We start from the raw sequence: 72,089 nt of genomic DNA, 5'->3' as shown, positions 1-72,089 counted from the left end.
AGTAGCCACAAGGCTTAAGACAAGCCTAATCGAGTTCATTTTTATAGCGAGGGAAAATATTTCATTGAAGTCAATACCTTTCTTTTGAGAAAACCCTTTTACCACAAGCTTGGACTCGTACCTTTTCTTCCCACCATCTTCTTCCTTTAGCTTATACATCCATTTGTGATTTAATGCCCGCTTACCTTTAGGCAACTCAACCAACTCCCATGTTTGGTTGTGATGTAATAAGTCCATATCCACTTGCATGCTCTTCATCCATTCTTCTTTGGATTCATGATTCATAGCTTCTTCGTATGATTCTGGCTCTCCAGAATCTGAGATCAAGAGATGGTTGAAGGAAGGAACAAACCTTTCTGGACGTCTACTACCATTTGCACTCCTTGAATCTCCTCCTTTGGTTGACATTGCTGCACGTTGTCACCATTTGCACTCCTTGAGCCTTCACCATCCTCAAGCTCCATGTACTCATCTTTGGGGAACTCCTTGAGTCTCCCCATTTGCTTGACGTTGCTGCATGTTGTCACCATTTTCACTCCTTGAGTCTTTACTGTCCTCAAGCTCCATGTACTCATCACCTGTTTCTTTTGTTTGTTTTCTTTCCAAGTAATCTTTTTACATAATTTGTTCGTTGAAAATTACCTCCCTACTTCTAAATATTCTACCATGTTCACGATTCCATAGGTGATACCCAAAGTCACCTTCTCCATAGCCAATTAAGAAACACTTTTTGGACTTTGCATCTAGCTTTGACCTTAGGCATTTATCTATGTGCATGAAAGCCTCACACCCAAACAATTTGAGAAATGAATAATTCACCGGTCTACCTGTCCATGCCTCCTCTAGAACTCCCCCAGCCAATGCCATTGAGGGTGACCGGTTGATTAAGTACAAAGACGTACTTATACTGCTTCCACCCAAAACTCAAGCGGTAAGCCTGCATGTAGCCGCATGCTTTGTACTCGCTCCATGATCGTTATGTTCATCCTTTTGGAAATTCCATTTTGTTGAGGTGTCATTGGGGTTGTCCTTTGCCTCCAAATGCCATTGCTAGCACAAAAGCTTTCAAAAGCTTGTCTATAATATTTGACTCCATTGTCGGATTTGATGCATTTAACGTTGGTACCTGCTTCATTCTCCACAAAGGCTTTCCACCTTTGAAATATAAAAAACACATCAGATTTATTCTTCATTACATAAATCCATGTTTTCCTAGTCGCATCGTCTCTGAATGTTACATAGTACAATGAGCCACCAAGTGATGGTGTACTTGCAGGAGCCCAAACATCATTATGAACCAACTTAAGTTTTTTATTTTTTATTTCATTTCTTGATTTTTGAAATTTTACCCTCTTTTGTTTTCCATAAACACAATCTTCACAAAACTCTAAGTCCACTTCTTTCAAACCTGGTAGTAGCGTCTTTGATTCAAGGATTTGCATTCCTTTGGCACTCATATGTCCAAGTCGATTGTGCCACACCGCACTATCAACTTCTGTAGCTATTGCACAAGTTGAAGATTGTGTACTGATAGTACACAAGTAAGGTGTACCAACCTTACTTGTGTGCTGATAGTACACAAGTAAGGTGTACCAACCTTTTTTCCTTTGGCAACCACCAAAGGTCCCTTTGAGATCTTCCAATGTTTGTTTTTGAATGCAATGTTATGACCTTCATCGTCCAATTGTTTCGTAGAGATCAAATTTTTGTGAAGAGAAGGAACATGCCTATTCATTTTCATCAGTAGTTTTGAACAAACTATACCTTTGCCAAAAATTTCACAAGATTCATCATCTCCCAAGTATACATACCCATAATTACCTATGGTGTAATCTTGGAAATGCTGCTTGTGCAGTGTCCCATGGAACGAATCCCCAAAATCTACTATCCAAGAATTAGACACATTGTCTAATTAGAGAATTAGAGCATCTTGCTCTACTTTGCCTGCCACATTGGCCTCTACTGATGTTGGCTTGTTGTCTTGAGACTCCAACTCCTTCTTCTTCTTAAAGCAACAATCCTTCTTAGCATGGACCTTCTTGCACAGTTCCAACATTCAAGAACTGACTTTGTGCGTGACTTGCTCTGCCTTGAGCGATCATGACCCTTTTGGACTTTGAACCTCTCCTTAGGCCTTCCTCTTTTGTCCACTGACAATGTAACACTTGATGATTCACATGTGCTTCTCCTTCACATTTCCTTGCTTAGGAGAACACCCACACATCATCAAACTTAAGAGTATTTGTGGCAGAGATAGAGTTACTTACAACCATCACAAGGTTGTCCCAACTATCCAGTAGAGACGATAGTATAAAGAGAGCTTGCACTTTGTCATTGAAATTGATTTTCACCAATCGAAGTTGACTTATGTTGGTGTTAAAGTCATTTAGGTGTTCTACAAGTGAACCATTCTCTACCATCTTTAGATTGAACAAACCCTTCATAAGAAATACCTTATTGGATGCCGATGGTTTCTTGTAGAGGCTATCAAGTGACTTCATCAAGTCCTCCATGGTCTTCATCTCCAAAACGTTGAAGGTCACGGTTGACACCAAGCTTAGCCGGATTGTTCCTAATGCCTTTTGGTCAAGGACAATCCATGCCTCATCTACCATTATTGCGGGCTTCTTTGCAAGACTGCCTATTGGCAAATTAAGGTCCTTCTGGTAGAGATAGTTTTCAATTTGCATCTTCCAATGTTGGTAGTTTTTTCCGTTGAAATTCTCAATCTTGAGCTTCCCTTCCTCTGCAATTAGTTTGACTCAATTCAAGGAGTCCTTTACTTGAGATAATTTAGGTACGAGAAAACCTTGCTCTAATACAAGTTGTTAGGAAATAGGACGTAGCTAAATAGATAGTAGAGTAGCTTACTTAATGGAGAGAGACAAATTTTCATGCACAAGAGATTATAGAGTAGAGAGAGAGAGAGAGAGAGAGAGAGAGAGAGAGAGAGAGAGAGAGCACCATATACATGGTTCACCCAATGTGGGCTACATCCACGGGAAAGCATCCACTCAATGGATTTAGTACTTCAAACAAGAAGTAGGTTACAAAGGGATTATACCCTTTATAGATCTCTCACATTGCTTCACTCTCACCACCTCACACCCACCTTGTTGCATTAATTTCAAATTAAGTACTCTCTCTATGCTCATTAGGAACTTGTTCTTAATGAAATGCTCACTATGTGATAAATTTCCGCTACACACAAGTTACTAGTGCATTAAATGTTGGTATCAAAGCTGTTGGTTTCTCTTTTCTTGCTCAAGAAGAGAGGTCCTCAAGCTTGCTACAAATAATCGGTGTTATTAATTGCAAAAGAGTAAGTAGAATGGGGATTTTACATCCTTGAAGCATGCATGTTTTTATGCAGTTAACGGGGATACCCTTGAGATCTATAGTCTTGATAATGGAGTCCTACTGGGCTTTCCTATGGCTTAACCATTATTAAGCTATTCGAAGCTTGACAAGAACCGGTGTTGTCTTGGCTCTATTAAACCTTATGTTCTATTCCTTTCAATTAATAGTATTCGAGCCACGGGTATAGATGCTTGAGTGCTTATCTTTGAAGGTAAAGAGGAGTAGCAACTAGGGCTTGAAGTGCCAAAGTACAAGTAAAAATTTACACCTAAAATTTGCTAGTATGGCTGACAAGGGAAAAGAGATTGAAATAACTGTTGATAGCTTTGATTTTCTAATGAAAGAGCAACTAATGATGCCCCTATGCTTGTAAATATCTTGTTTCTAGGCTTCAACAAGCCCTGGTAAATCCATCCCTTCAAGTTGAAGTGCTACAGCAATTGCACATCCATGGTATTCTCCAAATTCCCCACCAAGAAGAGACTTGAGTACCTAGGAAAGCTACTGGTGAGACTTTTAAAAGAGGACTCTCTTCAATAAGGGAAAAAGAGTAGGATCTGTACGAAGGGATCAAAAACTTACTACTCAATGAGGCATCTCCCTCCCAAAGGAGAACCCAAGATTCAATGGTATAGTCCCCCACCAAAAGAATGAGAAAGAAGCAATTCTCCTATCACTTTGGCGGAGATAGCTCCACAAAGACGGTGGGAAAAACGCTCTCCAACACCCCTTAAATGGAGAAGACCATCGCATACTCCTCTTCACCATAATTCAAAGAGGGAATAGAGAAAACAAGAGAAGAAAAAGGCGAGAAAGAGGTCACCCTGTTCTCCATCTTGTTCATCCTCTTCCTCTTTTGAAAGTGATGGTGCAGACAAGGAGGAACAAGGGAAGAAAAAGGCAAGAAAGAGTTCACCCTCTTCTCCATCCTCCTCATCCTCTTCCTCTTCTGAAGAAAGTGATGGTGCAGCTCTTGGACCACCCAAGAGAAGAGTCCATAGGAAATCCTATGACACCTGGAGAAGGTCTTCCAAGCTCAAAAGGTTCAAGGAGGGAGAAAAGACCTTCTCTTTCCTTACCTACAATGGCACCTTTGGTGCTACGGACAAAGTCTTGGACTTTATCCAAAAATTTGATGCAACGTTTGGAAATGAGGGCTCCACGGAGTCCTCTAAGCTACGTCATGTAGCTATGCATTTTCAAAACTCCGCCATGCAATGGTGGTCTAGCCTACAAGCAAACAGTGAAGCTCCACAAACATGGAAAAATTTAAGAGCTTCTATTATGAAGCAATTTTTGGCTACCGATGCCAAAGACAAAGTACTCACCGAATGGTGAAGCTTGAAGCTCTCTCCCTACGAATCTATTCACAAATATGTAGACAAGTTTTGGGATTTACATCTCAAAGCCACTGTCTTGAAAAAGATGAGTTTTGGAGAGCAAAAACAACAATTTCATGTGGGTTTAACTGAGGACATGGTGGAGTATGCTAACTCCCAAAGGCCATGCACCATATCTGCGGTCATACACCATACCACAGTGGCTGCATGAATCAACTTCCAACAAGGGGCTAAGAGAAATCTTAAGCCCATGGATAACAAGGACCATAATGAGCCTAAGAGGAAGGACATTGTCCAAAAGTCTCCCAAAGGTAATGCCAACAACAAATCTAAGGAGAAGGGAGTTTATAAAGGCAAAAATAAACTCTTTCCTAAAGAGCTAGAGCGTTATCCGAAAGATAATTGTTGTTTCTCAAGGAGTACGAGCGGAAGTGCGATGCGAGAGAGAGTGCGAGAAGAAGAACACGACGATATGGTGAACTCGCTCTACTGTAATGTGTAGAGCATAGTGAGTTCTTATTAGGTTTTTACAAAAGAATATGTGTACATACCTGGCGGCCCGCCCACTTACCTGGGCGACCACATTGGGCTTTATACCCCAACAACCTCCCACTTAAAGTCCAATGTGGTACTTTAAGTGTGAGAGAAGCTACTATACAAGCTAATATACAAGAGATGTAGAGAAGTGATGTACTACCCTACACCTAACTGCTTGCGAAAATGCGCAAAGCTCTCTGAGGGAAGTCCTTTTGTAAGTAGATCAGCAGGATTTTCTGTGGTGTGAACTTTGACAAGCTGAAGTTGCTTATCCTCGAGCATTTCCCTGATGAAATGATACTTCACATCCACATGCTTTGTCTTTGAGTGATAAACTGGATTGCGAGCCAATTGTATAGCACTTTGACTATCACAATATAACACAGGCATCTCTTCTTTGATTCCCAAATCTGTTACTAGTCGATTAAGCCAAATTGATTCTTTGCATGCCTCTGATGCTGCAACATATTCAGCCTCTGTAGTAGACTGAGTAACACAATCTTGTAATCTAGAACGCCATGATACTGCTCCACCAGCCAATGTAAAGACATACCCTGACGTAGACCTTCGGTTGTCTAAGTCACCTGCATAATCTGAGTCTGTAAAACCCTTTACACTTAGCTCCTGACTCCCATAGCATATACACATACTCTTTGTAGCTTTCAGGTATCTCAATATTCCTTTAACTGCCTCCCAATGTTTCTTGCCTGGGTTTGACATGTATCGACTTACTACTCCCACTGCAAATGCAATGTCTGGGCGAGTAGCAATCATTGCATACATCAAACTACCCACTGCAGACACATATGGAATCTTATCCATTTCAGCCTGTTCTGCCTCAGACACGGGACAATCTTGTTTGCTAAGTTTCACATATGGTGTCAATGGAACAGTCAATGCCTTTCCCTTCTCCATATTGAAACGTTGCAAAACCTTGTCAATATACTCTGTTTGAGATAACCAAATCAACTTCTTTGATCTGTCTCTCTCAATGCGCATACCAAGTATATGACTTGCCTCACCCATGTCTTTCATGTCAAACGATTTTGCCATCTTTGACTTCAAAGCTGAAATTTCTTCAAGTGCTTGCCAGCAATCAACATGTCATCCACATACAAAATAAGGATCAGCCAACTACCATCCTTAGCCTTCTTTGTATATAGACAGTGATCGAACTCACTACGTTTGTAGCCTTGAGAAAGCATAAACTTGTGGAATTTATGGTACCATGCCCTTGGTGATTGTTTTAAGCCATAAAGACTCTTTAACAATTGGCATACCCAATCTTCCTTGCCTTTCTCAACAAACCCTTCTGGCTGCTGCATGTAAATTTCCACATCTAAATCACCATGCAAGAACGCTGTCTTGACATCCATTTGGTGCAACACCAAATCTAATATGGCAACCAATGCAAGAAAGCATCTCAATGTAGTCATCTTGACCACCGGAGAGAAGACTTCATCAAAGTCAATGCCTTGTTCTTGCTTAAAGCCCTTGGCAACAAGCCTTGCTTTGTACTTTGGCTGACTATCGTGAGCGGTGATCTTATACCTGTAAACCCATTTACAAGGTAGAGCCTTTTTGCCCTGTGGTAATTTAACTAGCTTCCATGTCTTGTTTTTATGCAGAGCTGTCATCTCTGACTGCATGGCCAATTGCCAATTCCCGGAGTCCTTCATTTGCACTGCTTCCTTGTAACATGAAGGCTCATTGCAATCAGTCAACATGACATAGTTCATAGATGGAACAAACCTATCAGGAGGTCGCGTGACACGTCCAGATCTACGCACAATAGGTGGCTCAGGCTCAGCCACAACCTGTGGTTCCACTCTATCATGTCCTTGCTCCTCTTGAGCCCTGACATTTTGTCTTGCACGTGCAGGTCCATCTTCTTGGAAGACAACTCTTCTAATCTCCTCAACCCTCTCTGGTTTAGAATGATATTTGGATTCATTAAAGTGAACATCATTGCTGCGGACAACCTTTCTGGATTCGGGATCCCAAAGTCTGTACCCCATCTCACCAGAATTACCATAGGCTAGAAAGATGCACTTTCTACTCTTTGGCTCAAGTTTGTTCCTAAATTCCTTTGGAATGTGAGTATATGCCTCACAGCCAAAGACTCTGAGATGCTTGTATGAGGGCACCTTGCCTGACCATACCATCTCTGGCACTGAATCCTTCTGCAAAACTTTGCTAGGAGATCTATTTACAAGATGAACAGCTGTTGATACAGCTTCAGCCCAAAACCCATTTGGCAGTTGTGCATTAGACAACATACTTCTGACCTTCTCTTGTATGGTCCTATTCATCCTCTCAGCAACACCATTTTGAGGAGGATTGTAAGGAGCAGTAAGTTCACGTTTTATACCTTTTGACTCACAAAGGTCCTGAAAGGCCTTTGAAACATACTCTCCACCATTGTTAGTGCGTAAGCATTTAAGCTCCTTGCCACTCTGATTCTCCACAAGTGTCACAAACGTTTTGAAAACACTAAACGCTTCATCCTTGTGCTTGAGAAAGTAAACCCATACTTTCGTCGAGTAATCATCTATAAATGTCATAAAGTAAGAAGCTCCCCCTAGAGATAGGTTAGGCATAGGTCCACACAAATCACTATGAACAAGTGCCAACTGTGTATCTCTTCTACTGCTTCTATGCCTATGTGGCTGCTGTGTTTGCTTACCATACAGACAATGTTCACAGAATTCAAAATCATTAAATGAAAAGCCAGGAAAATAACCAGAACGAGACTAGATTTCCATTCCCTTCTTGGACATATGTCCTAACCGGCTATGCCACAAAGAAACGTTCGGCTGCTCGGTTACATTGATTACATTTTTAGGGACATTTGATACATAAATCATGTAAAGTCCTCCAGACTTTACTCCATGTGCTACTGTCATAGAACCCTTGGATATCTTCCACATGTTCTGTCCAAAAATGGTGACGTAGCCAGCATCATCAAGTAAACCTGTGCTGATCAAGCTCTTTGTAATTGCAAGAACATGTCTCACATTCTTCAGCGTGAAAGAAGAGCCATTCTGAAACTTCAATTGAACATCTCCAACACCTAAGATCTCACATGTATGCCCATTGCCTAGCCGAACATGATATTTAGTGGTCACATAAGAAGTAAACCACTCCTTGTTTGGAGACACATGAAGTGATGCCCCTGAGTCTATAATCCAGTCACTCAGTGCATTTCCATCAGATGTTGTAAGAAGAGCTGAGTCCATTGTATTTTTCAAGAAGTAGATGTCTCCTGACACTAGACTGTCATCCTCTGCAACAGTGTTTGTCACATTTATTTCTTGAATATTCACTGAGGAATTGTTCTTCTCACCATGGTCTTCAGCTTTCTCTTTGCCTTTTTCTGCTTTCCATTCTCTGCATTCTCTTTTCATGTGACCCTTCTTGCCACAATGGTAGCATTCTATGTCACTCTTGCCTTTAGCACTGCAAGACTTGCTACGAGACTGATTCCTCTTTCCACCTTTGTACTTTTCTTTGGTCCTTCCCCTGACAACTAAGGCTGTTCCTTTGCCTTTGTCCATTGTCTTTCTATTGGTTTCTTCAGTAAGCAGACTTCCTTCTACACCTGCTATGTTCAAACCATCTGGAGGTGCAGAATTACTCAAAGCTGTGCAAAAAGTGTCCCAACTTTCCAGAAATGTGATCAACAGGAACATAGCTCTAACAGGTTCATCAAACTTGACACCTTGAGCTGACAACTGACTATAGATTGTGTTGAATTCATTCAGATGATTGGACATAGGTGTCCCTTCTTTCATCTTCAAATCAACAAGCTTCTTAAGCCAGTATACCTGTGAAGCTGCACTCTCCTTCTCATAATGATCACTCAGCTTTAACCATGCTTGATAAGCCGACATCTCGTCTGCTACATTGAAGTAAACGCTTTCTGCCAAAGTCAGCATAATGGTAGAAAGTTCCAATTCATCCATTTCGCTCCATTCATCTTCGTCCATATCTTCTGGTTTTATCCCCTTGAGCTTTATAGGTTTTATCTGCTTCTTTTGTACCAACACGTGCCAAATCTGCTGCTTCCACAATGGGAAATTGGTTCCATCCAGCTTCTTGATATTGTAAAGAGCAGTGTCCTGTGATCCAGCCATAGCTACGCTTCACAGTAGTTTACTTTCCTGGGAAAAATTCGGCAGAGTTTCCCCTGTAAACTGACCTCTGAACCAATATCAACCTGTCAAATGAACCAAGAAAGCTTCAGATTCTGCATAAATTTCGGCAGATTCTCCTTTGTAAAATGGCTCTGGTGTACTCAAAAACAGACTAAAAAACAGCTCAAAAAACCACTGTCTCTCTGACACTGTAAGCTGCGGGTAAACCTGTCCTGCACCTGTACTGTCTCTGACTGTCCTGTAAGCATAGACTGCAACAATGCCTCAACGGCAGTGAAGCAAAGATGTAATCCCAACTGTCTAACTCACAGTCAATACATCCTAGTTGCCTATCTAAGGGTGCTCGAGGGATCGCTCCAAGACATGTATCACCGAAAGGATCTCAACATTCGAGAATCCCCCAGCTCAATAAAACCTCACTCGACCCTCAACAAAGGCTGCAGTAAATCCGACAGTACATAGACTTCCCACAAAGTCATACATCCACAAATTTCCCACTGTATGCTGTAACCGCTGCGGCGGTTGTTTGCTGCGTGACTCACAGCCAGAAAACCCTCAACAGACATACATCATCTCTGACAATACATCCCATGTGGAAGTACCTGCAATGTCAGGATGAAATCTAGAATATCAAGCAGCAAACACAAGCTACCTGATGAACTAGTGGATGTCGCCTACAGTCTGTGTGTAGATGCGCCCGTGTCGTATGTGACACGCCTCCAAGAACTGTGAGTCGTCCTTCGATGTGTAGACATCTACAAATCAACACTCTGGGAGTGTCGATATCCTCAGCACCTGCAGTCGTAGGCCGAAAACCCCAAATTTGCAGAGTCGGATCTGCACCTGTCGAGACCACGTAGTCGAAAATGGCCTGCGCAGACCTTTGTCGAAGCTGAACGGTGGCTGAGATGACCTCAGAATGAAATTCTGAGAACATCGAGACCTTCGGCCTCGCCCACAGGATTTGGGGCCGTGTCTTCGCCTGTCGAATTTCACTCCAATCTGAGCTGGTGACTCTAGCCTCCTGAAGTGCTGCCCCGAGCCTCGATCTGAGCTCTGATACCAGTTGAAGGAGTACGAGCGGAAGTGCGACGCGAGAGAGAGTGCGAGAAGAAGAGCACGACGATATGGTGAACTCGCTCTACTGTAATGTGTAGAGCATAGTGAGTTCTTATTAGGTTTTTACAAAAGAATATGTGTACATACCTGGCGGCCCGCCCACTTACCTGGGCGACCACATTGGGCTTTATACCCCAACAGTTTCAAGTGCGGGGATCAAGGGCATGCCTATCATGCTTGCCCCCACAAGAATACACATAATGAGCCTCCTAGAGCTACCTTGGTCAGAATTCAAGAAGAGGATACTCATCACAAAGGATCTCCTCTATGCCATACTTGGGGAAAGGTAAGAGAACATGATGCTTTATTCTCTTTGACCCTGGTTCTACTCACAATTTCATATCCATAGAGTTGGCCACCAAGCTAGGCATCCAAGCCTATGAGATGGGATATGTCCTACCTGCCGATGGTGCTTTCAAGGGGCAAGAAGCCTCACTCACTCCCTTAATTGGGAAATTGAGGCTCCATGTCCAAAGCTATGTGGACAAGGAGGATTTCTTTATCCCTTCTCTCAAGCACAAGGATGTAATCCTAGGGGCACCATGGTTTGATCACATGGCTACCAATGTTAATCCCCTGAAAGGAAAATTTTCTTTAGGTTCTAGGAAAAAGATATGTACATAGATGCTTAGGAGTTGGGTAGTACCATATCTCTTGTACATAAGCAAGCTTTCAATAAGTTACTAAAGAGTTCTATCTCCGTGTACATGATTTTTGTTAAAGATTCTCAAAATGAACCTAATACTTTAGCAAAAGAAAATATAAACAATCAAAAGGAATTAGAGTTATCCAATATCCTCAAGGGGTTCCAAGATGTTTTTATTGACGATATCCCTTATGAACTACGTCCTAAACGAGGTAATGATGACCATGCAGTTGAAATTTTTCCAGGAAGTTCCCCGCCTAATAAACCTTCTTATAGAGTTTCTCAAGCTCAACAAGAGGAGATTATGCGGCAAGTGCATGAGTTGGTTGAGAAAGGCATGGTTAGGCCTAGCTCATCTCCATTTTTTTCATCTGTGTTATTAGTGCAAAATAAAGACGACACATATCATATGTGTGTCGACTATAGACCACTAAACAGGATCACTATCAATAATAGGTTTCCCGTTCCACGGGTAGAAGACCTATTTGATAATCTACAAGGGTCGACCTACTTCAGCAGGATTGACCTAAAAAGTGGCTATCATCAGGCATGGTTAGGCCTAGCTCATCTCCATTTTTTTCACCCGTGTTATTAGTGCAAAAGAAAGACGACACATATCGTATGTGTGTCGACTATAGACCACTAAATAGGATCACTATCAATAATAGGTTTCCTGTTCCACGGGTAGAAGACCTATTTGATAATCTACAAGGGTCGACCTACTTCAACAGGATTGACCTAAAAAGTGGTTATCATCAAGACATATCGTATGTGTGTCGACTATAGACCACTAAATAGGATCACTATCAATAATAGGTTTCCCGTTCCACGGGTAGAAGACCTATTTGATAATCTACAAGGGTCGACCTACTTCAGCAGGATTGACCTAAAAAGTGGCTATCATCAAGACATTGTAAAGACCACTTTTCGCACTACGTTTGGTGTTTACGAGTACATTGTTATGCCTTTTGGCTTGACCAATGCACGAGCCACATTTAACCGCTTGATGGAGAAGCTATTCATGCCTTAGAAAACCTTTACGAGAGTGTTGTTTGATTATATAATCATCTACTCTAATTCACTAGACAAACACACGCAACACCTCTAGGTAATATTTCAAGTTTTACAAGAGAATAAACTTTATATTAATCAAAAGAAAAGGCAATTTTTCTCACAAGATATTCAGTATTTAGGTCACATTATCTCTCAAGATGCCATCCAAATGGATCCATCAAAGCTAGATATAATAAAAGGATGGCCTAATTCAAGGAATCTACATGAATTAAGAAGCTTTAGGTATGTGTGCATACTATAGATGCTTCATAGAAAAGTTCTCACAAATTGCGGCACCATTACATGACCTAACAAAGAAAAACATTAGGTATACATGGTCCACCAAGGAGAACAATGCTTTTGAAAATCTTAAAGATAAGTTTATCTCAAAGCCATTTGAGATCCAATGCGATGCTTGTGGTGATTGCCATGGAGCTGTTTTGCTCCAATAAGGGCACGCCTTAGTCTATGAAAGTCAAAGGATCGACCCTATTGAGCAAGCTCTAGGAATATATGAAAAGGAACTCTTAGCAGTTCTACATGCTCTAGACTCGTGGAAGCACTATTTATTTGGAACTCCTTTCATTTTGCGGACGGGTCACCAAAGCCTTAAGTACTTCATGACGCAGACCAAGCTCTCCAACAAACAAGAGGTGGGAAAATTTCCTTTTGCAATTTTGTTTTCATATTGCTCACATTGCTGGCAAGCATAATCAAGTAGCCAATGCACTCTCAAGGAGACCGAGAGTGAATGCAGTTTTTATAGAAACTCACAATGATCTATCTTCTATGATAGATAAATATGCTATTGATCTAGATTTTAGAGATGTGATTTCAGCCCTTACACTAGGGAAGAACCTTTGCCAATATTTCTTGTATTTGGGCTCTTCTTATTTCACTCTGGTGGCTTGTGTCACTTGATCGATACAATTTTTCTTGAAGGGTAGTTTTACCTTTGTCATATTTTGCAGGTGGTATTCTTCTTGTAAAGAACACCTTCGCTGACTAGGCATCATTTTTATGCTTCTAATACTCTATGATTTCTTTGTATTCACTATTATTTGTTACTTCAGGTTGTCTATAATGATCAGAAGCAATCAAATCATGCACATCCCTTCTCTCATCAAGCTGAAGAAAGTAGGGAAGAAGCTCCCCCAAGAGCATATTGTCAACCATTTTTTTCACCATCAAATTGTGGTGGAAAATTGATTTTTTTTGCAGGTGAAATACATCCCTTGTAAGGAGAGTCATCAATAAGCACTGTTCTTTGTGGATCACATTCAAACTCCATGGAAATTTTGGCCAAAAGCTTGAACATTGCCTCAACATTTGGATTGTCAGGTCTAAATAATTTTTGTCTTTGAGTGGTGTATCAATCTTCTCGATACCAGACTGCAAAGAAAGGTAATGTATCCCCAGCTAAGTTGTTTAGTGCTCTAAGGATTTGAAGCACATTGTCCCAATTATCTGTTGACCAGATTGCAACATTAAAAGAATCGTATGCAACCTGCCCTAAGTATAATATATCTTTTTGAATCTATCTACATTGACTTGTGGTGTGAGGATGGCTGAGGGGAACGCTTAAATAATAGACCATTTAAATCCAATATAATTGTAAGCATGGATTTCTCATCATTTATACTAGATGAAGTAGCAGCAATTGGAAATGGCTCGGGAGTAGATGTTTCTGCCTCTTTTGAAGTAGGTTGGATTGTAGGAGCACTGATTTCTTGGTCCACATTACTGCAAGCTTTCTCAAGATGCACATCGTTAAACTTTGGTATATAAATATCATCTGTCTTGGGCATTTTAGAAATAAGAGAATCACTAGACTCTGGTATAGAAATATCATTTGTCTTGGGTACTTTATCATCTATCTTCGACACTCTAGAAATGAGAGAATCAATAGATTATAGAATTGTTTATTGATTCATAGGGGCTTTGTCAATCCCGATCTTTGAATCTAAGAAATCACACATAATATTGGTTTCTAAAAAATCACTAGAATTTAATTCACCATTTAAACATGTAGAGCTCCAAGTATCAAATTTTTTCAAGGTAAAATCAATATTAGAATCCTTGCAAGCATTATTAGCATTGGTACACAAGGCACCACTTATCTAAACTACAATCTATTGTGGAAAACCTGTCCAACCTACACTCTATAAAATGTTAGTAGTTAAGTGAAGACTAAAAGCCAAAACATATTCAAGAACATACGAGCATAAGGTCCACCACATGTTCAATCTAGGCTATAAGAAAAACCTATTCAAGAACGCACAGGCACATGGTCCACCACATGTCCCATCTAGGCTACAAGAAAAGAATAGATCTTTGGCTTAGATTTGGATTCAAGGGTCACAACTTGTTTAAGCTAGCTAGCTTCAAACTACACCAAAATGTTGCAAAGATATCCTTCATATTCAAGGTAAAATTTATCAAAAGAAGAAAGTAATATTGGAGCCCCTACCACTTTTCCAACCTAGGTATTTATTAAATTTTGATAGATTTTCTAAAAATCTTGAGTAGAGTCAAGATTCTATGTTCAAGGTAATCAAATAGCTTAAAAAACACATAAACCATAAGAGCACTCTAGATTCTCGCTAGACATAAAGTAAAAAACAATCATAAACACTTAAGTGTTGAGATTCTATCAATAAAAAAACAAAATTTCAGATGTATTTAAGATTTACATCCGCATACAATACTTGAAAATATCAAGCAAAGTCATAGTCAGCAAACAACTCTTCTCCTAATGCAACACTACAAATAGTTTCAAGGCATACATAGCCATACTCTTATGATTTGATGTGCGAAGATGTGTATTTTTGCCAAGGTGGAAAATTTGAATCAAGTGTATAGCGTACATTTGTCTGGACACTTGTACCATGAGAACTATTTAGATAGCTCGACACATTTTCTTCTTCTACACAACCAAGAATGTATGCTTGATCTTCTTCTTCTACTACATTTGGATCTTCTAGAAGAAACTATTTAGAGGCTCTTGGAAATATTTTGCATATCCTTTTCCACTCTTGAAATCTATACTTATGTCCTCCATAGTTTAGAATAGCCACACCACTTTCAAGGGTAGTATGCACAAAAAGCCCATAACCAGCTCCTTGACTACATGAAGTAGCACTTCAAAATCCACCCCATTAATATAAAAAATTACCTTATTGGGAATAGGAAAAGTTGGTGTCCCAAAAGGATCTTCATTATAATCATAGCATGAAATGCACTTCATTTTTATCTCACTTAACTCCTTTGTATCTGCAAAAAAAAGGAAAAGATTATGCATAAATACAAGGACTAGATCAAAGGATGATAGGACTATTGGAATGTCCATCATATGGAAGACTGAGAATGTCTATTAGATGGGGCCTCAAAAGGATTCAAGAAATAAAATCTTTGAGAAACATAGCACACCATGTCTCCAATATACTGCCCATTTGAAGAGTAGAGAACCAAGGTCCACCACTTGTCCAAGCTAGACATTAAGCATTGATACGAGGTCCAATAACTCCAAGAAACCTATAGTATCTAGTAACATGGGCTGCATTGATGCAACAAAGGTAGCCTAGCCCCTTGGTCCATATATGTTTTCTTGTAGACTAGGGGGATAGTTTCATAGTCATCACTAATAAAAATTAGGCATAGGACATTGATACAATGCTCCACCACTTGTCCAGACTTGGCTTGTTGATGTAATGAGAGTACTTTTGAGAGATGACTTTGTGAGCATAGCGGGTGAACATAATTGAAGATAGCAACATAATCATAGTAATTAGTTAACTTGGCATGAACAATACTTTTGCAAGAGAGAGAATTTAGAGAACATGACAATAGTTGAGGACCGGATTTATGTGGAGCCGGTCCCCCCTCCAATAGGCATTTGTATTATGATTTCTCCCATTAAGAGAGACTTGTTACAATACAATCTTTGTGTTCCTTGTAACCTAGGTGATGTAATGAAGATGGAAAGCTTCATGCATCACAAGCATAACATAAACTTGAAGAAATCTTTAACTATCCCAAGCCTCAGTCCCAAGACCTCAAACACCTTCGAAGGTGGAGATAGCTAGCACGGAATGAGGGTAGGGAAGAGGAAGAAGAAACATTTCATAGGAGAAAGAATTAGTTCCTCACTTATCATAACTCTTGTTGCTAGCATACATAATAGCATAGTAATGAAGAAGAAGGAGATGGCAAGCTTAAGCATCGAAGCATGGCTCTTGGTTGAATTTGCACTCCATAGCCAAGAGTGTTGGTGTAGGCTCTCAACCTCTACTTGCTTGGAGAAGGAGAGGGAGCTCTTGCACTTTACATAGCACACAATGAGAGTTTTTGTGAGCGTATGTGTGTGAGTATACCCCCTAAGCAACCCCCTAGCTTACTTGGGTTGAACCCCCCCTTGTAGATCATGATTGAAGCTCATTGGACCCCTCGAGGCCTAGCCAATCACAAGCAGGAGGCATTACAAGCAGCAAGGGTAGCCTTGAGACAAGTGTCCCCCTTTCCCCTTTGAGAGAGAGGAATTGATAAATGAAAAATCAATTAATTAAATATCCTAAATTATCATTGGACCCCTTGGGCGACAAACTAATAGACTGCAGGCACACCATGAGGGCAACATGAGGAGGAACTTGACAAGTGTCCCTTTTGCTTTCTTTGTACCATGCATGCCTTGTGTGAGTGTGTGGGTGTTCTCTCTCATCCCCCCTCATGTAGGGCTCGCCCCCTCCTTGTAGGGATTGAATATTTGACTTTTTGACACCGCAAGCCCCTCATACATAGGCCCACTTCCCACCACAAGCTTGGCCCTTAAGCACTTTAAGCTTGGGCTGGGTTCTCACCTCAAGTGCAACCCTAGAATCTCAAGCATCTCAATCATCAAGCACCTCAATCATCAATCACCTCAAGCACCTCAATCATCAAGCATGACAAGCAGAACAAGCACCTCGTGCTGGGTCGGGTTCCCGCGCCTCAAGGTCAGCCCTAGCTTACTTAAGGTCAAAGGACTTTTACACACATTATTGGAGGTCTTCAATGAAGCTAATCCTAAGGTCTTATGCTCCATTGATTAGCCTTGCTCTTTGATAGACCATCTCTCATTTGGGGCCCCTTTACCATTGGCCCCGTGTTGAGATAGATCTATAAGCACATGTCTATATCTTAACCCTTGTTCCCGTTTATTCTCCCACGTTAAGTGATAAGTTTATATGAGAAACTCATTTGGGTTGGTTAAATATTAGATATTAGATTTTATGGCATTACCTCTCTCTTGAAATCATAGTCGTCCTCAACTATGAGGTAGAAGAGATAAAGCCTTAGTCATCAGTTAATTTTACTTAGCAGGTAGAGGATCCCTTTTTACCCTATGACATCTTTTCAAGATGGATGACTGATCCATTTGGTGCTTGGGATACATAGCTGCCGCAAGCATGTCTGCTCTTTAGTCCATTTCATTCTCCCAAAGTAGAGTGACAAATTCTACTTGGTGTTTGAGAGACGTCGTCATCACAAACATGATTGTAAGCATGAATACTAGTTAAATTTTTGTATAATTAAAAAGAGGACTAGTCTTATAAGACAAAAACATGAGTCATTTAAAAGAAATTTGTACATTTGCTTACTCTAATGTAGCATTGTAAGCATTGACAAGGTTCATACTATCCTTAAGCTATATTCCTTACATCCATCTAGCATCTTCAAAAGGATAATTTTTGACCTTAATAAGATACCGTCGGATAATCTTACCATGTTGTAGTACCTTGTCTTCATGCCGAAGGATAGCTTTGGGTTGTAGAACCTCTTCTTGGTCTTCAACTTCGGGAGGTCTTCAATAATTGGTTCACTTGGTGGCTCGCCTTTGTAGGGCTTAAGTAGGCTTACATGAAAGGCATTGTGTATGAGCCAATGGTTCCGAAACTTGAGTTGATAAGCTGTCTCATTGATGGGCTTCAAGATTTGGAAAGGACCATCGTATCCTTTTGCTAGTTCAGCATAATACTTTTGATGGCCCGTAGGATTTTTGCCCGCCGTTTGCCTTAATCGAGCCTTAGGAAACTTGAGTAAGACCCAATCATTTTCTTTGAACATTAAGGCTCTTCTATGCTTATCAGAAGCAGCTTTTTGCCTTTGTTGAGAGATGGATATAGCCTTCTTAATCTTTTGAAAAGATTCTTGAAGGTCACGGCTATACTCATCAGCGGCGAAGATCTTCCCATGTAATTTGAGTAGCAAGGGAATTTTAGGTCTTCCTTCAATGATCTCAAAAGGTGCTTTTCTTGTAGAAGTATGTACAGTATTATTGTAGGCATACTCTACAAGAGGTAAGTACTTTTCCCATTGTGATCGTTGATCTACTTCAGTAACATAAGTTTTGAGTAGATTGAGTATCGTAAGATTGGCTATCTCACTTTCGCCATCCGTTTGTGGGTGATAGGCCGAAGAGAAATTCAATCTTGTTCCTAGATTTTCAAAGAGACCTTTCCAAAAATTACTGGTCATTCTAGGATCTCTATCCGACACGATGGATGTGGGTAATCCATGGTGCTTGAAAATCTGAGATATAAAGAGAGTTGCCATTTGATGTACCTTAATAGTCTTTTTGACAGGAATAAAATGTGATTGTTTACTAAACCTGTCTACTATTGTCCATATTCTTGTATTCCCATGGATATACTTGGGTAATCCAAAGATGAAATCCATGGATATACTCTCCCATGGTGAATTTGGGATAGGAATGGCTGGAGTAATCTAGGTTGCTTCCCTCTATCATACTTGGCCTTTTGACATACTACACATTTTGAAACATACTCTTGTATGTCCACTTTCATGGTAGGCCAATAGAAGTATGTCTCTACTCCTTGAAGAGTAGGTTGAATACCTCTATGCCCCGCACATGGAGGATCATGGGATTCATACATAACTTTATCACGAAGGGAATGTGTAACACATAGCCTATTGCCGTGGAGAATATAACCATCCTGCAAGGTGAATGGTTCCTCTTTCTTCCCTAAAGCAAGGGCTGAAATTATGTCTCTATAGTTAGGGTCAGTAGCATACTCATCTATCATAGAAGATAGATCATTGTGAGTAGCTATAGATACCGCATTAACTTTTGGTCGTCGTGAAAGTGCATCGGCCTTACCAGCTAGCAATATGGAAATTCAATTGTGAAAGAAAATTTTCCCACATCATTTGTTTGTCGAAAATCTTGGTTTGCGTCATGAAATACTTGAGACTTTGGTGGTGGGTTCATAGGATAAATGGAGTCCCCAATAGGTAGTGCTTCCATGTGTCTAGGGCATGTAGAACAGCTAAAAGCTCTTTCTCATAAATGCCCAAGGCTCGTTCATAAATATTGAGACTTCGGCTCTCATATGCTACGGCATGCCCTTCTTGAAGCAAAACTGCTCAAAGGCAATCACCACAAGCATCACATTGGACCACAAATGGCTTTGAGAGGTCTGGAAGCACGAGGACTAGTTGGGAAGTAAGATTCTCTTTGAGCCTATCAAAAGCATTTTGCTCCTTAGCAGTCCATACATACTTAACATTCTTCTTAGTTAAGTCGTGTAGTGGTCTTGCTACTTGAGATAATTTTGCTATGAAGCGTCGATAATATGCCAGTGAATTTGCAACAAGGTCTAAAAATTTTATCCATCAGACGATTGAACATAGCTGGTGCATTAATCAAGCCAAAAGGCATGACTAGATATTCATAAAGACCAAATGTTGTGCGAAACACGGTTTTTAGGATATCTTCATCCACTATCCTTATTCGATGATAGCCACTTTAAGGTCAATCTTACTGAAGTAGGAAGAGCCTTGTATCTTATCAAAAAAATCTTCCACCCAAGGCACGGGAAATCTGTTTTTGATAGTGATATGGTTTAGTGCTCGATAGTCCACACACATACGGTATGTATCATCTTTCTTTTGCACTAAAAGGACTGGAGAACAAAAGGGAGAGGAACTAGGTCTCACCATCCCTTTGTCTACCAGTTCCTGTACTTGCCTCATGATCTCCTCCTGTTGAGTTTGTGAGAATCGATAAAGAGGTTTGTTAGGCGGTGAGCTTCCTGGAAGGAGCTCAATGCGATGGTCATCGTCCCCTCGTGCTGGAGGTAAGTCCATAGATGATATCATCGATGAACACATCTTGGATTCCTTTTAGAAAATTGGACAAGTCTAACTCTTCTTGATTCCTACCATTTACATTTGATGAAACAGTAGTATCTTTTAGAGACTCTTTGACAAAAATCATGTACGCAGAAACTGAGCTCTTCATTGACTTATCAAAAGCAAGAGGATTTACAAGTGGAATAGTGCGACCATGCTCACTAGCATCTATATACATGTTCTTTCCCCTGTAGGTGAAGTAGATTCTCCTTTCAGGGAATTTCATGTTCGTAGCCATCCGATCAAATCATGGCACCCCTAGGATAGCATCCTCATGTTGGAGAGGAGAGATGAAGAAGTCTTCTTTGTCGACATAGCTTTGGACATGAAGCCTCAACTTCCCAATCAAGGGAGTAACAGAGGCTTTTAGTCCCTTGAAAGCTTCATCAGCGGTTACCATATCTCCCATCTCAAAATCTTGAATGCCCAACTTGGTGGCCAACTCCATTGATATGAAGTTGTGAGTAGAGCCAGGGTCAAACAAGATGAAGGCATCATGCTCTCTTACCTTTCCCCAAGCATGGGAAAGTGATGATCCTTTGCAATGAGCATCCTATTTTGGAACTTCGATGGTGGAAGCCCTAGGAGTCTCATTGCGAGTATTCTTCTTGGGGCAAGAACGATAGCCATGTCCTTGCTCCCCACACTTGAAAAAATTATGGTCCTTGTGAAAAGCTTCAAGCTCTTCAGGAGAGATTTTGTTTTTACCTTTGTAAACTCCCTTCTCCTTGGACCGATTGTTGTTGTTGGAAGTGACTTGGGAAGATTTTTGAACATTGGTTTTCCCCTTTGGATCATTTTTATCTTTGTTTTCCATGGGCTTGACATTACGTCTAGCCCCTTGATGGAAATTGATGCGTGAAGCAACCATGGTGTGATGGATTACTTCGTTAATAGTACTAGGCCGTTGAGAGTTGATGTATTCGGCCATCTCTTTAGGTAATCCCGCACAAAATTGTTGTCTTTGCTCGAAAAAGTCTATCTTTTGAAAGACAGTAGCCTTGAGATGTAAATCCCAAAACTTGTCTACATATTTGTGGATAGACTCAAGGGAGAGAAGCTTCAAGCTGTGCCATTCGGTAAGCACTTTGTCCTTTGCATCGCTTGCAAGGAATTGCTTCATGATGGAAACACGTAGAGTTTTCCATGTCTTTGGGGCTTCACCATTGCAACGAAGGCTAGCCCACCATTGATGAGATGATTTTTGGAAGTGCATAGCTACATGGCGTAGCTTGGAGGACTCTGTGAAGCACTCGTCTCCAAAGGCCGCATAAAATTGCTGGATGAAGGCCAACACTTTGTTGGTAGCACCAAAGGTGCCATCATAGGTGAGAAAAGAGATACTTTTTCCTCCCTCCTTGAACTTCTTTAGCTTTTGTGACCTTCGCCATGCAGGAAAAGATTTGTGATGTCCTCCCCTCTTGTATTATCTAGGAGAATAGCCATAACTTTCGTCGGAAGAGGAGGAAGGTGAAGAAGAAGGAGAAGAGGATGACCTCTTCCTAGCCCTTTTCTTCCTTTGTTTCCTCTCTTGCTTTTCAGAGTGATGAGGAGAAGGCCTATCTGTTGGTATTTTCCTCTTGGGAGGAGTGGGCGATCGTCTAGACTGCCGTCTTCGTGGAGCCACATCTTCAGAGGAACTTACTTTCATTGCTTTCTTGCTCTTTGGATTCCTCCACTCAAATGGGAGAGAGTCTTCTTTTGGAGGTCTCTTCAAGAGGCCTCCTAAGCTCTCTCTCCACTTGGAGAGGAAGGGAAATTCCATAAGCACGAAGTTGTTGAGTAACTTTGGCTTGCAAAGCAGGGTTGCCCAAAGCTATCAATGTTCATTCTACTCTCTTGATTATTGTCATCCATGTTAACAAAATTTATGTATCTACTTAGTGTATTCTTTGGCAATTCAAAACCTTAGTTGCCACTCTTCTTAGACTTTGAAAATCGGCTCTTAAGTATCTACACCCAGGGCTCGAAGTGGTTAATTATATAGGGTAGAGGAGTAGGTATAACATAGCAGAGTTGCCGAGGGATAGCTCCTTTCGGACTTCTTATGGCTCAATAATGGTAAAGCCATAGGAAAGTCTAAAAAGACTCCATCATTAAGTCCAAAGCTCTCGAGGTGTGCACCATCCCCCACATAGTGGGCTCAACAAAACCGATAATAGATCCCAGTTCCACTTACCCTAATATGATTAACAACATCAACCATTTATAGGCTACTTAAGGACCTCTCTTCTTAAGCAAGAAAAGAGAAACCAAATGCTGTGATACCAATGTAATGGAATTGGCCTATTTAACTTGAGAGTAGCGGAAATTAATGAGAGTACTTTTGAGAAATGAATTTGTGAGCATAGCAGGTGAACATAATTGAAGATAGCAACATAATCATAGTAATTAGTTAACTTGGCATGAACAATACTTTTGCAAGAGAGAGAATTTAGAGACCATGACAACAATTGAGGACCGGATTTATGTGGATCCGGTCCCCCCTCCAATAGGCATTTGTATTATGATTTCTCCCATTAAGAGAGACTTGTTACAATACAATATTTGTGTTCCATGTAACCTAGGTGATGCAATGAATATGGAAAGCTTCATGGATCACAAGCATAACATAAACTTAAAGAAAGCTTTAACTATCCCAAGCATCAGTCCCAAGACCTCAAACACCTTCGAAGGTGGAGATAGCTAGCAGGGAATGAGGGTAGGGAAGAGGAAGAAGAAACATTTCATAGGAGAAAGACTTAGTTCCTCACTTATCATAACTCTTGTTGCTAGCATACATATAGCATAGTAATGAAGAAGAAGGAGATTGCAAGCTTAAGCATTGAAGCATGGCTCTTGGTTGGATTTGCACTCCATAGCCAAGAGTGTTGGTGTAGGCTCTCAACCTCTACTTTCTTGGAGAAGGAGAGGGAGCTCTTGCACTTTGCATAGCACACAATGAGAGTGTTTGTGAGTTTGCGTGGGTGAGTATACCCCCTAAGCAACCCCCTAGCTTTCTTGGGTTGACCCCCCCTTGTAGATCATGCTTGAAGCTCATTGGACCCCCCCAGGCCTAGCCAGGAGGCATTACAAGCAGCAAGGGTAGCCTTGAGACAAGTGTCCCCCTTTCCCCTTTGAGAGAGAGAACTTGATAAATGAAAAATCAATTAATTAAATATCTTAAATTATCATTGGACCCCTTGGGTGACAAACAAATAGACTGCAAGCACACCATGAGGGCAACATGAGGAGGAACTTGACAAGTGTCCCTTTTGCTTTCTTTGTACCATGCATGCCTTGTGTGAGTGTGTGGGTGTTCTCTCTCATCCTCCCTCATGTAGGGCTCGCCCCCTCCTTGTAGGGATTGAATATTTGACTTTTTGACACCGCAAGCCCCTCATTCATAGGCCCAGTTTCCACCACAAGCTTGGCCCTTAAGCACTTTAAGCTTGGGCTGGGTTCTCACCTCAAGTGCAACCCTAGCATCTCAAGCATGTCAAGCACCTCAATCATCAAGCACCGCAAGCATCTCAAGCACCTCAATCATCAAGCACCTCAAGCACCTCAGTCATCAAGCATGACAAGCATAATAAGCACCTCGAGCTGGGTTGTGTTCCCGTGCCTCAAGGTCAGCCCTAGCTTACCTAAGGTCAAAGTACTTTTACACACATTATTGGAGGTCTTCAATAAAGCTAACCCTAAAGTCTTATGCTCCATTGATTAGCCTTGCTCTTTGATAGACCATCTCTCGTTTGGGCCCCTTTACCATTGGCCCCGTGTTGAGATAGATCTATAAGCACATGTGTATATCTTAACCCTTGTTCCCGTTTATTCTCCCACATTAGGTGATCAGTTTAATATGAGAAAATCATTTGCGTTGGTTAAATATTAGATATTCAATTTTATGACAGGGCACAGCCGCTGGTGGACTCCTCTTCCAAGTGAAGAAGTTTTCCAAACTTTTTTAGTGCACGGGGATGGATAGTTACCTGAGGTCCACCCATCCATGATTGACAACCTTAGTCAATCCCCACTTACCACCCCACACTCACACATGATTCTTTTGTTATTTAATTAATACCACGTTCTTATCACAATTAAAATAATGGTTCCTTTTATCCTTCATAACAGGATTTTATTAAAACAGCCCTTGAAAACAGTATTGAAAACATGCTTTTAGCAAACAGACATCTTTAAACTTAAGACAGGGTACTGTCCAATCAAAACATTGTCCATAATAACCATGACCAGTACTCTTCTTGTCTCAAGACCACCTAAGGGTGAAAAAACGGCACCCATTCCTTATTCACAATCCGTAGTGGATAAACCCCCACCCAAAGTTCCGGGTGCCCATACACCAAACCAGTTGCCCATACAACCGGGCGGCTCCCCTAGGATAAAAAATGGTATCCTAATTTATGTAGAAACATTAAGACATGACACGGAGTAGAAACTCAACGTTCATGGAGGTAAACGATTTATCCGTGGTTGGAAAGCCATCATTATCATCAAAATATACCAAGGAGTCGGAGGTGTCTTGAGACAAGCTGTTTTAAGGATAATCAATCATGTCTTTCCTAATTCAAAAAATTTTAACCCAAACAATTCTTTCCTACATTATAAACAATGCACGTTGGAAGTTACCCACCGTTTTTGATCAATTATTCCTTTTCTTATTCTTACTCACTCCTTACGTATGCAATGCTAACTTATAAAAGGAACTTAAACTATTTAAAAACTTAGTTGAATAATGGAAAACCCACCTGGGATTGATGAGCCATTTGCTGTTGCGTTGGCGTCGAAAGACTCTCCTCCATAGGCCTACTACTAGGCCCAACTTCATCGTCGTGTGATGCTCTAGTTCTTTCTAGAGCTCTGCCCTCATCATCAAATGTAGGATTGCCTCGGGTCCTTTTCGGTGCCATAACTTCTTATTCCTTATAAAAAGGACGTTTAATCATTAGGTAAATTATCCAAAAGCTAGACTGAACCTTTGTATCCGATTTTACCCAAATCTAGGTTAAATTTATAGTCTTAATTGGTAAATTATTGACCTAGTAATTTTTTATTTTCCTATATAGGTATGATAACTTTTTCCATAGCTTTCCTAAGGGTTTTCTAAGCTATCCTAATTTTCTTATAATTTTGTATATCTTTTTCTTAATTTTTCCATCGAATTTTAAGCTTGGAATCAGTTTATTTTGAGCTTAATATTTATTTTATTTATTTTCTTTCAAATATTTTATTTCCTCCACTTTATATCATAGGTTTACAGTTACTATAATTTTCCTAAAAAGTTTTGATCGCAAAGTGTATTTATTTGTATTAATCTTTTGCTAAAAATAAGACTTTTGGTCAATTATAATTTTTTAAACTCACTAATTAACTATGGTTTAATTATCACAAGGAGATAAGGACGTTTGTGACCTTCAGTAATTATCTTTTAATTTTCCAACTCAATTATCTAATTTTCAATTAAAATTAGTATAATTTGACTTAGATAAATACCTATACTAATTTTGTAACCTTGACATAATTATCACGACCTCTTTATCATGTAATCCAACTCTCATAAATAGCATGTAATCATATAACATGATTTACGAATTCCCCCCTTAGTTTCTAGCTAGAATTAGTAGAATTTGACTAAACTAAATATCTATACTAAGTTTCTACCCTTATTATCACAGACTTTTCATCATGTAATCTAGCTCTGATAAATAGCATATAATCATATAGCATGAATTAATAATTTCCCTCTTTAGTTTTCAGATAGAATTAGTATAATGACTTGGATAAATATCTATACTACTTTTCAAACTTGACATAGTTATCACGGACCCCTTATCCTGTAATCTAACTCTAATAAATAGCATGTAATCATATCACATGATTTACTAATTTCCCCCTTTAATTTACCCTCAAAATAGTATTTTTCTACTAAGATAATTAGCCAAGCTAATTATTTGTGGTTAAAATAATTATCACGGGTTTGTTAATATGTGATTTAGCTCTGATAATTATCTTAAGGCTTTCTAGTTTAATTTACTATTCTCCCCCATTAATTTATTATTAAAAACAGTATTTTCCTATTGAGATAACTAGTTAAGCTAATTGTTTGCGATTAGAATAATTATCATGGATTTCTTAAGATGAGTTTTTCCTCTCATAATTATCTCAAAGCATTTTGGATTAGTTTTCTACTTTTCCCCTTTTATTTTCCCTTAAAAATAGTGTAGTTTTGCTGAGATAATTAGTTAAATTAATTATCTGAGTTTAACTTAATTATCATGTGTTTCATAGTATGTGATTTACCTATGATAATTATCTCAAAGAATTTTGGATTAGTTTGCGATTTTTTTTGTGTTTTTTCCATTAAACAGTGTAATTTTGTTGAGATAATTAGCTAAACTAATTATCTAAGATTAAGATTATTATCACGGGTGTAAAAAGAGGTTTTTTGCTTTGATAATTAGCTCAAAGAATTTTGATTTATTTTACTATTTTCTTCTATTTATTTTTTCCTAAAAACAATGTAATTCTTCTGAGATAATTATGTAAACTAATTATCTATGATTAAGATAATTATTATGGGTTTTATAACACGTGATTACCTCTGATAATTATCTCAAAGCATTTTTAGATTAGTTTACTATTTTCTCCTTTTTATTTTCTCTTAAAATTAGTGTAATTCTACTGAGATAATTGGTTAAACTAATTATCTGAGGCTAAGATAATTATCACGAGGTTCATAAGATGTGAGTTAGCTTTGATAATTATCTCAAAGTATTTTGGATTAGTTTGATAATTTCCCCCTTTACTTTTCTCTTAAACACAGTGTAATTCTACTTAAATAATTATAAAAATTACTCAAAAAGTTATAAGATAATTTTCCTACCATAATGATAGTCTAACATAGCTCTGATAATTATGTCATCTTAATCTAAATTTAATTAGTATAATTATCATTAATTTGTGGTTAAAAGTGTAATTCCAGTCCTAATATGATATAATAATTAATTAGTTTAGTATCCTTAAGCTTAATCATAATAATCAGCAAAGAATTTTAAATTAGGAGAGAATTCTAGAGTATACATAGGTTTAATCTTTGATTAAATTAAGAAAATTGTAAATAGGTTAACATAGTTTTACTAATTAAAAAGGTTAGTGCTAATTATCGTTGATTAACCAACTAGAGCTTTGCTCTCTAGTGATTTTTGCGTAGAGATCCCTCTAGATGAGAGAGAATGTTCCAACGCTCCGAGTCTGTCCAAAATTGTGAAGCAAGGGGTCCTATTTATAGTTTTCTGGCACTCATAAGCTCTCACAGGTTGAAAAAGGTAGTTGCTTGCAACTCAAGCAGCCCCCAGGCTCAAGATGGCGCCCTCTGTTGCTAAATCTGTCTCGATCAAGTTCCCCACAGCTCCACACAACCCCCTCAACTTCCAGAATCGATTTTTACTAATTTCACTAATTTTTAATGATGAAAATTGGAAATATCAGTATTTTCTAGAACCTTAGGATAAAAAGTCTTCAACAGTAATAATTACTGAAACCATTCAATTTACTTAACTAATTAAATTCATAGTGTAACCTTTCAGAGCCCGTAACTTTTCCAGATTTTATTGAAATTCGGTTTTGAAAAATTCTAACCCTAGTAAAGCTCTGGTTACGGTTCCAAAAATACCAATATTTGCCATAATTGGATCATTCTACAGTGTTTTCTCAACAGCCAAGTTAATTTGATCGGCTTTCTACAATTTCTAAGGTTTCAAAAACTGGAAACCTTACACATATCCTATGCTCCAACATGTGGAGTTTTATTTGAAGGTCCACTCTATGTTCAATTTAGAATCCATTTAAGCATGGAGAGAACCTCGGGGGGTTCACTATGTGTAAAACTACCATATCATGTGCGTTCAGGACGTGTTTATAAAACCCCTTATCTGTGAATTTTGTTAAGAATATAATATACCCTTTTCTTTTAAAATCCATAAGTTTTTTTCAAATTATAAAAATAATGCCCTTCTGTATATATATTTTTGTAAGTTTCAAGAACTTTCAATACCCTTCTGTTGAACTCACGCGATAGGTTACATTTTTATTAGGTGACCTCCTTGGGGAGAGAAGTAAGATCCCGAGGTGTCCACTAGGAAATATGTAAGATAGCACATGCAAACAAAATAAGGGCTAGTTTTTTAGCAAAAATTCATACATAAGGGATACATATAATACTTGAAAATATACAGGTAAGGGATTATTTAAATACCTCTTGCTCACACATGATATATGTAATTTTTACATAGTGGAATCCCCGAGAGTAAGGTATACCTTAGTCCAAGATAGGATCCATTGAAACATGAGAGAAGAAAGGTTCACCACTTGTCCAAGCTATGCGAGGGTAGTCTGGTTTCAAGGTACTTCACTTGTCTAAGGTGCACTTCATTGAAGCATGGAGATAAAGAAGGTCTACCACATGACCAAGCTATGCTCCATCAAGACACAAATAGAAGCAAGGTCCACCACTTGTCCAAGCTAATGTAACAAATTGGTGTTGTTTTCAATTCTACCACAATTGTTTGAATTAGACTTCATGGCAGGTCCACCACTTGTCCAAGCTAGAGTCTAATGTAATATATGAAGGGGATATCAATACGAGGTCTAAAACTTACAAAAATCAAGCTCTTAAGCCATTAAATTTAGGTTGAGTCTTATATGTTTAATCTAAGGATTCACCATTGAAACATTACATAGATGATATGAAAAAGATAGACTCAAGCAATACTATATAAAACAAAATCTAACACTAAGAGTATCAAATTGCCAAAAAGAAAACATTAACATGTACAAGAAGTTCAAAACGTACGTTTCTCCATTTCCAAATAGTCCTCCACCAATGATAAATGACGCTCTTCTTCTTCTTGTGGAGAAATCTCCTTTTCACTAGGCACATTGTCAGTTGGTTGCAACGTGGATTGCTAAGTTTGAAGACCATCCCACTCTTCTATATTAGCATGGTCCTTTGCAAAGTCTAGAAGCTTGATTGCTAAGGTTGTTTGCTCCTCCACTCTCTCAACCAAGCATAGGAGTTCTTTTTTTTGTTGTAGTCCTTCTTGTGCAACCAAGGAGCCATCACCAAAGAGATCAACAAGCTTGCGATCTTCAAAAAAATATGTATGGATGTAGTGCTTGACCAAAGTGCTATTTTTGGCTTCCAATATTGTAAATCTGACATGCCTTCATTTGATACTTGAAGCAGTGAACAATCAATCGGCATGGGATTCTCCTCTAATCTTATTCTTAATTCTACAAAAGCATTACCTTGTCCCACAAAGGAATCAACTTCTAGGACTTGAATTGCTCCTTTACAAGGAGCTAATGGAAAGTGATGCAAGGCACCATAACAATGGTACCTCAGATCATCTCCCAATCTTTGGAATGTACATTGCAAATTTGTGAATTTAGTGAAATTCATAAATGCAAGAAAGACAAAACCCAAGATCTATTGACCCTCTAGCAATAGCCAATTTCCCATCCAAAGCATTGCTAAATGTCTCCTCGCTCCACTGCAAAAACTGCGCCCATAGTGTTTTGCCAAGTTTAATACACATAAGCCAATAGGCATTTCATTGTTGATGTGGCACTTCAAGTAGAGATTTCCTTCCATCTGTAGGCTCACCACATATGTAGACCATGGCAAATCTCTTGACTCAATTTTTTTCTTTTGAAGTTGAACTGTCCACTACATATATTTTATTGCTTCATCAAAAAAGCCGTTTTCTTTATTCCACGCTTAAGCTAGATTTGAGCCATTCCTCACATAGCATCAAAACTATTTTATAAATTGCATCATTGATGTTGTACATGCTGAAAACTTCTTCCCACTTTGTACATGGTGATGCCACATTCAAAGCATCGAAGCCCTCAAGAAGTGCATCTTGAATTAATTTGTCTTGCTTGAGTTGCTTGATTCAATCATACATATCAGCTACATCACCATCTTTTGCACTCTTTGACAATAGAATCTTCTCACCTTTGATTTCTTACTGAATAGTCTTTACCTCTGATTCATCAAGATGACAAAGGATTCTAAATGCAATTATTGGAGGTTTCTTGTTCTCGTCCTCTAGTCTTTCAATCATTTCTAACCAAGAATCATAGAATATGTCACCATGTGTGCTTGTTTAGCAATCCAACTTGTTGTTGCACACATTTTTACCAATCAAAGAAAATCCTAAAAAGAAATATAGCCACAATTAAAAGATTCAACATTGTTTAGAATATAAAAACTACCAAAAAGGAAAAAAGTGACTTATATCCCATTCAGCATGAGATACATGTTCCTATACAACTCCACTTGTTGCCCTTGGTGCTCATCCTGAGAAGATCCATTGATTTTGCAAGTGTCTCAATATTTGACTATAAGGTTGCTTGACATACAATGATTTAGCCTCATTTTTTGCAATGGAAAATATAGCAATTGCAATAAACAAAGGAGCATTCACAACAATGCGAGCCTTTCTAAATTTATACACGTTGTTGGGTGCATTTTTGACGCCTCGTTTTTTGTAAATTTGTACATACGGACATGAAGCCCGATGTCAAAAGTGTGTGTGGGCTTTATTTTTGTGGGGTTTTTAGCTTGCTTTAGCAAGCACCTGTACATGCAAGGCAAGTCACTAGTATAGCGCCAACTGTTGGACTATTGTAAGTGCCCATGAGTGATTTTTTTAAAGGGAGACTTGTATATAACTTAAAATCATGTACAAAATTATAAAAGTTCATCCAAACTCCAAAAAATTTCAGGTTTGAGCTCGTTGTGCCTCCTTGATGGTTTCTACTGCAGTTTTTGCCCGCACCTTGCCTACTCTACGTGTAGTCGTGTTGGGACAACTCCCTGTTTGTGTCAAGTTTTCATATAACGACGTGTAGATTCAATTTTGGTCATCTTCAACTTTCTTGCCAGTCATTTTTCAAGCATTCTCTCAAGCTTTAATGTGCCCCAATTGGAGTTGTGCTCTTCACGTTACGGCTAGTTCTCTGCAGGGTTATGGCTATGGCAGCCTAATGGCAAATTGTGTGCAGACAGATTGGGAGGGCATGTATCTATGAATTGTGGAATTGATGTTGAAGTTGTGGGTTTTTGATGCTCAATTGTGAAAGGGGAGACCCTTGTCTTCATATGCATTGGTCAATGTGTGTTGTAAATTCGTGCTTTGATGGGGTTTTGCTTCTATGTGACATAGTCTCTTGGGTGGGCAACGACCAGTAAATTTCCAAGGGGACTACTCTATTTGGATTTTTGGTGTTTCAAAGGGGTTTCCCAAGCTTTTGGTGTCCTTTTAGTGACCTTTCAATGCTCGAAGGTGACATCGCTATAGAGGTGTTCAAGTTTGTTTGTTTCCCAATAGTGTTTTGGTGCTCCCCCATGGAGGAATCACTTCAAGTTACCTTTAGTTTACAAGTTTTGGAAGACATGGCGTTTAGTTTTCTAGAGTTTAATGGAAAATCAAATCAAAGTTTCAGAGGTTTCATTGAGAGAATGGAATTTTCTTGCCTTCTTGCTGTGTTGGTGCTACGAATCTTCTTGCTAGGGAATGGTTGGAAGGCCACAAAATAGAGCTACAATCAGCCCAACCTCCTCAAGTTATGAATTATGAAATGATAAGAAATGTTTTTCTTACACACTTTCAGCATGTGGAAGACCCACAAAAGGTATGGCAGTCTATTCAAGGCTTGGTACAAGGTGAAGACCAGACCATAGAAGACTTTGTGAAGGCATTCAATGTGTTATGGACAAAGTGGTGTACATCTTTGGGGGATGAAATTCCTCCAGCCATGTTGAAGAAGGAAATATTTCTTGCAAATTTGAGGAGTAACCTATGCTTGAAGGTAGAGCTTAAGTATCCAAGGACCTTTGAGGAGGTTGTTGAAATTGCAAAGAATAAAGAGTGGAAAGCAAAGGATCTTCATCAACTTGGAATCAATGTCAAGCCAAAGGTTGAAGTGAAAGTTGTAGAACAACCAAGGGTGATCATCAGGGAGTCGGGTTGTGATCAACAAGCTTCTCATGGTGTGAATTCTTTTTGCAAGGAGATGCAAGAGGTTGTAGGTCTTATGAAGAATCTTAGTGTGCATGTGATGGGAGGTGGAATAGGTCAAAGCTTTGGATATGGACGTGGATATGGAAGCAATGAGGGGTTTACAGGTGGTAGAGGAAGAGGCATGGCTCGAAGAGGGGATATCTTTTAATTTTCAATTGTGGTGAATGGGGTCATAAAATCCCTCAATGTGATAAGCCAAAGAGAATGGGTGGTGACATATTTCCTCTTCCTTCACAAATTCCTTCTCGAGCTCAAGATTATGGTATTGAGATTAAACGAGAAGCAGGGCAAGTGGTTTGACAACTAAAGACAAGGGCAAAACAAAAGTGGTAAGCATATCCATTTGGAGAAGAAAGAGGATGATTCAGAAGCTATGGTCATGCCTATAGGTAAGAGGGTTACAAGAGATCATGATATGAGTGATGCAAGTCCCAGCCATAAAAGAGGGAAACAGGTTGAAGCAGGTACATGTAAAGAGAAGAATAAGAGAAAACCCAAGAAACATTATAATGCATCCGACTTTCCTTTGGGAGAAGGGCAACCAAATTATAGTTTACAGGCTGGTTTGGAGAGTAGAAAGGCTAATGTTACCTTTGGGAAACTCATGGAGATGTGTCCTAAGCTAAAGAGGCAATGGAAGCATGTAGTCAACCCCATGAAGGAGGAGCCAGCAAGGGGGTCAATGAGAGTCCTCTCTTTGAATGAGCTACCTGATATATGTCCTACTATGTATGCATGGCATAAGATTAAGTGCATTGGAGAGGCTTATATTAATGGAGGTGCACAGGTATGTGTTATTACTCAAGCTTGTGTATCAAAGCTGGGACTCAACATGGTGAAGAATTCAGGTTTTTGCATAAGCTTGCCAACCAATCAAGGGTGAGGTGCTTGGGAGTTATAAAGAACTTGGAGGTGGATGTCTTTGATGTTAAAGTGCTGGTTAATTTCCATGTTATGCCCGTAGGTATTGGTGCTTTCTTTCTCATCCTTAGAAGGCCATGGTGGCTACAGGAAACCAAAGTTGTATAGGATTGGGGACATGGTACCATCACTCTCTACAATAGCAGGGGTGAGAAGAAGAGGTTTGATATGGCTAGCAAGCAGTCTTTGGATGCTGATTTTGATGAGAAAACTGATGAAGAAGAGTACTCAAGTGAAGAAGAATACAATGGGGATGATGGCCATGAAGTGGAAGATAGCAGTGATAGTGATCTAGATGTTCCTCCTTGTTTCTTGAAGAAAGCATGATGAGAAACAAAGATTTCTTGGCCTTATGGAGAATGAGGATATCTCTGGTCCTTATGAGAAAACTGAAGAGCTGATGCAACCCAAAGCTCAACCTAATGTCAAACAAGAGCTGATACAAGTTATGTTGTTTCCCGACTTGACTAGTCGTGAGAAAGGTGAGTACCTACATATGATACAACAATTTCCCAACTTATTCATCACTTCTTATGAGGAAATTAGAGGCTTCAAGGGAGGTTAAATTCACTTTCCAATAAAGGAAGGATCTCAATCCGTATGCCAAAAGCTAAGGAGAATGGGACAGGTACAACTTAATGCTTTAAAGGAAGAAGTAGACAAGCTTCTTGAAGCAGGTTTCATATGTCCTGTGAGTACTGCAAAATGGGTGTCATGTTGTTGTCACACCCAAGAAGGATGGAAAGTGGAGGATATTGCTGATTTTAAGCCTCTAAATTCATCCATGAAGAGAGATCCATACCCTTTTCCTTTCATAGATGACATACTTGATTCTATTGCAGGACATGAGAGGTGTAGTGTATGCGATGGATTCTCTGGATATTTTCAGTTCACCTTGGCTTTAGAAGATCAAAAGAAAACCACATTTATAACACCATGGGGATTATTTTGTTATTGTGTGCTTCCTTTTGGTCTTATGAATGGTTGTGTGTGGTATCAAAAGCACGTCAATAAGGTGTTCTCTCCCTTTCTTGGCAAGTTTGTGAAGGATCTTATTGATGAATTTTGTGTTTATAGCTCTAGAAAGGATCATTGCGCAAATCTTGGGATTGCATTGAAGCAATATGATGAAAGTGGAGGTCAAGTCAACCCAAAGAAGTGTCGTCTTGCTCAACCAAGAGTGAAGTTTTTGGGGCATATGATATCAGAGAATGAAATTGAAGCGGAACTTGACAAAGTGAAGGCTTTGGTGCTCCTTCCATCACCTAAGGATACAACTCCTCTACAACAAGTAGCAAGGTTGGATTCTCTACAATGGAAAAATGAATGTGAAGAGGTTTTTCAAGGTATCAAGGAGATCCATGGTTCTCTTCCTACTATGCAAGCTGCTAATTGGGATAAGGAGTTTTATGTGAATCCATCAGTAGGTGAAGATGCTATTGGAGCTATGCTTCTTCAACAAGGTAACAATTCCCACTACATGAAGCCTATCTATTGTGCTAGTAGGGTGAAGCTAGAGCTGGAAAGAGGCTATACTGAGGTGGATCTCATTATGGTGAGTGGTATTTATGCATGTAGAAGGTTTAGACACTACCTTCTCCCTAAACCATTCACATTCCTCACTAGCTACACTCTTATACCTCAATTGGTGAATAGCCCTACTTTGTCAAAGAGACTCATGAAGTGGATTGTGGAGTTACAGGAATTCCAATACTCTTTTCTTGTTGAGGAGAGTATAAGGGCTGCATTGGCTACTTTTCTTACTTATAAGGAAAGCCCTCTTCTTTTTAAGGAGGACACAGTGAAAAAGCAGCACATGGAAGCTCTTGACATAGACAATGCCTATCTATTATTTTTTGATGGCTCTTACAGGAAAGCACATGTTGAAGCTTCAAGAGGTGTTGTAATTTATGATCCTCAAGGTGCTTTGGTAACTAAAAGGAGTTTGAAGTTTACATCATAAAGCAACAATGAAGCTGAGTATGCTACTTTGGAGAAAGGACCCAACCTTTCCCTTGAGCTTGGCATCCATTGTGTGAGGGTAAGAGGTGATGCTCTTTTGGTGGTTAAGCAAGTACTTAGGGTGTGGAAAAGTACGAATCAAAGGTTGAAAATTATGTGTTTTCAAGTGAAGAATCTGCTTAAGTATTTTGAAGCTTGGAGTTTAAGGCATGTGGACAGGTCTCAAAATGAAGAAGCACATGGTGTAGCACAAGCTTCAATTGGAAGATTGTATGTGATAAGGGCTGATTCTCCTCTTTATTTGGGAAGGGAAGATTTAGAGAGGGAGGAAGAATTTCCACAAATAGGTATGCTTCCATTAGAGTTGGAGAAGTCAAAAAAGTATGCCTTCCTACGACGTGCCAAAAGGTATGTGCTACTTGGTGATGCTTTATATATGAAGGGGGTTGATCTTGTGATGATAAAAGTTCCTTGGAAAGAGGAAATTTACAAAATTTTAGAGGAGAATCATGAGGGTTATTGTGGTGGTCACTTTGCTTCAAAGATCACTTTGCATAAAGTCTTGCAGGAGGGGAATGTGTGGTCAAGCATTCAACGTGATGTTCATCATTGGTGCAAGTCCTGTAAAGTGGGGTATTGATGCAATAGGTCCTCTACCTATGACAACTAGAGACAAATGTTACATAGTTACTACTGTTGACTATCTATCTAGGTGGGCCAAAGCCAAAGCTGTTAAGCACACCACAAGTAACGATGTTTCCTTATTTGTATATGAAGATAGTTTCTGAAAATTTGGCATGCCATTGTCTAACCAGGGTCCAGGTTTCAGGGGATCATTGGTGGATTATCTATGTGAGAAGCTTCATGTGCGTTGCAGGTTTACTACTTCATATTATCCCCAATGCAATGGAATAAATGAAAGGTTTAATGGAGAACTGATAAGGATACTTACAAAAATGACAAGAAACAGTTTAAAGACTTGGGATTTTGAGCTACCTTGTGCTCTACGGACTTACAGGACTGCCATCAAAGTAGGTACTGGTTTCTCTCCCTTCCATCTAGTTTTTGGCAAAGAGGCTTTACTTCCTATTGAAGTGGAGATACCAACTTTGAAGATGATGCTATAGCTTGAAGAAGATCCCAATGATGCATTCAAGGAAAGGAATCTATATTTTCAATGTGTATAGTTGGATAGGTTGCTAGATTTTGAGCATTATGAGCAGGCCTTGAAGAACAATCAAGAAAAAGCAAATGAAAAGGTGAAGGAAAAATACATCAAGAAGGGTGACATGGCGCTTCGTTACAATAGCAATCTTGATAGCACTTTCCAAAAGAAATTTTAAATCAAGTGGAAAGTTCCTTTCTTGGTCTTAAAAAAGTTTCCAAATGGCACATGTCAACTTGCTGACTTGGATGGTACCCCACATAAAGCACGTGTGAATGGCTACAAGTTGAAGAAGTATATTGCAAGGTTGATGACTGTGATTGAGAATGAGCCTTCTTTTGAATAATTTTTTGATCATGTGGCTAAGGATGAAGATGAGGTGAACACTCCCTCATGTGGTTTACCATATCTCTTTTGTGTTGCTGATCATGAATGATCTAGCAGGGCTGGGGTGTGGCAAACTATGTTGGGTGCATTTTTGGCACCCCGTTTTTTGTAAATTTGTACATAGGGACATGATGCCCGATGTCAAAAGTGTGTGTGGGATTTCTTTTTGTGGGGTTTTTAGCTTGCTTTAGTATGCACATGTACATGCAGGGCAAGTCACTAGTATAGCGCCAGTTGTTGGTGGGCTGTTGTAAGTGCCCGTGAGTGAGTTTTTTGAAGGGAGACTTGTATATAACTTAAAATCATGTACGAACTTGAAAACGCTCATCCAAAATCCCAAAAATTTCAGGTTTGAGCTTGTTGTGCCTCATTGATAGTTTATGTTGCAGTTTTTGTCCTCTCCTTGCCTACTCTACGTGTAGTCGTGTTGGACAGCTCCCTTTCGCATCAATTTTGAATATAGTGGCATGTAGATTCAATTTTGGTCATCTTCAAATTTCTCACCAGTCATTTTTCAATATTTCTCTCAATCTTTAAACTGCCCCAATTGGAGTTGTGCTCTTTAGGTTATGACTAGTTCTCTGCAGGGATATGGCTATGACAACCTAGTGGCTAATTGTGTGTAGACATATTGGGAGGGCATGTATCTATGAATTGTGGAATTGATGTTGAAGTTGTGGGTTTGTGATATTCAATTGTGAAAGGGGAGGCCCTTGTATTCATATGCATTGGTCGGCGTGTGCTATAAATCTGTGCTTTGACGGGTTTTTGCTCCTTTGTGACATAGTCTCTTGGGTGGGCGACGACCCGTAAATTCCCAAGCGGACTACTCTTGTTGGATTTGTGGTGTTTCAAAGGGGTTTCCCAAATCTTTTAGTGTACTTGTAGTTCTCTTTCAACTCTCTTGGGTGACATCACTATAGAGGTGTTCCAGTTTGCTTGTTTCCCAACAACATCAATTAATCTTTGAAATATCTCTTTATTTTTTTGTTGATTGTGGAGTAATACTTTTGCAGCATAGATTGAATGTTTTGCATCAAGAATCCAATAATGATAATCTTGTAACTTACTCTCTTCTTCCTCTTCCATTTCCAAAGGAGTACCATCCACTTCCACTGCCAAAGGACTACTGTCCTTTGCAGCATAGATTGAATGTTGCCCATCATGAATCCAATAATGATAATCTTGTAACTTGCTCTCTTCTACCTCTTCCACTACCAAAGGAGTACCATCCTTTTTTTTTTCCATTCCGCACAGGCATCAAGTATGCACATGCTGCAGGCTTAATTGTACTACCTGAAAATCCAAATAACATGCTTTCAGCATGTTTTTTTAGAATACATGCATTATAGTGATGCGAAGCAAGCCAACAATTTTGAACAGGGACATTAAACTCCTATTATTGGAAAGGATAATAGTTTATGTACTTGTTCATTCTACCTGTGTCTTTTTCCTGTCCTTTCATGGCCTCAACTTCTAAAACATTTGGATCCACAATTTTCATCTTTGATGTTGAACCCTGTTTTGAGGATGTCAAAGATGCATTGTCTACATCCAAAATGGAATTGGTTCCCTTAGGTGACACATTTTGTAATTTGGCTTGATTTTTTGCAGGTGCTCGTGAAGCTGTCACCTTTTTCCTTGTAGTGTGGAAATGATGGAGCTTTGAGTTTGATCTGCTGTGAGATCTGCAGTTGATTCTTCAATCTTCCATTAGTACAGGTTCTCTTGTTTATTTTGAGACATGCATGCAAATGCATATGCTCTTGGAGATAGTTGAAATTATTGATTCATTGGAACTACAATGTCAATGCACTCCACCTCTGGGTGACTATCAACTGCAGAGAAAGATGCTTCCACTACTTGTTGAATGTAAGATCCCCAACCTGCCAATACCAAGATCGGGATGGGATCCTTGACAGGTATCTAGGTCTGATAAAAATCAGAGTATCTAACCAAGAAATCCAAGGAATAGACCTTTACCATTGACAATGGCTTGAGTCTATAGCTTTAGAAGAAGACCTAGTCCTGTCTCGCAATGAAAACGGGACAACGTATTAAAATTCAAAAAACTATTTCGGCCCTATAATTGCCACAATTGGGCTAAGGCATCCTCAACCAACTCTTTTTTCCCCCTAACAGATGTGAGGGCACAGCCGCTGGTGGACTCCTCTTCCAAGTGAAGAAGTTTTCTAAACGTTTTAGTGCACAGGGATGGATAGTTACCTGACTAATCAGGTCCACCCGTCCATGATTGACAACCTTATTCAATCCCCACTTACCACCCCGCACTCACACATGACGCTTTTGTTATTGAATTACTACCACGTTCTTATCACAATTAAAATAATGATTCCTTTTATCTTTCATAACAGGATTTTATTAAAACAGCCCTTGAAAACAGTATTGAAAACATTCTTTTAGCAAACAGACATCTTTAAACTTAAGATAGGGTACTGTCAATCAAAACATTGTCCATAATAACCATGACCAGTACTTGTCTTGTCTCAAGACCACCTAAGGGTGAAAAAAATGGCACCCATTCCTTATTCATAATCCGGAGTGGATAAACCCCCACCCAAGGTTCCGAGTGCCCATACACCAAACCAGTTTCCCATACAACCGGGCGGCTCCCCTAGGATAAAAAACGGTATCCTAACTTATGTAGAAACATCAAGACATGACACAGAGTAGAAACTCAACGTTCATGGGAGTAACCGACTTATCCATGGCTAGAAAGCCAATCATTATTCATCAATTTATACCAAGGAGTCGGAGGTGTCTTGAAACAAGTTGTCTTAAGGATGATCAATCATTTCTTTCCTAATTCAATCAGTTTTAACCCAAACAATTCTTTCCTACATTTAAACAAATGCACGTTGGAAGTTACCTTCCGTTTTTGGTCAATTATTCCTTTCCTAATTCTTTCTCACTCCTTTCTCACTCTCTTGTCTGTATCCGCACTTGGTAGACTTGGACTTGTAGTCGAATTTGTGGATTACAGATGTACAATTCATGATCTCAGTTTTGGTGATGAAACTGTTGCATCTGGCCTTTTGTTCCGTGGGCTGTATAAGCTCACTTTGTATGACAAGTGTAAAAAAAACTTTGCAAATGCTGTTTTAGATTCAAGGGCTATTTCAGATGCAAAACTTTGGCATGCATGTTTTGGTCATCTGAATTTTGCCAATTTGCTGCGTTTGCAAAAATCTAATATGGTTGCTTCTTTGATGCTCTTGAAGCACCTTTCAAACATGTTTGTGAAGGCTGTATTTTGGGTAAGATGCAGCATTCTAAATTTCCAAAGGATGGTTCAGTTCGGGCCACATGCAGGTTGCAACTTGTGCATAGTGATGTTTGTGGGCCCATGCAAACTCCGTCCTTGGGCAGTTACCTTTACTTCATGACTTTCATTGATGATTACTCTAGGCATTCATGGGTATTTCCGCTTAAAGCGAAGTCCGAAGTTTTTATGTGCTTCAAACATTTCTGGCTATGGCTGAAAATGTCTCAAAATGTACTATGGGCACCCTCCATTCTGATCGAGGGGGGAGTATATGTCTCATGAATTTAATGCATTTTTAGCTAGTCGTGGGATAAAACACCAATGTACAGTGCCTTATACACCTCAGCAAAATGATTTTGCTGAGAGGAAAAACGATGTATGGTCAAAAGTCAAGCTTTGCCGCATTCTTTTTGGCTTGAGGCCATCATGTGTGCCACTTATGTACTAAACAAGTGTCTTTACGAATGCTTTGCAGTCTATTACTCCATATGAAGCATGGCATGATAGAAAGCCTTCGTCTTTTTGGTTGTTTGGCATATGCTTTGGTGCCACAAGTGCAGCGCAGAAAATTGGATGATAAGGCTGTCAAATGTATTATTGTTGGTTATAGTGCTGAAAGCAAAGGTTACAGGTTATATCATCTGCAAACAAAGCGTATTCTGGTTTCACGAGATGTAGTGTTTGTGGAAGATTCTGTTCATCCCTTGCTATCATGTACTAGAGACAGTAATGTAAGCTCATAGGACATTTATGACACTTTGTTGCCTCTTTCCAGTGGTGGAAATACAAATGTAATTTCCAATGAGGCAAATGTACAGCCTATGGGGGTTTCTTAAAATGTTACAGATCAGCCTATTACTGATGCAAATGTACATGATGTACTTGATGAGGAAAGGGCTGAAAATGAGCAGGCTAGAGGTATGCCAAAATGGCTGGTGCACACTTTGCGTGACAGTAAATTGGATGCACCTTTGTCTAGTCATACTCATTCAGGCTCTTGCCATGCATCTTACGCATCAAATTGTTATGCTTTGGTTGTGTCTATCTTACATGATGTTGAGAAGCCCTCTATCTTTTGATGAAGCACATAATTTAGAAAATTGGATGGCGCCCATGCAATCAGAATATGATGCACTTATAGAAAATGACACATGGACTTTATGTGATTTACCTCCTGGCAAAAATGCCATTGGTACAAAGTGGGTTTACAAGTTGAAATGCAAGCCGGATGGTGAGATCGATCGCCATAAGGCTCGACTTGTTGCAAAGGGTTATGCACAGCAAAAAGGCATAGATTATGAAGAGACTTTTTCTCCCACTTTTTGTATGACTACTGTGCATTTTCTATGTCCATTGGCAGCTCATTTTGGTTGGGATGTACATCAATCAGACATTGTTAGTGCTTTCTTGAATGGTGATATAGTATTTGAGGAATTTTATGTAACACAGCCTCTCGGTCTTGTCATAAAAGGACAAGAGGACAAAGTTTTGCAGATGTAAAAAGGCTTTGTATGGGTTGAAGCAATCTCCTTGTGCTTGGTATGAGAAATCTGACACTCATTTGGTTAAACAAGGCTTTTGTAACAATCCAATAGAAAGCACATTGTATGTAAAGCGTGAGGGTGATGTACTTCTCATTGTGGTTCTTTATGTCGATGATTTGCTGATCACTGGACCAAATGAGAGACATATTGCTGAATTTAAGGCTGATTTGAATGCTACTTTCAAGATGAAATATTTGGGGCTATTGCATCATTACTTGGGTATACAGTTTAAGCAGTGTGATGGTGGTATTGCCATGTGTCAGAAAAGTTACACAGAGACATTGCTATGTAAGTTTGGACTTGAGGATTGCAAACCTATTGCCACTCCCATGGAAACAGGTTTGAAGTTGAGTCTACATGATGCTGGCGATCCTACTGATGTCACTCTTTATCAAACTGCTATTGGTTGCCTCATTTATGTATGCAAAACGAGGCCGGATATTCAGTTTGCAGTCTCATAGGTCAACAGATTTATGCATAGCCCAGGGTCTAAGCATTGACAGGCTGTCAAGAGGATTTTCCACTACCTTAGTTGCACTTTACATCTTGGCTTGTTTTATCCCAAGGGGGGATCATTGCCACCAAACTTACATGCTTTTTTGGACTCAAATTGGGCTGGTTGTTTTGACACGCGAGTGTCCACAAGTGGTTTTTGTTTCATGCTTGGAAGGTCATGTATATCATGGTTGAGCAAGAAGCAACCTACTTTGGCCACTTTGAGTTGTGAAGCTAAGTACAAGGGAGTCTTCACACCTACGATTGAGTGTGTATGGCTTAGACGCCTTTGGACAGGACACTGCCAACACTATCTACACTGACAGTCAGAGCGCATTGGCAGTTGCAAGGAACCCAGTTTTTTATGCTTGCACAAAGCACATTGAGGTGCATTACCACTATGTCAGGGAGAGGCTCTCAGCAGGAGAGATCAGCTTGGCTTATGTGCCAACATAGGACAACCTTGTAGACCTTTTCACAAAGGCATTGTCTCGTGAGAAGCTTGAAGCTTTCCACAAAGCTTCGGGCTTACTCCCCTTTGTGGACTGATCATGTCCTTAGGGCATGGCACTTCCCTTTACTCGTGTGCCAGCTCTCGTTCACCGCATCACTCCATGGGGGATTTGTTACCATATACATGTGGTAGTGATGTGTGTGAACACACTAGGACCACCGGGGCATTTTTTCCCTCTATAGGAGGTTTTTTCCCCCGAGCATTGTATATACGCACATCCTCTAGGGATATCTATCTTTTCATTGCACACTAAGTAACACACTCTTTATTGTGTGCCTTGATCTTCCTTCGTCTTCTCCGAGCTGTGTGTGTTTCTCTGCAACCCTAATTCCAACACTTGGAGGTTTCCAACAACAAGGGACCATGGGGGGTTAGTACCTCTCAAAAACCCTTAAACATGCCAAAGTATACTGCAATTTTTCTTAAGGGAACTAATGACCATGGAGCCCTAATGTATGCTGATGTTCAAGGACATCATTGCATATGTATTGAAGAACAACCAGCAAGAGGATCAATATTTATCATGGTACCTAATGATGGCGATAAGCTTTGTGATGAGGTGGAAAACCACTATCTCATTGTCAAAGAACCTGAAAATTACAATTGATATGGAGACAATGTGGCAAAAGGGAAGATGGTTATGGAGACTCAAGAGATACTCCCTAAACTCACTCTTTTTGAAGCTTCCTACATTCGTGAAAAGAGAGTGGAAAGAATGGCGACGATCCATGAAAACATTGGGACTTACAAGCACGAGGAAGGAAGAACCACCTCTTATTATTGGTGCATGGAATCCCATGTGAATGAGTGAAGCATGGAAAAATTCATGTACTTGTTTTCATATGAGTCTATAACCGGAAACCATATTATTTTTACCTATATGTACGGACAAGAATACTAGCCAATTCACCCAAACAATGTATGGAGAGTGATAATACCAGAATTGATGGCACAAGCTTTGGTAGGGAAGCAAAAGCCCACAGAAACCCCAAGAAATTCTACAAATCCCTTCTCAAATTATTACAACACCACCACATAGTCACATAAACAACCACTACCTAACCCTTACGACTCGCAAGCATCACCACTATCCTTTCAATGAGCAGTTTGCAGCAATAGACACAAACACAAAAAGGGTGGACATCAAGCCGTGTTAGATCTAGAAGAACCATAAAAAAAACCACTCCATCAGTAATACCACGATGAGATTAGGAAGAGAAAGCTAAATTCTATGAGGACGGAAGCACCATAATGAGAATGAGAAGAAAGAAGCCAAGCAGAAGAACAAAACTTGCTAGACCAGTCAAGGACTATGGATTAGGAGCACCCTTAGGGGAGGAACATGTACCATATCCCAGGCCAAAAAGGTATTATAGAGAAGGAGTAGAGGATCCTATGTCTAGGATGGTTGATCATCACTAGAGGAATAGAAACTCTCAAGTCCAAAAATAGGTTAACAAGAAATATTCAAGAAATAGAGATCCAAGGGACCACATGGTAGAATTTGTGTTTTTCATCAAGGCTGAGGAAGTACTGGACTTTTCCACATAGCTCACAGGGTTTGGGTTAACCCTAGAGAAGGATGCCACCACCTAGTTTGACTCTATTGAACGTAGAGATTTTGAATCAATGGAGGAGGTATTTGAAGAGTTTATCATAGAATTCTTTCAAAGAGGGATACCTCATAATACAGTCTCACAAATCCATAAGCTCAAGCAGAAAGAGGGAGAATCCATTAGAAAGGAAGCCTTAAGGTTGAAACGCTACGTAAAATTTTACCTACTGGAGGAAATACCAACTCAAATCATGCTAATATTTATCCAAGGACTGAGAAATGTAGATCTTTATAAGGATTTTCATATGAAGAAGAGCTCAACTCTAAACGAGTTGACAAAGGAGGCTCTATACCTAGTAGACAATTGTGTTGTCTACAAGGAAAGCAACTACAAAGACTTAAATGATGACTCATCATCACAACAAAGTGGAGCTAAGTCTATAAATTCAGCACAAAATAGCGAGGTAACAATGAATCAAGAGAAACTTGTTGAGAAAGTTCTTAAAAGGATAAGCCCGTTTGCTAAGCCACAACCTAGATGGTGTGCCATTGAGAAAAAATGGATAAATTAGCTACAGATGTGTGTTACTATAACAAAGGGTATGTGAGAGAGTGACATTATGCCCCACCAGCCCAAGTAGCACCTCCTCAGGTACCACCAATGCCTAGGTATGTGGTAGAAAATTTTCCAGGACTAGGAGGGGTTGAATGGCCACATTCAGTTTGTGGGAAACAACCACCTCTGCCAAGAACGTGACCAAGAGGCATCAGAGATACACCCACTATAGAGAAATCATAGGAAAAATCCTTAGTTCATGTGCCTGTGTATTACAAAGAGTCAAGTGAATATGGGGCTACTTCAATATACTATCCACCCAAAGAGCCAAAAGCACCTGAACCTTGGAGCATGATTGAGAATGTTGGACCACCAACATCAGCTCATGCTGCAGGAGAAGGTAGATATAGTTTGGATGAATGCACATTGTTGTTCATAGCCAATAGGGGGTGAACAGGACCAAAACCTGCCTATCAATAGAGGACGGATCTAGGAGAGCCTCGCCAACCCTTAGGACCGTGCTACAAGTTAGTGGTGACCACCTTATGAAAGATTGTCCTCACATAAAGATCATGAGAGTGAATGTGTATTGTCCGGATTGTGGCATTACTCATTTGATCAATGACTGTTTGAAATACCCAAATAAAATAATGAAAACTACATTAAACATAGGGGGCATCCCATCCAGTAGCGGTTCAAAAAATGAAATGGTGGTACCCATACAGGTCCTCACAAGAGCACAAGCTCAGAAAGCAAGAGAAGAACCGATAATTGAGGAACCTAAAATAAATGCGCTTGGTTACGAACAAAAGAGTCAACAAAATACCTGGACAGAGATCCTAATGAGACAAAGATACCAAAGAGTGCAAGTTCTGGAGGATCAGTATTAGTGGAAAAAGTGAATGAACCTCTAGATGCATAAAAGCCCACAAAGCACAAATTTAGAATAAACAAAACCAGGAATAAAAATGAATGACATACCCTTATGTAGAGTTAGAAAAGCAAAGGTTGGAGATGTGTCAAAAGATGAGCCAAACTATCTAAGATTTTCTAGAGCCACCTACAAGTAAGCCAAAGAGTTGGATCAAAGTTCCAGCTCCAACACCAATAATCTCACCAAGGTATGAAATTAAAGGGACCATAGGGGAATCCATAGCTGAAATGATGGATCGTGATTTTCGTACCTTGTTGGATGACCTCCATAATTTTTTAATTAGTGCCCTTGGGCCTATTATAGGTCCTCCTAAAGTATCGATGCATTCCAAATTCATTTGGTTGACAAAACGGTGTGATGGCCTAGAGCGGTGAGTGGGACATATGCATATTTTCTAGATTAGAGAGTGATAGTTTGCTAGTTATGTTGATTGCTTTGTTCACTAGGTTCACTTCCTGAGGTTGACACCCTCAAAGATTCTTCGTGCCCCTCCTTGAGACTACTTAGTGTTCGGTAAAGGTATCACCTAAGTAGGAAGGAGAGATTTTAGACTAAAAGTTGGATCTTTTACCTTTTATATTGTTTGTTCATGATCAGTAGGAGTAGGGTAAGTAGACAAACCACCAGGATTGCATCTGATTGGAGTGACACTTAGAAAACCACACAGACCGGCTCCATGAAAATCCGGTCCTCAACTGTTGTCAATAGATTAATTTCTCTCTCTTTTGAAAGTATTGTCGATGCTATCTAACTAGTTGTTATGCTTTTTGTTGCTCTCTCCACCCAAGCACTCTTGTAATTCTCATTAGGAATCTATTCTAATGAAATGCCCACTATGTTCATGCTAATTTCCGCTACACATAAGTTATTAGGCCATTAAATGTTACATTGGTATCAGAGCTCAAGGTTTCTCTTTTCTTGCTCAAGAAGGGAGGTGTGATTGGAAGCTTGAAGCTTGTGTGTTTCTAAGCTTGCCATTGAAGCTGCATACTTGATTGTACTACTCCCTATGCAATAATACCACTTATTGGCCCCAATCTCTTGTGTTGCTTCTCCCCAGTCCCATCCTTTTCTCTCGCTCTTCGTGTATTGGCCATTGCTTGCAGAGAGTTTGCCTGCAGCTCGAAAGGTGCTACCAAGAGGGGAGATTAGGAGTGTTTTGTGAGTCAGAAAGGGTGAGTTGAGCAGTGTGGGTGCATTTGTGCTATGGGGTGTTTTTTTGCAAGGTGTGAGATAGTTGTTTTGTATGCTAAAGTGGAGTTGTTAGTGCAAATTAGCCAATTTGAAGGTGTTATTTGAGAGGTTAGGGGTGCTGTGGAATCCCTGGGCTATAGAGAGGCGGATATTTTGTGTGCTGGGTGTGTTCCCTATTCCCCCTCTCCATCTTTTGGTGCCCCCACAAAGGACCTATCTGATGCTCCAATTTGCGGTTGAAAGTGGTGTTTTTTAGCCGATAAAGCGGCTAGCTGATGGTCGAGATATTTGATGGTTGAGTTTGAAGCTGACGGAGACGGTGGAGCCAGGTTTGGGCCCCATATTTATGGGCGTCGAAGATCTCGAGGATTGGTTAGCTGATTTTGAATTATGGTTCTTGTCGCTGCGTATGTGGACGGATTCAAAAAGGTTACAGACGATGCCATTGTTGATGCGAGGACAAGCCAGGTGTGGTTCGATGGTTAAAAGAGCAATGATCGAGAATCATGGATAAGGTTGTAGAGTCAGTTTCTAGAGCGGTTTCGAGAGGTAATTACGGCAGAAAAACCGGTGCAAGGCTGAAGGTGGTACATCAGGATGTGAGTAAAGATTTCTCTATTTTCATTGAGCAGTTTGAAGCTTGTTGGAAGCAGTTAGAGATTGCTACTGGGGTCAAAAGCAATCAATCTTTGAAGCTGTCAAAGCTATAGAGTGCTTGCACCGAGGATTAGAGAAAAGGTCAAAGATGTCACAGATACCTATGAAGACATGGTCTATCTGGAAAAGATAAAGAGCAGAAAGGTGAAGCAAAAGTTGGAGTTGGGAGTGATAAAGCCAACAGATTATATGCCTGTTGTTGCGGAGGTAGCAAAGTGCTCTTGGGTCCAACCAAAGGTGATTCCAGTTGTGCAAAATGCAAGGCCTGTGGAGGTAAGACCTACTATTGGTTATGTTCCTTGGAGGTTTCCAGTTTGTGATGTGCATGTGCCAAGGGTGGAAGAGCTTGTCAATGAGGGTAAGCTCCATGTCGAGGTGAACCAAGATCCAAAAGTGATAGCGGATGTGGAGGTTCCAGTATGGATTGAAGAGGTAAAGCATGTTCTTGTTGAAAGTTTGCATGAAAAGGTAGCAGAATGCAATCGAGATGCAGATGCCGAGGGTTGAGAAGCTGATGAAGAAAGTTTTCAAAGTGGTGAAGATGGTCAAGCTTTTGTGGAGCAGCAAGTGGATGCAGATGCTGATATGGAGTTGGTATATGATGCCGATGCCGATGAAGATACAAGCTCGAGTAGCGAGGAGACAAGCGAGGAGAATAGTGCCGATGAGTCCATATCCTATGATGAAGAGACGGAACCTGATGAACCTGGGCTGGTAAAGGTAAAGCTGCCCTCTTATATGTTTGATGATATGGTAATAGCACATGTGCAAGAAGAGTAGGAAACAGAGTAGGCCGAGATGCTTGATGAAATCCAAGTAGTGCAGTCTAGACCTACAGATGATGATATGCAGGTAAAGGTAGTGTGTGGTGCCATGCTAATGGTTGTGCTAATGAAAGTAGCGGTGGAATGTTCCATGGTGGTGCAACATGTGCAGACTTTTTCCCAGATAGATAAAGAGGCCGTGTCTATGAAGGAAATCAAGGTGGATGCAGTAGAGAACGAGTTTCTCTCTTCCATAGAGGAGCTTGATACATCGGTAGAAGAGGTGCTTAAAGAACAGGTAATTGAAGCTGAAAATCAAGAGGTGCTGGTCGACCTTGAAGGGTCATTTGACGAGAAAGGTCTCGATGATGCTGGAATGGAGTGTGCAGCCAAAGAGGATGTTGTGATGCCAAAAAATGGAGGAGCTTCTGATGCAGCAGATATGCCCAAGGGTGGAGAAAGGAGAATCTCAAGGAGTGACTTTGCTTCCATTGACAGTATGTGAATTATGGTTGATGAAAAAGATGGTAGATACAACTCTATGGAGTCTGGTTCAGCAGGTACAAGGGTATATGCTCAAGGCCTCCACTTTATTTGGATGGGAGGGAGGTTCAGACATGTGTTGGAGCGTGGTGTCAGGTACATGTTTTTTTGATGATGATATGCTTGGTGCTGCTTGGTATGGAGTAGGCAGGTTGCAAAGGAATGTATGGAGTGCAGAAGGTAGGCTATGGTCAGCCTACACACATGGTGGTCTAGGTGCTGGGGTAAGGCACTATGTTGAGCATGTACAAATGGGTGGAAGATATCAACGGCAGGTGTCTGATCCAGGTGGAAGCTATGTGATGCAGGGGGTGGGGCAACCCACTTGAAGGTTTGGCAATAGAGTGCAATAAAACAGTGTACATATGGTTTTAGTTTTCTCATAATGTGTGCCAGGTTTCACAGTTAGAAAGAGAGTAAAGCTTTTATGTGGTTGAGCATAAATGCTCAACAGGGGGGTGGGCAATGATGGTGCAGCCAAAGTGTGTCGACTCTAGAAGGTGGCATGGACAGATGTATGCAAGTGAGCAGAGGCATGGAAAAGGGCTGGAGCGGTTAGGAAAATCATGGGATGGCAGGTAGCAGCGGAATTGTATGCATGATGCGCCTTATAGGCCAAGAAAGGCTCCATGAAGGGGCTACTTTGGGTAGCAAGTGAAGGAGATTCAAAGTGCAGATTTTGGGTCCAGGAATGAAGAGCTTGAAGTGTTGAAGGAGCAGGTCCAGACGGCTCATCAAACCAAGCTACAGAGCCCAAGTTATTGAAGGTTGAAGTTTTAGTGGTTTGCAGATTCTTGTCGGACAGGGCAGCTGGTGACAGATGGTCCAAGGGGAAGTCAAGGTATAGGTGTGTAGAGCTCAATTCATGGATCCTACCCGTCTTTTCGGATTGCGGATCAAAGCTATGGTTTGCAAGATATGATCAATTGAAGTTTTTCCGGGGGCCGGGTCGGAGCCCACTTGGCTGCATTGGAGGATGTGCCATCTGGCATCTTTTGAGCCTCGACAAAGATCTAGAGTAGGGTATGCATCATAAGGAGCTGGTAAGAAGTGACTGCATGCCAAACGGAGTTCGGAGCGTAAAGATATGGAAGTCCGAAGATTGGGTGTCCTTGTCCGAAGTTAATTGCATATGATTTAATCGGGTTTTGGCGGCCTCGGTTCGAGGGCTAGGAGAGTCATGAAGTGGGGCAAAGTTGGGGGAAGATGGAGTCGGCTCAATGAGTTTTTTGTCGAGTTTGACAGCTCTACAAATGGGCCATCAGAGACCAATGAGCATGCAGGACAAGTAAAGAAAACAAAGTTTTGTTTTTTTTTTAAAAGGTGGTTTGGTTTCTTTTCAAAAGCCTTGAGGCCTGAGCTCTGAGGGGTTGACACGTGGCAGGGGTTGCCCCACATGCGCAATGAACGGGTTGGGAGCCGTGGTATACATTCCAGGGCGTGAGCTCTTTAGGTATCACAAGTGGGGAGAGAGAGGGGAGCTCTCCCTCACATGGCGATGGTGTGTGGACGTAGGTGCTATGCGCGCGGATCTGATGGCGCACGGTGGCATTTGGTGGAGATTTTGGCGGTGTAGGGAGGTGGCGCGCCCGCGGGTGCTTGCGTGGGGTGGAATTTTAGTGATGATGTGGCAGCCAGTAAGGGCCGGTGCCCACGCCCGCTAAGGGCCAAAGTTTTTTGAGGAAAAGGGGTGTACCCCCCCCCCCAATAGCGACATCGCTATTGCTCAAGGAGGGGAGGGGTCTCGTTGCAAAGAGGTGATGATGGGGCAGTTAAAGGGCGAGCCAAGGACACTCAAAGGCCAAGGGGAACTCCGGGCGTCCAAAAGGAGGGACAAAGACCCAAGGTGTACACCATGCAAACGTTTCCAAAAATCAAATATGCCAAGTGTTGGAAATGCAAAAAAGTTCTAAAAGAAGCTCTAAGTGAAAGCCACCGGCGGAGAAACTCATCTTTTTTCCTTTTTTGGACCTCCTAGAGGCACCCCTATAAAAGGTTGTAAATGAAAAATTTGAGGCCTTTTTTGCATGAGTGTGTGATTGGAAGCTTGAAGCTTGTGTGTTTCTAAGCTTGCCATTGAAGCTGCATACTTGATTGTACTACTCCCTATGCAATAATACCACTTATTGGCCCCAATCTCTTGTGTTGCTTCTCCCCAGTCCCATCCTTTTCTCTCGCTCTTCGTGTATTGGCCATTGCTTGCAGAGGGTTTTGCTGCAGCTCGAAAGGTGCTACCAAGAGGGTAGATTAGGAGTGTTTTGTGAGTCGGAAAGGGTGAGTTGAACAGTGTGGGTGCATTTGTGCTGTGGGATGTTTTTTTGCAAGGTGTGAGATAGTTGTTTTGTATGCTGAAGTGGAGTTGTTAGTGCAAATTAGCCAATTTGAAGGTGTTTTTTGAGAGCTTAGTGGTGCTGTGGAATCCCTGGGCTATAGAGAGGCAGATACTTTGTGTGCTGGGCGTGTTCCCTATTCCCCCTCTCCAGCGTCTCCAAATAGGAGCACCATGGCAAGCTGAGAAAAATCCATTTCTTCAACACGCTCATTTTAGCCTCGTGCAGCCCACTCTGTGTTCTCTCCTGCCTACGCAGCTCGAGCTACCCCTGCCTGCCATGCCTTTCTCCTTTCTTTTTGCCTTCACATAACCCTTTTAAAATAGGGTGTCCATTCTTTTAGTGGGCGGCCATAGTCCTTAAGCTCATGGGCCCTTGGCCATGGGCGGCCGGAGTAAACGGAACACATTTGGCATACATACTATTCAAAGCAATGCCTGCACTCAATGCACTCCACGAGTCATCATTTTGCACTATGAGCTCATCAAAATCTTTTTGTGCTTTTGTAACGGCACCATAGTAGGCATACACGTCTCAAAACCCGGCCAAGGCAATTCCAAGCATGACATTTTTCTCCAGCAGCACTGGAGTAATCCCGCAATCAACACGCTCTAGGTGACGACATTCAAAAGTCAATCGAGAGCCAAAATCTCCCAGATGGCACTCCAGTCGAGCCGACTAGACTGCACGGAAACGGCCCCTAGTGAATCTTTAACGGCCAATAACTTGGCAACCGTAAATCCGATTACTTATCTGAAAAGACTAACACGCTCCACAAAGCGAGCACAACAAGCCCATGCATTCACTTCATTTTTATCCCCTCAGCTATAGTTGCCCAATCCGGTACGGATCTGCAATCGACCCAAACTTCAAACTGCCATAACTTCCTATCCATAGCTCCGATTGACAAGCCGTAAATACAAGCCTAAAGAGCACTTCAAGTACTTAAACTTTGATCAATAAAATCCCAGCTATGACCACTTCAAGCATACTCACTGTTTAGCATTACCAAGACATCTTCTAGCCCTTAAAGCCGCATCTGGCACACTTATAACTTAAAATTGTCTTGTTAGCAAGCCCTTATTACTGTTGAATAATCATGTAGGATTCAAATAAACCCGATTGCCATCCCTTTGCTCATTTTCTTTTCATGGAAGCGTAGCTACATGACAATCACCTATGTGTGAACTTCTTCCCAAACAAACCTTTTACCTTTCCTTAGCAATTGATACAACACCTTTGCAACATGAGCAAAGTGTGGTAGTCAAATATGATAGAACACACAGGCACCCAAGAATCGACGAACTTGAGTAAACAGAAGAGCATGTTTTCTTCATCTTTTGGATAGCTTTAACTTTAGCCGGACTTGGCCTTCTTCTCTGAGGACTGCACATATGTCCAACAATTAAGACCTCCTTAGCACCAAAAGTCAATTTTTGACCTGAAATTGTTAAGTTAACTTCTTCAAGCCTTGATAAAATAGCATCACAGTTAGCAATATGTTGAGCAACAAACTATCAGCACCCCCTCTGATCTTTTCCCTCATCTTTTGAGCCCTCCTCACAACCCTTAATTGGTAGATCATCAATGAAAGGCATAGTAACATGTGGGATAAAGTCCCTTAATACTTTATTCATGCCATTCATCATATGAGCTACAGAATTAGTAGCACCCTGTGGTAGAGTCCACATCCTTACCAAATCAAGAGGAGTATGCATTGTAGTAAGATCCCTACTCTCCAAAGCTAACTCGAGTTGATCATATCCATAAATAAAGATCATCCATGGAGTAAATAGATCTACCTGCAAAGGCCTCAGCAAATTCATCCACATTTGGGCCAGTACCCACATTGCAGATTGTTACCTTATTAACCGGTTGCATGTCCTGAATGAACCTTAATGTACCGTTTTTCTTCGGAACAGTAAACCATCGATCAAAATATGGTGCACATGATGGCTCCAAAATTCCCATTTGAATCTTTTCATTAAGCAAATGGATAAGCTTTGGCAAGTGAGCTTTAGGAACTGAAATAGGACATAAGATCCATGGCATGTTAGGAACAGTGAAAATAACCATAGGTGAAACAACACTTGGATCCACACATCCAATCTCACTTGGCTCAAAACAAAACGCTTTACCATGTTTTTCAAGCTTACCTTGAAAACACTTGATCTCCTCTTTGTTGAGGAAACCATCTTCTCCAACCTTCAGCTACTGCAATGTATCCTTAGTAAATTCATTCCCTATGTTCTTTGAATTCATGAGTATAGGTTGTCAAGAAGTTTCTTTGATCACCCCATCACTTCCTTCTGGTAGCTGTGTAGCCACTGGTCTCACTTTCTTTGCAACAGTCTTGTATTTTGTCTCTACCTGTGCTTCAACTACTTTACCTGAATCATCCTCAATATGCATAAGTGCTTCATATATACCTAACTCATCATACATGTCCATTGAGTGGACCTTAACCACTTCAGTTCCGTTTTGTAACCTGTGTTGCATGATCTCCTCAAGCTTTGACATAGTATCTACATAAGATACCTCTTCAAAGATCCTTGAAATCACATCATCTCATTCAAGCACATCACATCCCTGCAGTTCACTTTGGATACCTGAAACATACTGTTTTTCCCACTTTGGTAAATCATTAAATTTTTTGAAAGATACGGAAACTTCAGATGTTAACCCCAAAAACCCTGAAGAGAAATCTTCTCTTTGCGAGAACTTCTCCTCACTTGTACCACCATAGTCCCGCTTTATAGTGGCACTCCGAGAAAATCCTGTGCAAAACTGTGTTCTTCAAACTCCTTGCGTATCTTTGGCATTGGATAATCACGTAGACTATCCTTATTCCTGGCATGGTCAACACATAAAGTCAAGAATTGAATTTCTTTCTTACCATCTCGGCTTCAAACCCTGGCATAGGCTGAGCTATCATCTAGCACATTGGTTTCCATCTGCACAACCATAATGTAGGGTTGCCCCAAAATTAATGGATAAGAGGAATGCTCCTGTATAAAGAAATTTTGCTCATCATAGACATCCCCTACAGCTATCTTAACATTTCAACATGCACCAAAGAGGTCGTCTGGAAGCATGTTGGCAGCTCGAATCCACCAAACATGGTCCACATCAGTAGGTCAATTCCTCTTTTTTTGCAAGCGTTTTTCCATCAAATTCATCTCCGAACCACGATCTATTAGTGTTAAGACCGGTTCTTCAATGTCGCCAAGCTTCACAACAGTTTCGGTTGTTGCCCTTGCCCAATGAGTCCTTGAAAAGTGACTTCTGGGTATACTTTCATTGTCTCATCTTCATTAAAATAAACATTCCATACCTCTGATACAATTGGGTTTGACACCGCCACAGACCTCGACTCTCCTTCTTCAAGATCTACCAAATACTCTTCATAATCATCCAAAATTGCTTCAATGTGCCGAATTGTCTGACTCTTAATTGATTCTGCCTCCTGCTCACTTGGTATCTACCTCTTCCTTTTGATAATATCAATAATCTCCTCGTGAAACTCGCGTTTGGAAATTCCCAGAATATCACCCAATGTGAGCTCCACTTTCCTATTCAGAATGCACTCTTCAAAAACTTTCTTTAAATTTGTAGCTTATTCAATGTCAGATTTAAGCTTATACGAGGGTCCCCTAGGTTTACCTTGCTTTTTATCCTTAGGTGCCTCCTCCATAACCACTTCAGGAGCAGGCTTAGGAGTAGGACCTTCTTCTTTTTTGCTGCTAAATCTTGTTGTCCTTTTTGATGTCCCAGGAACTTCTTCATCTCTTTTCCGCTTTTCCTCCACCATTACCTCATTAGCTTGAGACTTAGCAATGAATGCATACACTGAGAGGGAATCCACTGGATCAGTCCACCCTGTGGTTCCTCGAATTGAATTCCCTACCTGTCGTAGCTTCCCATGAGTTACCTTCCCTGTTTCAGCTATCTTCAAAGCATAAGGACACAATTGACCCTTTGTACCTGCACCATCATCATCACGGTTTCCGCAAACGTGCAGCCCATATGTAGCTGCTTCCACAAGAGCAACATTATGTTGGATCTCTTCAACTATCTTTTTCATGCCGCTCCTACCAAAGTTTACGCGGAGCATCTCACCTATTGCCCTTAGGTGAATGTTCTTGTCCTTCCAGAAAACCACGTTCCTTCCATGATCTTCATCTGATTCATCACATTCTTTAACATACTTGTGGTCTTCACTATCACACCACATGAATCGATCCCAGCCTTTGCGTGGAGGCTATTGTCTAGGCTCATAAGTAGTCCTCCTTTGCAGCTAACCCTTCAAATTTTACAGCTTTGAAATTCAAATTTAGCTCTTGAATACCTTTCACCAATTCGTCGAGAACTGGCTCCTCCACTCTGGGTATTTCCGAGGTTGTTTTCTGCTTAGGTTCCTCTTCCACAACATCCATGATATCAGCCACGATTAGCTTATCAATTGTCATCTGTCATTTGATGATCATATTTACTGCTTTAGTGACTATCTTCCAGTCGGATGTTAAGCCTAATTCACTTGTTGAATCCTCCATCAACTGCACTAGACTCTTCTGAAGTCGTGGATTAGCCGCTTAAATGAATAGTTCAACCTTCTAATCCTTCATTGAACGTTGCTCTGTCGAGGACAATTGCTCGAATTTCTTTTCAAACTCCCGTGATAATTCTCGTGCAGATAAATTTTTGTTTTCCTTCTGCACCCACTTCATAAAGCTTTGTCTGGTTACCCTTTGTGAATTCTCAAGAAAGTATTCCTCCTATAGCACCTTCTTGAAGTCCTACCAATTCGGGGCTTGAACCGCCTGAATCTCTTTTATTCGGCCCCTAAGTTCCGGCACCGCAATTAAATGAAATCCTTCCACTCCATTCTAATCATCGATTCCATTATCTTCCATTGCTTGCTCGTAGATATTGCAAAACTTGCTAATATCACGGCCTTCAAATCGTTGTAATTTCTCGGTAACTGTGTGCCAAGCTTAACAAATTCTCTCTTGCAGATTATAGTGTTGTTGAGCATCCTATTGTTGTTGCTTGTATGCAGCAAACTTCTGCATCATTGATGCATGGTTACCTCTTGCGGTGTCGACATCTTTCTCCACAAACACTTCTCACCCCGACTCGTTTCACATGGGTTTCACCAAGAATGTCGGGGGATTTGTGCTCGAAAGGTGAGTCGGGAAGGCACGGGGCCTCTAGATGTGAGAGGTGCGAGGAAGAGAGTTGCGACAGACACAAATAATGGAGGTAGAGCTTAAAACAGACAGCTTGATCCAGATTCCAAAGCTTGATAACTCAAAACAAATAATCAACAGTATCCCTGCTTAATCAAATGTTAATAGAGGAGTTTATTCTCCTTACAAGGTTTAACCTACCTTAATCCAAGTGGTAATTAAGAAAATCAAGCTTCAATACTGATGCTAAAGTCTAATCCAATTATAACAGTACCAAATATGATCCTTTGCCTTAATTGGTCTACCAAACTTGCCTTGATCTTCTTCGTCTTCCCTCTGCTACTTCAAGGTCGAGAGAGAGTTGATTTTCTCTTCAGCTATGGCTATGGGAGATCTGACTTCAAATGGACTTAGGAGTTTCAATTAGAGAAGGCTTAGGATTACTGGCTTAGCTTAGGATTAGATTATATTAGAGAGAACTATGGAAGCTTGGGTCAAAGAGTTCAAGGCCTCTGGCTCTCTTCCCGAGAGAGCAGGAATGAATAGATCAAGGAGGTTTTGATTAAGACGATTATGAAGCTTTGGTTTGAAGCTTAAGACCTCTGGCTTTTTTCCCTAGGAGAGAAGAAGAAGGAATGATCGAGAGTCATCCTTGCTATTTTTGGCCAACCCATTACCGATATCGCTAATGGGCACAACCTCTTGGTGATGTGGCATGCCAAATTGATGGGTGCATGAAAACTGTCGGGAGCGGCTCCAAACAGGAGTGCCACAACAAGCTGAGAAAAATCCGTTTCTTCAACACGCTCGTTTGAGCCTCGTGCAGCCCACTCTGTGTTCTCTCCTACCCGCGTAGCTCGTGCTGCCCCTGCCCGCCATGCCTTTCTCCTTTCTTTTTGCCTTCATGTAACCCTTTTAAAATAGGGTGGCCATTCTTTTAGTGCGCAGCCATAGTCCTTAAGCTCATGGGCCCTTGGCCATGGGTGTCTGGAGTAAAGGGGCCACATTTGGAATACATATTGTTCAAATCAATGCCTGCACTCAATGCACTCCACGAGTTGTCATTTCACACTATGAGCTCATTAAAAAAAAAGTGTGCTTTTGTAACGGCACCATAGTAGGCATACACGTTTGAAAACCCAACCAAGGCAATGCCAAGCACGACATTTTTCTCCAACAGCACTGGAGTAATCCCGCAATTAACACGCTCTAGGTGATGACATTCAAAACTCAATTGAGATACAAAATCTCCTAGATGGCACTCCGGTCGAGACGACTGGACTGGCACGGAACCGGCCCCCGTTGAATCTTTAACGGCGGCCAATAACTTGGCAACCGTAAATCCGATTACTAATCTAAAAAGACTGGCACGCTCCACAAAGCCAGCACTTCAGGCCTGCATTTGCTTCATTTTTATCCCCTCAACTACAGTTGCCCAATCCGGTACGGATCTGCAATTGACTCAAACTTCAAACTACCATAACTTCCTATATGTAGCTCCGATTGACGAGCCGTAAAGACAGGCCTATAGAGCACTTCAAGTACTTCAACTTTGATCAATAAAATCCCAGCTATGACCACTTCAATCATACTCATTGTTTAGCATTTAAACCAAGACATCTTTTGGCCCTTAGAGCCGCATCTGGCACACTTTTAACTTAAAATTGGCTTGTTAGCAAGCCCTTATTACTACTGAATAATCATGTAGTATTCAAATAAATCTGATTGGCATGCCTTTGCTCATTTTCTTGTCATGGAAGCGGAGCTGCATGACAATCACCTGTGTGTGAACTTCTTCCCAAACAAATCTTTTGCCCTTCCTTAGCAATTGACAAAACACCTCTGCAACATGAGCAAAGTGTGGCAGCCAAATACGATAGAACACACACGCACCCAAGAATCGACGAGCTTCAATAACCAAAGAGCATGTTTTCTTCATGTTTTGGATAGCTTGAACTTTAGCTGGACAACTTTAGCCGGACTTGGCCTTCTACTCTCAAGACTCCACATATGTACCACAATTAAGACCTTCTTAGCACCAAAAGTTGATTTTTGACCTGAAAGTGTTAAGTTAACTTCTTCAAGCCTCGATAAAATAGCATCACAGTTAGAAATATGTTGAGAAACAAACTATCAGCACCCCCTCTGATCTTTTGAGCCTTCCTCACAACCCTTAATTGGTAGATCATCAATGAAAGGCATAGTAACATGTGGGATAAAGTCCCTTAATACTTTATTCATGTTCTTCATCATATGAGCTACAGAATTAGTAGCACCCTGTGGTAGAGTGCACATCCTTACCAAATCAAGAGGAGTACGCATTGTAGTAAGATCGCTGCTCTCCAAAGCTAACTCAAGTTGATCATATCCAGAAATAAAGATCACCCATGGAGTAAATATATTTACATGCAAAGGCCTCAGCAAATTCATCCACAATTGGGCCAATACCCACATTGCGGATTGTTACCTTATTAACCGATTGCAAGTTCTGAATGAACTTAAATGTACCATTTTTCTTTGGAACAGTAAACCATCGATCAGAATATGGTGCACATGATGGCTCCAAAATTCTTTACATTAAGAAAATTGATAAGGTTTGGCAAGTAAGCTTTAGGAACTAGAATAGGACGTAAGCTCCATGGCATGTGAGGAACAGTGAAAATAACCATAGGTGAAACAACACTTGGATCCACACACCCAATCTCACTTGGCTCAAAAGAAAAAGCCTAACTCATCATACATGTCCATTGATTGGACCTTAACCACTACAATTCCGCTTTGTAACCTATGTTGCCTGATCTCCTCAAGCTCTGACATAGTATCTACATAAGATACCTCTTCAAAGATCCCTGAAAACACATCATTTAATTCAAGCACATCACATCCCTACAGTTCACTTTGGATACCTGAAATATATTGTTTTTTCCACTTTGGCAAATCATTAAATTTTTTGAAAGATACCGAACCTTCATATGTTAACCCCAAAAACCCTGAAGAGAAAGCTTCTCTTTGCGAGAACTTCTCCTCACTTACACCACCATAGTCTCGCTTTATAGTGGCACTCCGAGAAAATCATGTGCAAACTTGTGTTCTTTAAACTCCTTGCGTATCTTTGGCATTGGATGATCATGTAAACTATCCTTGTTCCTAGCATGGTCAACACATACAGTCAAGAATTGAACTAATTTCTTACCATCTCATCTTCAAACCTTGGCATAGGCTGAGCCATCATCCAGCACCTTGGTTTCTATCTGCACAGCCGTAATGTAGGGTTGCCCCAAAATTAATGGATAAGAGGAATGCTCCTATATAATAAAATTTTGCTCATCACAGACATCCCCTACAGTTACCTTAACATTTGCACATGCACCATAGAGGTCGGTTGGAAGCATGTTGGCAGCTTGAATCCGCAAAACATGTTCCACATCAATAGGCCAATTCCCATTTTTGTGCAAGCGTTTTGCCATCAAATTTATCTCCGATCCATGATTTATTAGTGCTAAGACCGGTTCTTCAATGTTGCCAAGCTTCACAGCAGTTTTGGTTGTTGCCCTTGCCCAATGAGTCCTTGAAAAGTGACTCTTGGGTATACTTTCATTGTCTTCATCTTCATTAAAATGAACATGCCTTACCTCTGGTACAATTGGGTTTGACACCACCACAGACCCCGACTCTCCTTCTTCAAGATCTGCCAAATAATCTTCATAATCATCCAAAATTGCTTCAATGTGCCAAACCGTCTGACTCTTAACTGATTCTAGCTCTTGCTCACTTGGTATCTGCCGCTTCCTTTTGATAATATCAATAATCTTCTCGTGAAACTCTCATTTGGAAATTCTTAGAATATCAACCAATGTGAGCTCCACTTTGCTATTCAAAATGCACTCTTCAAAAACTTTCTTTAAATATGTAGCTAATTCAATGTCAGATTTAAGCTTATACAAGGGTCCCCCGGGTTTACCTTGCTTTTTATCCTTAGGTGCCTCCTCCATAACCACTTCAAGAGCGGGGTTAGGAGTAGGACCTTCTTCTTTTTTGCTGGTGAATCTCGTTGTCCTTCTCGATGTCCCAGGAACTTCTTCATCTATTTTCCTCTTTTTCTCCACCATAGCCTCATTAGCTTGAGACTTAGCAATGAATGCATACACTGAGAGGGAATCCACTGGATCAGTCCACCCTGTGGTTTCTCGAATTGAATTCCCTACCTATTGTAGCTTCCCATAAGTTACCTTTCCTATTTTTGTTGTCTTCAAAGCATAAGGCCACAATTGACCCTTTGTACCTGCACCATCATCATCATCCTTTCCTCAAACCTGCAGCCCATATGTAGCTGCTTCCACAAGAGCAACATTATTATGGATGTCTTCAACTATCTTTTTCATGCCGCCCCTACCAAAGTTCAAGTGGAGCATCTCACCTGTTGCCCTAAGGTGAATCTTCTTGTCCTTCCAAAAAACCATGTTCCTTTTATAAGCTTCATCAAATTCATCACATTCTTTAACATAATTGTGGTCTTCACTATCACACCACATGCATCAATCCCAGCCTTTGCGTGGAGGCTACTGTCTAGGCTCAAAAGAAGCCCCCTTTGTAGCTAACCCTTCAAATTTTATATCTTTGAAATTCAAATTTAACTCTTGAATACCTTTCACCAATTCGTTGTGTCATAAAATCTAATATCTAACTAACCCAAATGATTTTCTCATATTAAATTGATCACTTAATGTGGGAGAATAAACGGGAACAAGTGTTAAGATATAGGTATGTGCTTTTAGATCTATCTCAACACGGGGCCAATGTAAAGGGGCCCAAAAGGGAGATGGTCTATCAAAGAGCAAGGCTAACCAATGGAGCATAAGACCTTAGGGTTAGCTTCATTGAAGACCTCCAATAAATGTGTGTAAAAGTCCTTTTGACCTTAAGCAAGCTAGGGCTGAGCTTGAGGTGGGAACCCGGCCCAAGCTCGAGGTGCTTGTTCTGCTTGAGGTGCTTGTCATGCTTGAGGTGTTTTTCATGCTTGAGGTGCTTGATTAAGATGCTTGAGGTGCTTGACTAGCTCCATGCTTGAGGTGCTTGACTTGCTGCATGATTAAAGTACTTGAGGTGCCTTGAGAAGCTTGCCTGAGATGCTTGTGGGAACACCCCCTAGTTCAAGTGCTTTGTCATGCTTGATGAGTAAGGTGCTTGATCACCTAAAGTCAAAATCATTCCTACAAGAGGGGGGGCGAGCCCTTTTCCTAGGAGCTAGAGAGAGAACACCCACTCACACACACAAGGGAAGCCCCAACTTGAAGAGGCAGCAAGGACACATGTCAGGCCCCTACCCATGTTACCTTCATGTGTTGCTTGAAGCCTATTGGCTAAGCTTCAAAGGGGTCCAATGATAAATTACATGAATTATCTAATTGTTTTAGCATTTATCAAGTCCTCTCTCTCAAAGGGGAAAGGGGGACACTTGTCCCAAGGCTACCCATGTTGCTTGTAATAGCTCCTGCTTGTGATTGGCTAGGCCTGGAGGGGTCCAATGAGCTTCAGGCATGAGCTACAAGGGGGGGTCGACCCAAGCAAGCTAGGGGGGTGCCTAGGGGGTATACTCACCCACACACACTCACAATCACTCTCATTGTGTGCTATGCAAAGTGCAAGAGCTCCCTCTCCAAGCAAGTAGAGGTTGAGAGCCTACACCAACACTCTTGGCTATGGAGTGCAAATCCAACCAAGAGCCATGCTTCAATGCTTAAGCTTGCCATCTCCTTCTTCTTCATTACTATGCTATTATGTATGCTAGCAACAAGACTATGATAAGTGAGGAACTAATTCTTTCTCCTACGAAATGTTTCTTCTTCCTCTTCCCTACCCTCATTCCCTGCTAGCTCTCTCCACCTTCGAAGGTGTTTGAGGTCTTGGGACCGAGGCTTGGGATAGTTAAAGCTTTCTTCAAGTTTATGTTATGTTTGTGGTACATGAAGCCTTCCATCTTCATGGCATCACCTAGGTCACAAGGAACACAAAGACTGTATTGTAACAAGTCTCTCTTTATGGGAGAAATCATAATACAAATGCCTATTGGAGGGGGGACCGGCTCCACATAAATCCGGTCCTCAATTGTTGTCATGTTCTCTAAACTCTCTCTCTTGCAAAAGTATTGTCTATGCCAAGTTAACTAATTGCTATGATTATGTTGCTATCTTCAATTATGTCTACCCGCTATGCTCACAAAATCATTTCTTGAAAGTACTCTCATTAAATTCCGCTATTCTCAAATTGAATAGGCAAATTCCATTACACGTTGAGGACTGGCTCCTCCACTCTGGGTATTTCCAAGGTTGTTTTTTCCTTAGGTTCCTCTTCCATAACATCCATGATATTAGCCACGATGGCTTATTGACTCCGATCTGTTGTTTACAATCATATTTACTGCTTCAGTGACTATCTTCCAGTCGGATGTTAAGCCCAATTCACCTGTTGAATCCTCCAGCAACTGCACTAAACTCTTCTAAAGTCGTGGATCAGCCGCCTAAATGAATAGTTCAACCTTATAATCCTTCATTGAACGTTGCTCTGTCGAGGACAGTTGCTCGAATTTCTTTTCAAACTCTCGCTATAATTCTCGTGCAAATAAACTTTTGTTTTTCTTCTGCACCCACTTCATAAAGCTTTGTCTGATTACCCTTTGTGAATCCTCAAGAAAGTATTCCTCTTGCAGCGCCTTCTTGAAGCCTTGCCAATTCGGGCCTTGAACCGCCTGAATCTCTTTTATTTGGCCCCGAAGTTCTGGCCTTCAAATCGTTTTAATTTCTCGGTAACTGTGTGCCGACCTTAACATATCCTCTCTTGCAGATTATACTAATGTTGGGCAGCCTATTGTTGTTACATGTACGCAGCAAACTGCTGCATAATTTGCTGCATGGCTGCCTCTTGCGATGTCGACATCTTTCTCCACAAACATGTCTCATCCTGGCTCGTTTCACGTTGGGTTTACCAAGAATGTCGGGGGATTTTTGTGCGAAAGTGAGCCGAGAAGGCAAAGGTGCCTCTGGCTATGAGAGGTGCAAGGAAGAGAGTTGCAGTAGACAGAATTAATGGAGACAGAGCTTAAAACAGACAGCTTGATCCAGATTTCAAAGCTTGATAACTCAAAACAAATAATCAACAGTATCCCTCCTTAATCAGATGTTAATAGAGGAGTTTATTCTCCTTACAAGGTTTAACCTACCTTAATTCAAGTGCTAATTAATAAAATCAAGCTTCAATAATGATGCTAAAGTCTAATCCGATGATAATAGTACCAAATATGATCCTTTGCCTTAATTGGTCTGCCAAACTTGCCTTGATCTTCTTCGTCTTCCCTCTCCTGCTTCAAGGTCGAGCGGGAGTTGATTTTCTCTTCAGCTATGGCTATGGGAGATTCCTCTTCAAATGGCCTTAGGAGTTTCAATTAGAGAAGGCTTAGGATTATCGGCTTCACTTAGGATTAGATTAGATTAGAGTGAACTATGGAAGCTTGGGTTGAAGAGTTCAAGGCCTCTGGCTCTCTTCCCAGGAGAGAAGAGAAGGAATGAATAGATCAAAGAGGTTTTGATTAAGCCGATTATGAAGCTTTGGTTTAGAGCTTAAGACCTCTGGCTTTCTTCCCTGGGAGAGAAGAAGAAGGAATGACCGAGAGTTGACCACCGTCGCTCATTTTGTTTCCATGAGTAAGCAAGTCCTTGCTATTCTTGGCCAACCCATTAGCAATATTGCTAATGGGCACGGCCTCTTCGTGATGTGGCATGCCGAATTGGTGGGTGCATGAAAACTATCGGGAACGGCTCCAAACAGGAGCGCTATGGCAAGCTGAGAAAAATCCGTTGCGCTCGTTTGAGCCTCGTGCAGCCCTCTCTGTGTTCTCTCCTGCCTGCGCAGCTCACGCTGCCCTTGCCCGCCATACCTTTCTCCTTTCTTTTTGCCTTCACATAACCCTTTTAAAATAGGGTGGCCATTCTTTTAGTGGGCGGCCATAGTCCTTAAGCTCATGGGCCATTGGCCATGGGTGGCCGGAGTAAAGGGGCCACATTTGGCATACATATTGTTCAAAGCAATGCCTGCACTCAATGCACTCCACGAGTCGTCATTTTGCACTATGAGCTCAAAATGTTTTTTTGCACTTTCCTAACAGCACCTTAGTAGGCATATACGTCTCAACACCCGGCCAAGGCAATGTCAAGCACGACATTTTTCTCCAGCAGCACTGGAGTAATTCGGCAATCAACACGCTCTAGGTGACGACATTCGAAACTCAATCGAGAGCCAAAATCTCCCAGATGGCACTCCGGCCAAGCCGACTAGACTGGCACGGAACCGGCCCTCGGTGAATCTTTAACAGCCAATAACTTGGCAACCGTAAATCTGATTACTGATCTGAAAAGACCGACATGCTCCACAAAGCAAGCACTTCAGGCCCGTGCATTCACTTCATTTTTATCCTCTCAACTACAGTTGCCCAATCCGGTACGGATCTGCAATCGACTCAAACTTCAAACTGCCATAACTTCCTATCTGTAGCTCGGATTGATGAGCCGTAAATACAGGCCTATAGTAAGCTTCAAGTACTTCAAATTTGATCAATAAAATCCCAGCTATGACCACTTCAAGCATTCTCACTGCTTAGCATTACCAAGACATCTTTTGGCCCTTAGAGACGCATCTGGCACACTTTTAACTTAAATTGCTTGTTAGCACGCCCTTATTATCTGAATAATGATGTAAGATTCAAATAAACCTAATTGGCGTCCCTTTGCTCATTTTCTTGTCATGGAAGCGGAGCTGCACAACAGCGCCTAAGATAGACAGGGGTTTTTAGGACTAAAACTAAGAAAGTGAACCTGCAAGGTTATAGACCTACTTGTTTAGACCATCTGCATTGGTTTTGGAAACATTAGGATCATTGAAACACTTGATCAATCCCAAAATTGAAAAAAAAATGTAGACTTTAGATAAAATCAACAAGGAAAAGTCAAACCAAGCTAAAACTTGAAAGAGGATGTGGAGAAATCCTAAAACTTGTGGAAAAATCAATTTGTAAGGAAAAAGATGAGAAAAGTGTAAATTTGGAAGAGTTTTATTTGAAGCGCGTAGAAGATAGAAAACTCTCCAGAGAAGGTATTTTGCCAAAATTTCAACTCACAGGGTCTATTTAGACTACAAGACAACTCTTGATCAGGTTTCATCAAATTTAGAGTTGTCTAAGGATACAAACACCAAGAAAACTAGAAAACCAAGCCACAAGATAAAAAACAATGATAAAAACATTGGTGAATTGTCCAAACTTTGTGAAATTCATTGTACAAGCTTGAAAGCACATGTAGAATCAACTCCAAGTCACAATAACCAAAAATATGATGAAATAGAGAAGCTTTATCTTAAGCGCGCTGAAGATAAATCTTCCACCGAGAAAGAATTTTTGACCTTTTGAAACCAAGATTGACTTTGTCAATCTGTGTTAACCCCAACTATGCGATAATAGTTGAGATAGACCCTACAAATAGGTGAATTATCTTAGGTGCACCTAAGATAAAACTGAGCATAATTTCACCATTTTTGCACATAAGGTCTATTGGGCACTAGAAAAAGAAATTTTGTATGTTTTTTGGTCAAGGATTAACAAATTGTGGAATCACATACGGCTTGTGTTGTCATGCATGGAATTGCGACTTTGTGAAGGACGGGAGAGCAAAGGGCACAAGCATTGTGCTTGAAACCAAAGGCAACCTTCCAGGTTTGAAGTATCAGCTCAATTGAGTTGTATAAATTCATATATGGACCTAAGGTTTGATAGATTTTTGGAAAACTCAATTGACTCAGGAGAGAATAGGAGCATAGCGTCCACCTAAAGAGAGTGTAAACCAATGGAGACCATTAGAAACTATTTCGAAAGGAGTGCTAGACACTGACTCTGAGTCAAGCTCAGACATGTCTTCTTTTTCTATGCAATCAAGAACTGGGATCTCTCTCAAGTTCAAGCACATCTTGAATTTTTTCAAGACCAACAAGCATGAAGCCTAGATTTATTTGGACCCAAATGAGGAGTTTGCAGTAAGGATAGACGACCATGCCATTGATTTTGAAGAGGAATTTAGGGCCAAAAAATAGGATGACATGTATGTAGATAAAAAAGGAGTACAATATTGCAAGATACAAGACCCTGATTCATTGGATAAATGGGGATTAGAGGTTGATACTCAAATACGAGATAAGGTTGTAAAGGAAGGATCTCCAGTGTTAGAATTTGAAGGGTATGAGTTAATAGATGCTATACCATTAAAACGCATCCCCATTGATAACCCAAGACTTGGAGTTTATTGTTGGGAAGAAAACAATATTAAGGATCTGGTATGAAATACCCATGCCAGATTAGGACAATTGGCGCCCTTGAAATTTGTGAACATTTTTAAAATTAAGGAAAAGGGACTATCAAAACTTCCCACTCATCTCTTTAGAGATTGTTACAACAATAGTTTTTTCAAGATGATTCCCAAGGAGATTCAACAAACCAAGTACTAGGGACACTCAATCCGTGAAGTGATCATGGGAACCACACAGGAAATTGATTGGGATGTGGATCCAAATGCTAAATCTTATGAAATCATGGCCAACCAACAAGGAAGCACAGCAAGGGGTAGTCACCTCAATGGTACCAGTTGAGAAAGAAAGGCTAAAACCACCTATAATAGGGGAGAAATGGGTGACATGAGGACAAGAAGAGGTCCACATGAGTCACACTTACTAAACAGCCGGTTTGAGGGATTAATGGGAGAAACACCAGCTTGAAGGGAGAGAATGGGGTCCAAAAACAATTGGAGAGTCAGACCAATAGATTTCCAAAAGTGGGTTAAAAAATATAGCGGTATAGGAGACCCATATGACCATTTGGCTAGCTTCAAGCAGGATTTGAGAGCTGAGCGCATAATCAATTTCCATACACAGTCTGAGGGATTTGGGATGACCTTGGAGGGAAAATCCTTAGCTTGGTTCCATACCATACCTCCTAGATCAATCACTGACTTGCCAACATTGGCCATGATATTTAATACATGCTCTAAAATGAACATAAAGCATAGCACTATGGCACAAATCTATAGTTTCAAACAAAAACAAGGAGAAATTGCTAGAGATAGTGTGATCTGAATGAGTCAGTACATTGATAGATGCCCAGAGTTGGAAATTCCAATGGAGGAAAGACTAGTATCACTGTTTCTAAAGGGATTGTTAAACAAATATTTGCATGTAATTTTGTATAGTAAGAAACACATGACCTGGGAGGCATGTAGATTAGATGCGATTGACTTGAGTGATAATTGTGAGATCTTCAATGAGGAAAGCAAAGCTAAGGATACTCAGAGGAAGAAAAACATATCCACTATGCCAACACAAGTAGGATCAGCAAATACACAAATCCTGCTAATGCGATAGAGGACATGCTTAAACACATGAATGATATGATGAGCAACATACAAATAATTCCAAGGCGAAGCCCATTTCAAGGACATAATTAGGGACAACCTATGGGACAACAAAGTCACTTAAAATGGTGTGCTATTTAAGGGAAATAGACAAATCATGAGACAAATGAGTGCTACTACAAACAAAAATATGATGGAAATGTCCAGTATGTGCCAATGATGCCATAGGTGCAACCATGTATAGATACCCTCCCAATATGGCACCCATGCAAAGATCACCCATGAATGTAGAGTGACCTCAACTAGTATTAGTTCAACAACCTCAACTTCCAGGGAATAGATCTATACCAATCAAGTACATAGTGTTTGAGGAACAAAATAAGAAACAAGCACTAATGCCCATTACTCCATATCTTGAGACTAGTTAAATCAAAATGGGGATAGAAGAAGAGTGGTATAACTAGCCTACTCTAGTTCCTATCGAGCCGATGTGTCAAGCATCCACTGATATAACACCTGTTTACTTTATTTCAAACCAGTGGGCAAGGCCACCAAGCCATTGTCCAAACCAAAAAGTGGAAATTGTCACAACTGTGTAGCAGATGACCATTGGAAAAATGACTATCCTAAACCAGATAAGAATGTGAGACCTAGAGAGGCATATTGTGGAGCGTGCTAATGCAAGGGTGGAGACTTTCCTGAGGGCTATCCTAGGAATCCGGCAAACAAGGGAAAAACTACCTTAAACATAGTTTAGATAGTGCTGAGTAGTTCATCAAAAGGGGAGCCGATAATTCTAGTTTAAATGATGACTAGGGCACAAAGCATGCAAACAATTAGAAAAATGTGACTGGATTGGAGAAATCTAGCAATTCTTTTAAAAACTCTAGAAAAGAAAGACACAAAAGATACAAACTCAAGAGACAAAAACAGCAAAGGGAGATTAAAGGAAAGATACGAAAGGAGACAGAGGAAAAATTACAAAGTCCTTCAATAGACTTTAAGGAACCCGAACCAAAATCGTCTGGATCTATTCTTGTCGACAAAATTTACAAACCAATCAATGCAGCTTTGCAAGCTTTTCAAGTTGGACTAAAAGCAAGACAAACTTTGAAAAACCAATGGAAAAACTAGCTAACACCTGAAATGGAAGCAGCTAAGTCTGAAGCTTACAGAAACCTGGTGCAAATCACACAAGCCTTGATGGAAAAATAGAATCCTCAATAGGGAGATGTAGGAGAACCGAAAGAAGCTGATACCAAAATCCTAAGAGAAAAAACACTAAAAAAGAAAATTAGGAGAACGTGGAAGTACAACCACCTAAATTCAAAGCTCTTGATAGTGAAGAAGGATGGGATGGGGTGCCAATAGTTGAACACAATTGGACAAACTACCTGTGGAAATAGATTAGGGAAGTGATAGATGGGATTTTGACTCTGAAATTAGCACCAATAGAAGAAATTCGGTTTGGCAGATCACCCATGAAACTAGATGAACAATTGTTGTATGGAGATTGGGAATTCGAACAATTAGACTCTACAAAAGTTGAAACCCTGTGAGTACTACCATCTTACTTAGGTGATAATGAGGAGAAATCAATGGTCTACAAAACAAAAAAACTAGAAAGGCCGAGACAAACTTTAGATGTGGCTAACTTACAATCCATTATGTCGACACCAATTTAGTACACAATCACTTTGGGTGAAGTGCTGAATCTGAGACCACACCTATGGGGAGATATAAAAGCATTAGGAAGAGGATGGGGTCTAGGAGGGCCTCTTTATTTGCCATGAGCTTATGGAGGTGATTAACATTTTGACAAATAGGTGTATGCCATTTGTGCAAGAAGGGTGGGTGTGTAAGAGATGTGTAAGAGTGGTCAAAGGATGCACTTTTCCCCCCAAAAAGGAGGTGGATAATTTTATGATTTTGGGCCTTCCATAACTCCCACATATGATCTCCAATTTGAGTGGAGATCATAGATCTGCAATCTATGCATCGAGCTCTTTCCATAGATATGCTACATGTTATGGTTTTACCCGCTAGATTTTAAATTCCATTTTGGGGGGAAAATCTGAGTTTAAATAAGCCGTTTTTCTTATTTGAATTCAAAAGCTGTCTTTTGAGTACTTTCTTAATACTAAAGGTTTGACTTCCTTAGACTACCAAATAAAGAGGCCCTCCTAGACCCCATTATCTTCCTAATGGTTACCATGGGAAGAATGGGATTGAAAGGAGTTTCTCAATGGACCTGAAAAATTTGCAAAAAGAAGAGACACAAGCTAGATTTGTGAAATCAATACCTATGAATAAGGTTGAGGACTATTGGTGAAGGGAATAAAGGAAACAAAACCCTTCCAATACAATACAACAAGATAACAACTATGGCTATTTTAGACAGTGGAGCGGGCATAGCCATAGAAACTAAATCTGTTTGGGAAGCTTGGGAGAAACTAGCAATCAAACAAACAAGGATGAAACTACAATTGGAAGATGGACACATAGAGAAACCAATGGGCCTACTAGAAAATGTGATAGTCACCGCCTGCGGGATTGACTACCAACTTACTTTTGCCATTGTAGAATTTGGGATGACACTTAATTACAAAATCATCTTCTGGAGACCATTCATGAGGCAGATACAATTAATCCAAGAGTGGGACAATGATTATCTCTACCTGAAACAAGTAGGGATAGTCACTCGAGTGAACTTGAAATACCATTCTTACAAAGATGTCTTGAGGACACCAATACAATAATTGAACTTTGAAATTGGTGCAAAAACTGAACGGCCATCTTGGGTACATAAAAACACTCCAATTTGGATGTGTGGTGCTTCTCAATCAGGGAGCTTATGAAAGGAGGTCTATGTTTAGGAAAAAGATGTAAATGACACAAATTACATACTAGAACCATTCCCTGAATATTTATTTGAACCCTTTGAATGGACTCAAATCTTGGCCACCATGGATGTATGTATTAATGAATTTACACCTACACATTTTTGTGACAAGGAGGGCTATGATATAGTCCCCATCCAAATGGTATCAATTGAGATGGTTAAGAAGTAACATGTTTTTTCTCATCATTATTACAATGCTACAAACGAGTGAGAAGAAGAATCCATTACAACAGAGTGATTGAACTCCTAGAAAGAGCAGGAAAGAGCCAAGATTCTACTCAGAGGAGGGGAAGAAATATTTTTTTATTTTCCAAACCAACACCAAAGATGCCAGCAAAGATACCATAAACGAGACCATAACTTAAGAAAGAAGCTACAAAGCAGCCATTGGAAATTGAAACTATTCTTGATGAAAGTAAATGCAGTGGACTGCATAAAAGACAAGATAACTTTTATATTCAAACATGAAGCTTGCAAGGATACAACACCAAATAAATGAAATTAAAGGGAAGGAACCTCGGATGACCAAAATGGAGCAAAGAGAAAAATACAAAGAGCTGAAACAAACCTTGAAGGAAGTATGGACCACAAAAATGGAATCAGACAGTGACAAATCGGGAAAAATTAGTGTTCCAATGCATTATAGGAAATACACTTTACAAGATCACAGGATCAGTGTAGCGCAACCCTTGCGACAATCAATAGAATTGGGAAATTCCTATGAATGGCCAAAAAATGCCAAACAAATTGACCTTGCTGAGCCTCGAGAAGAGCCAAAATCGGCGTACATAACCAATGATCTATTGCAAGAAGAAGAAGTGATTCTCACGAGAACGTTTTAAGACAATACATGGATGTTTTTGCATGGTCTTATAAAGATCTCAAAGGGGTGGATCTTGACATATTCTAACACACTATCCCTATGAGAGATGATGCTAAGCCAAGTAGACAAAGACCATACACCTATAATCAAACCTTTGCCAAGAAAATCAAGGAAGAGATTGAGAAACTCAAGGAGGTTGAGGTTATCCATGAAATAGAACACACTGATTGGGTATCACCAATTGTAGTGGTGCCTAAAAATAATGGAAAACTAAGAGTGTGTGTAAATCTCAAAAAGGTGAACTCCACCACCATACGCAATAACTATCCTCTTCCCATCACTGATCACGTGCTAGAACGAGTAGCTAGCAAGGAAGCCTATAGCCTTTTGGATGGCTTCTCTAGATACAACCAATTGACTATCGATCCCAAGGACCAAC

Source organism: Adiantum capillus-veneris, chromosome 7 (genome assembly GCF_014529385.1).
Source record: "Adiantum capillus-veneris isolate H3 chromosome 7, ASM1452938v2, whole genome shotgun sequence".
Lineage (NCBI taxonomy): Eukaryota > Viridiplantae > Streptophyta > Polypodiopsida > Polypodiales > Pteridaceae > Adiantum > Adiantum capillus-veneris.
The sequence above is the reverse complement of the archived record's forward strand: the minus strand, read 5'-3'. Positions refer to the sequence as shown.